This window comes from Caretta caretta, chromosome 23 (genome assembly GCF_965140235.1).
Source record: "Caretta caretta isolate rCarCar2 chromosome 23, rCarCar1.hap1, whole genome shotgun sequence".
NCBI classification, from domain to species: Eukaryota; Metazoa; Chordata; order Testudines; family Cheloniidae; genus Caretta; species Caretta caretta.
In genome coordinates, this window is record NC_134228.1 from 7,967,533 (window position 1) to 8,028,480 (window position 60,948).

The following is a 60,948-nucleotide window of genomic DNA, read 5'->3' on the forward strand; positions in this document are numbered from 1 at the left end:
TGCCCCCCACCAGCCTGGGCTGTTGGCTCTGTCCCCGTCCCCCAATAGACCCCCTCTCCTGCCCCCCAGCAACCCTCCAAACCTGAGCTAGTGACCCTGTCCCCTAGCAGCCCTCCAATCTGGGCTACTAGCCCTGCCCACAGTAGCCACCTCCTGCTCCCCCGTGGTAAGCCACTCCTGACCCTGCCTCCCCAAAAAGTGATGGAACCCCATCTCTACTAGAAAAACCTTCCCCCCCTCAACACCCTCAGCAGTGACGCATCCTAAGGGCTAGTCTACGCTGGGAGTGCTGGGAGACCACCTCCTGAGCAAGAAAGTTGCAGCGCTGTAAAATGCCCATGTAGACAACCTGTAAGCCAGTATCACCGAGCTCAAGAGTTCAAAAATCATGAATCAGGTCCCACAAATCATGAAGCTAGCTTAAAAATTTAGAGATTTTTTTCACCAGTAATTCACACGTGGCCTGGTTCTTTGTTTTCTGAGCATTAGTGCCATGATTGTGTGACATTTTCCAGCTTCTCCAGAATCAGGGATGCAAGATACTTTTCTTTTCAATGAGGTTCTGCTGTGATCCCCTGACTCCTGGAGCTGAGGCTGTGTGAGCTACGCCAAGAAGCGCTCGAGTCCCTAGAGAATTAGCAAGACTCCCCCCGCCCCCTTCCATCAGCGACCCATCCGCAAACTCCAACTCCAAATGTATACTTCTAGGAACAAAGAATATCAGCCAAACCTACAGGATGCGGGAGCCTATTCTGGGAAGCAGTGATTCTGAAAGAGATTTGGGGGTGATGGTGGAGAATCAGCTGAACGTGAGCTCCCAGTGTGATATTGTGGCCAAAAGAGCTAACGGCCCTGGGATGCATAAACAGGGGACTCAAGTAGGAGCAGAGAGGTGATTTTACCTCTATATTTGACACTGGTCCAATCACTGCTGGAATCCTGGGTCCAGTTCTGGTGCCCACAATTCAAGAAGCATGTTGATAAATCAGAGTGGGGTCAGGGAAGAGTCATGAGAACGATTAAAGGATTAGAAAACCTGCCTTAGAGTGAGAGACTCAAAGAGCTCAACCTTGACAAAGAGACTTGATTTCAGGGATGACTTGATCACAGTCTCTCAGTACCTAGATGGGGAACAAATATTTAATAACAGGCTCTTCAGTCTAGCAGCAAAAGGTCTAACACGGTCCAATGGAAGCTGGAATTAGACAAGTTCAGGCTGGAAATAAGGCCTAATTTTTTCCTGATGAGGATATTTAACCGTTGGAAAAGGTTGCCAAGGGTCATGGTGGATTCTCCATCAGCAGCAACAAATCAAGGTTGAAGGACAAGATTTTTTCTAAAGCTCTGCTCCAGGAATTCTTGTGGGGCAGTTCTCAGACCCGTGCTCCCAGGGGGTCGGACTGGATCAGAAAGGTCACATCCAGCCTTACAATAAGAACATAAGAACGGCCATACTGGGTCAGACCAAAGGTCCATCAAGCACAGTATCCTGTCCTCTGACAGTGGCCAATGGCAGGTGCCCCAAAGGGAATGAACAGACAGGTTATCATTAAGTGATCCATGCCCTGTCACCCAATCCCAGCTTCTGGCAAACAGAGGCTAGGGACATCATTCCTGCCCATCCTAGCTAATAGCCATTGATGGCCCTATCTGCCATGAACCTAGCTAGCTCCCTTTTGAACCCCGTGATAGTACTGGTCTTCACGACACCCTTTGGCAAGGAGTATCTGAGGTTGCGTTGTGTGGAAAAAATACTTCGTTGTGTTTGTTTTAAATCTGCTACCTATTAATTTCATTTGGTGGCCTCTTGTTCTTGTATTATGACTCATAGACTCATAGATATTAAGGTCAGAAGGGACCATTATGATCATGTAGCCTGACCTCCTGCACAATGCAGGCCACAGAATCTCACCCACCCACTCCTGCAATAAACCTCTCACCTATGTCTGAGCTATTGAAGTATTCAAATCATGGTTTAAAGACTTCTAGGTGCAGAGAATCCTCCAGCAAGTGACCCATGCCCCATGCAACAAAGGAAGGTGAAAAACCACCAGGGCCTCTTCCAATCTGCCCTGGAGGAAAATTCCTTCCCAACCCCAAATATGGCGATCAGCTGAACCCTGAGCATGTGGGCAAGATTCACCAGCCAGATACCCAGGAAAGAATTCTCTGTAGTAACTCAGATCCCACCCCATCTAACACCCCATCACAGGCCATTGGGCCTATTTACCATGAATAGTTGAAGATCAATTAATTGCCAAAATCATGTTATCCCATCATACCATCTCCTCCATAAACTTATCGAGTTTAATCTTGAAGCCAGATAGGTCTTTTGCCCCCACTGCTTCCCTTGGAAGGCTGTTCCTGAACTTCACTCCTCGGATGGTTAGAAACCTTCATCTAATTTCAAGTCTAAACTTCCCGATGGCCAGTTTATATCCATTTGTTCTTGTGTCCACATTGGTACTGAGTTCAAAGAATTCCTCTCCCTCCCCAGTATTTATCCCTCTGATATATTTATAGAGAGCAATCATATCTCCCCTCAGCCTTCTTTTGGTTAGGCTAAACAAGCCAAGCTCCTTGAGTCTCATAGAATCATAGAATCATAGAATATAAGGGTTGGAAGGGACCCCAGAAGGTCATCTAGTCCAACCCCCTGCTCGAAGCAGGACCAATTCCCAGTTAAATCATCCCAGCCAGGGCTTTGTCAAGCCTGACCTTAAAAACCTCTAAGGAAAGAGATTCTACCACCTCCCTAGGTAACGCATTCCAGTGTTTCACCACCCTCTTAGTGAAAAAGTTTTTCCTAATATCCAATCTAAACCTCCCCCACTGCAGCTTGAGACCATTACTCCTCGTTCTGTCATCTGATACCATTGAGAACAGTCTAGAGCCATCCTCTTTGGAACCCCCTTTCAGGTAGTTGAAAGCAGCTATCAAATCCCCCCTCATTCTTCTCTTCTGCAGGCTAAACAATCCCAGCTCCCTCAGCCTCTCCTCATAACTCATGTGTTCCAGTCCCCTCATCATTTTTGTTGCCCTTCGCTGGACTCTCTCCAATTTATCCACATCCTTCTTGAAGTGTGGGGCCCAAAACTGGACACAGTACTCCAGATGAGGCCTCACCAATGTCGAATAGAGGGGAACGATCACGTCCCTCGATCTGCTCGCTATGCCCCTACTTATACATCCCAAAATGCCATTGGCCTTCTTGGCAACAAGGGCACACTGCTGACTCATATCCAGCTTCTTGTCCACTGTCACCCCTAGGTCCTTTTCCGCAGAACTGCTGCCTAGCCATTCGGTCCCTAGTCTGTAGCTGTGCATTGGGTTCTTCCGTCCTAAGTGCAGGACCCTGCACTTATCCTTATTGAACCTCATCAGATTTCTTTTGGCCCAATCCTCCAATTTGTCTAGGTCCTTCTGTATCCTATCCCTCCCCTCCAGCGTATCTACCACTCCTCCCAGTTTAGTATCATCCGCAAATTTGCTGAGAGTGCAATCCACACCATCCTCCAGATCATTTATGAAGGTATTGAACAAAACTGGCCCCAGGACCGACCCTTGGGGCACTCCACTTGATACCGGCTGCCAACTAGACATGGAGCCATTGATAACTACCCGTTGAGCCCGACAATCTAGCCAGCTTTCTACCCACCTTGTAGTGCATTCATCCAGCCCATACTTCCTTAACTTGCTGACAAGAATACTGTGGGAGACCGTGTCAAAAGCTTTGCTAAAGTCAAGAAACAATACATCCACTGCTTTCCCTTCATCCACAGAACCAGTAATCTCAACATAGAAGGCGATTAGATTAGTCAGGCATGACCTTCCCTTGGTGAATCCATGCTGGCTGTTCCTGATCACTTTCCTTTCTAGACCATAATCTCCTTTCATAAGACAGGTTTTCCATTCCTGGGATCATCCTAGTAGCCCTTCTCTGTACCTGTTCCAGTTTGAATTCATCCTTCTTAAACATGGGAAACCAGAACCACACACAGTATTCCAGATGAGGTCTCACCAGTGCCTTGTATAACGGTACTAACACCTCCTTATCTCTACTGGAAATACCTCGCCCGATGCATCCCAAGACCGCATTAGCTTTTTTCACAGCCATATCACATTGGCGGCTCATAGCCATCCTGTGGTCAACCAATACGCCGAGGTCCTTCTCCTCCTCTGTTACTTCTAATTGATGCGTCCCCAGCTTATAACTAAAATTCTTGTTATTAATCCCTAAATGCATGACCTTACACTTCTCACTATTTCATTTCATCCTGTTACTATTACTCCAGTTTACAAGGTCATCCAGATCCTCCTGTATGATATTCCGGTCCTTCTCTAAATTGGCAATACCTCCCAGCTTTGTATCATCCGCAAACTTTATTAGCACATTCCTGCTTTTTGTGCCGAGGTCAGTAATAAAAAGATTAAATAAAATTGATCCTAAAACCAATCCCTGAGGAACTCCACTGGTAACCTCCCTCCAGCCTGACAGTTCACCTTTCAGTATGACCCTCTGTAATCTCCCCTTTAACCAGTTCCTTATCCACCTTTCAATTTTCATATTGATCCCCATCTTTCCCAATTTAACTAATAATTCCCCATGTGGCACCGTATCAAACACCTTACTGAAATCTAGGTAAATTAGGTCCACTGCGTTTCCTTTGTCTAAAAAATCTGTTACTTTCTCAAAGGAGGAGATCAGGTTGGCACGATCTACCTTTTGTAAAACCATGTTTTATTTTGTCCCATTTACCATTGACCTCAATGTCCTTAACTACTTTCTCCTTGAAAATTTTTTCCAGGACCTTGCATACTACAGATGTCAAAATAACAGGCCTGTAGTTACCCGGATCACTTTTTTTTCCCTTTCTTAAAAATAGGAACTATGTTAGCAATTCTCCAGTCATACGGTACAACCCCTGAGTTTACAGATGCATAAAAATTCTTGCTAATGGGCTTGCAATTTCATGTGCCACTTCCTTTAATATTCTTGGATGAAAATTATCTGGGCCCCCCAATTTAGTCCCATTAAGCTGTTCGAGTTTGGCTTCTATCTCAGATATGGTAATATCTACCTCCATATCCTCATTCCCATTTGTCATGCTACTATTAGCCCTAAGCTCCTCATTAAAGACTGAGGCAAAGTATTTGTTTAGATATTGGGCCATGCCTAGATTATCCTTCACCTCCACCCAATTCTCAGTGTTTAGCGGTCCCACTTCTTCTTTCTTTGTTTTCTTCTTATATGGCTATAGAACCTTTTACGATTGGTTTTAATTCCCTTTGCAAGGTCCAACTCTACTTGACTTTTAGCCTTTCTCACTCATTTCTGACCTCAATAAGATAGCTTTCCTTGCTGATCCCTCCCATCTTCCACTCCCTGTAGGCTTTCTGCTTTTTCTTAATCACCTCTCTGAGACGCTTGCTCATCCAGCTTGGTCTGGAACTCCTGCCGATGAATTTTTTCCCCTTTCTTGGGATGCAGGCTTCTGATAGCTTCTACAGCTGTAACTTGAAGCAACACTTCCTTATTTACTTTCTCTATACCATTCATGATTTTATAGACCTCTATCATATCCTCCCTTAGTCACCTCTTTTCCAAGCTGAAAAGTCCCAGTCTTATTAATCTCTCCTCATACGGAAGCTGTTCTATACCCCTAATCATTTTTGTTGCCCTTTTCTGAAACTTTTCCAATTCCAAAATATCTTTTTTGAGATGGGGCGACCCCATCTGCATGCAGTATTCAAGGTGTGGGCATACCATGGATTTATAGAGAGGCAATATGATATTTTCTGTCTTATTATCTATCCCTTTCTTAATGATTCCCAACATTCTGTTTGCTTTTTTTGATTGCCGCTGCACCTTGAGTGGATATTTTCAGAGAACCATCCACAATGACTCCAAGATCTCTTTCTTGAGTGGTAACAGCTAAATTAGACCCCATCACTGTATAAGTATGGTTAGGATTATGTTTTCCAACATTAAATTTCATCTGCCATTTTGTTGCTCAGTCACCCAGTTTTGAGAGATCCTTTTGTAGCTCTTCAGAGTCTGCCTGGAACATCACTATCTTGAGTAGTTTTGTATCATCTGCAAATTTTGCCACCTAACTGTTTATGCCTTTTTCCATATTGTTTATGAATATGTTAAATAGGACTGGGCCCAGTACAGACCCCTGGGGGACACCACTAGTTACCTCTCTCCATTCTGAAAACTGACCATTTATTGCTACCCTTTGTTACCTATCTTTTAACCAGTTACCAATCTATGAGAGCACCTTCTCTCTTATCCCATGACTGCTTATTTTGCTTAAGAGCCTTGAGTGAGGGACTTTGTCAAGGCTTTCTGAAAATCTAAATACACTATATCCACTGGATCTCCTTTGTCTGCCCGCTTGTTTACCCCCTCAAAGAATTAAAAAAACCACATTGGCTATTTCCCCAACAAATTACGTTCATCTATATGTCTGACAACTTTGTTCTTTACGATAGTTTCAACCAATTTGCCCAGTACTGAAGTGAGGCTTACTGGCCTGTAGTTGCCGGGATCACCTCTGGAGCCTGTTTTAAAAATTGGCATCACATTAACTATCCTCCAGTCATTCGGTACAGTAGCTCATTTAAATGACAGGTTGCAGATGACAGTTAGTAGTCCTGCAATTTCACATTTGAGGTCCTTCAGAACTCTTGGGTGATACCATCAGGTCCTGGAGTCTTATTACTGTTTAGTTTATCAATTTGTTCGAAAACCTCCTCCTCTCTTAACCCCACCCCAACAGGGACCCATTGCAAGGCAAGGGCTGCATCCAAGGTGTGAGAACCCCACATTTAGCAGCAGGGAAGCTCTGCACCCTGAGATGAAGGGGAACATGAGGGTTGTGCAGTTCAGCTCTAGAAGACCAGGAAATGGCAGCGTGCAGGCTGCCTGGCTAACCTCACTGCTGCCCTGGGGCCGGGGTTGGGCCCTTCTGTATCCAGCTCCTCGGTGCAGCATTACAGCACAGGTTTCTCCACCTCGTAGCTCCGCCAGGGAACGGCCTCGCCAGCGCTGGGTAGCACAGCCCAGCTCCCAGCTGATGGGAAGTGCCAAGCTGACAGTTAACCGGGGAGCCTTGACTCGGCCCCTTGTGCAGCCCTGTGCTCTGGCACAGCTGCTTATTGAGAGCAGAGCCCTGGGGAGCCTAAGGCCCTGGCTTGCACCCTCAGCAGTGAGCACAGGCCCGTGGTCCTTGTCTCCTCTGCAGCCTGCTTCTGTCCTCCACCCCATGCCCCGGCTTCTGTCCCCTCCCGCTCATTCACCCCCAGCTCCTGCTCCTCTGCCCTATCCATCCCCAGCTCCTTCCCCCTCCCCTTCTGCCATATCCATCCGCCAGCTCCTGCCCCCTCTCCCTCCGCACTTCCTCTGTCCTATCCAATCCACCAATTACCCTCTGAATACCACCTCCTCCCATTCAGAGGGGAGTCTAGATATAGGCAAACTAGCTAGCTGCCTGGGACAACAGATAGTTGAGGGGAGAGAGAGAGGTTGTCCCCCTCAGGATGTCACCTGGTGTGCTGAACCTGGGCACCCTTTTTATGTGTCCTGGTGAGCCAGGCTATTAAGCCTCCTTCAGCGCACACAGGCAGGGCCACACCCAACTGCAGAACAAAACAGACACCGAGATCAGTTCTGGGAAGGCTCAGGTTAAGGGACTTGCCCCAGCCCTCAGGTATCCACCTCCCCTGGAGTGCAGACTCAAAGGTATATTATGAAATCCTCTATGTGGAGGAAGGTATGCACAGCCTCTTATTCCCCCCCACCCCCAATTATGAATTGCACAAACTGGGTCACATTATAAACGAGAAATAAGTTTAACAACTACAAAAGGTAGATTTTAAGTGATTAAAGAGATCACTAAGCAAATAAAACACACAAGCTAAGCTTGTTTCACTAAAGAAATTGGTTACAGATAGTCATTTCTGACCCTAGATAGTGTTGCTAGCAGATTACACAAAGTCTTAAAAGGCAGCTGCACTGGCCTGCAGCTAGAGACTTCAGGTATTTCCACTCACAGACTGGACGCCCTCTCAGCCTGGGTTCAACCCTTTTCCCCCCAGTTCAGTTCTTGCTTCCAGGTGTTTTTCAGTGTCTCTTTGGGTGGGAAGACAGGGGAACCCCACTGATGTCATGCCCCTCCTGTATATAGCTCTTGTATCAGGGGGTAGCCGTGTTAGTCTGTATCCACAAAAAATGAGTAGTCTGGTGGCATTTTAAAGACTAACAGATTTATTTGGGCATAAGCTTTCATGGGTAAAAAAACCACTTTTTCAGATGCATGGAGTGAAAATTACAGATGCAGGCATTATTATACTGGCACTTGAAGAGAAGAGAGTTACCTAACAAGTAGAGAACCAGTGTGGGCAGGGCCAATTCAATCAGGGTGGATGTAGTCCACTCCCAATAATTGATGCCAGGAGAGGGAAAGTTGCTTTTGTAGTGAGCCAGCCACTCCCAGTCCCTATTCAAGCCCAAATTAATGGCGTTAAATTTGCAAATAAATTTTAGTTCTGCAGTTTCTCTTTCAAGTCTGTTTTTGAAGTTTTTTGTTCAAGTATGGCTACTTTTAAATTGGTTATAGAATGTCCAGGGAGATTGACGCGTTCTCCCACTGGCTTGTGTGTGTTATTAACCTGGGGAAGTGAGGAAACAGACTGACAGAGCAAGACAGGTACCCAGAAGTCACCTACTACAGGACAGGCCCAACAAGGAAAACAACAGAACACCACTGGGCATCACGTACAGCTCCCAGCTAAAACCTCTCCAGCACATCATCAACGATCTACAACCTATCCTGGAAAATGATCCCTTGCTCTCACAGACCTCGGGAGACAGGCCAGTCCTCGCTTACAGACAGCCCCCCAACCTGAAGCAGATACTCACCAGCAACTACACACCACTCCACAGAAACACTAACCCAGGAACCAATCCCTGTAACAAACCTCGTTGCCTACTCTGACCCCATATCTACTCTAGCGACACCATCAAAGGACCCAGCCACACCATCAGACGCTCGTTCACCTGCACATCTACTAATGTGATATATGCCAGCAATGCCCCTCTGCCATGTACATTGGCCAAACCGGACAGTCTCTACCTAAAGGATAAATGGATACAAACCGGACATGAGGAACGGTAACATACAAAAGCCAGAAGGAGAACACTTCAATCTCCCTGGACACTCAATAATAGATTTAAAAGTAGCCATTCTTCAAAAAAAAAAAAAAAAAAAAAAAAAAAAAATTCCAAAACAGACTTCAAAGAGAAACTGCTGAGCTACAATTCATTTGCAAACTTAACACCATCAATTTGGGTTTGAATAGGGAGAGGGAGTGGGAGTGGGTTGGCTTACTACAAAACCAATTTTCCTTCTCTTAGGATTGACACCTCCTCATCAATTATTGGGAGTGGACCACATTCACTCTGACTGAATTGGCCTTCACCATTGGTTCTCCACTTGTAAGGTAACTCTCTTCTCTTCATATGCCAATATATATTTATGCCCGTTTCTGTAATTTTCACTCCATGCATCTGAAGAAGTGGGTTTTTTACCCACGAAAGCTTACGCCCAAATAAATCTGCTAGTCTTTAAGGTGCCACCGGACTCCTCGTTATTTTTGTGGATACAGACTAACACAGCTACCCCATGATACTAAAAGACAAAGGATTGCTGCCATAGTAAACCCTATTTAAGGCCAGGGAGTAAGATCATCAGGGTTTATTCTTCACTGAATCCCTGCCCAGGATGACTGCTGGAAACATCTAAGAAACAAAGATGAAATGGGGGGGAGAAGAGCTGAGCCCACGCTGGAAAAGGTGTCTGGCTTGTGAAATAAATGCCTAAAAACAACAACATTCAGGGTGAGAAGTTACTTGCAACCAGTTTCTTTAGTGTATTAGGCTTAGTTTGTGTGTTTGTTTCAGTAATCTGCTTTGATCTGTTTGCTATCCCTTATAATCACTTAAAATCTCTCTTTTGTAGATAATAAACTTGTTTTTGTTTTCTCTAAAACCAGTTTGTGGAATACATAACGGGGGGCAAAACGCTGTGCAGATCCTCTGCACTGAGGGGCATGGCAAATTTCATGATGTACAGGTTTCTGTGCAGTGCAAGACAATACAATTTGGGGTTTGCACCCCAGAGGGGGTGTGCACTTAAGTGCTGGGCAAATCCCTAGCTGAATCTTTCTATGCAGAGCTGATTTCAGTGTCTGTGTCTTTCTGCAGCTGGAGTGTGTCCCTAGCTGTGTGTGTGCTGGAGGAGGCTTGAGGGCCTGGCTCAGTAGGACAGTGTAAGGGAGCGTAGGCTGGTAGAACAGGCAGGCTCAGTGGACTCCAATATGTCAGGTACCCTGGGGGGAAGGTAGCCCAACACAGCTGTGACTGCAAGAAGAGCCCCTGATGGCAGCATTTGAGAAACCGTGTGCTAGGCACTGGTGGGGCCTCCACTGGAGGACTGGGTCCAGTTCTCTGCGCCTCACTTCAGGAAAGATGTGAACAAACTGGAGAGAGTCCAGAGGAGAGCAACAAAAATGACAAAAGGTTTAGAAAACCTGAGCAGTGAGGAAAGGTGAAAACCTGGGCATGTTTAGTGTTGAGAAAAGACTGAAAGGGGACCTGAGAAGTGTCTTCAAATACATTCAGGGCTGTTATAAAGAGGACAGGGATCAATTGTTCTCCACGTCCACTGAAGGTAGGACAAGTAATGGGCTTATGCTACAGCAAGGGAGCTTTAGGTTTGCTATTATGGAAGACTTAACTCTAAGGGTAGATAAGGCCTCCATGGGAGGCTGGGGAATCTGTCACTGGAGGTTAAGACCAGGTTGGACAAACCTCTGTCAGCGATGGTCTAGGACTACGCCTATACCATCCCTGACAGCGCAGGGGGGCTGGATTTGATCTCTCGGGGCCTGTTCCAGACCAGCATTTCTGGGATTCTAGATTAAGGCAACAGCACTGTGCATGATGGACAGCTCTTCCTGAGCACAGGAGGGCAGCATGGGAGACCACATGAAGAGGGGCATGGGAACAGAGGCAGAGGTTGACAGTGGGATGAGAGTTTACATTTGGAAAGGAGGGCAGGGCAACATGGCCTGGCAGGTGAAGGCAGGGAGCTTGTGGGGTGGAGGGTGAGGCAAATAGGCCAAAGCTGGAAATCTGGCAATTATTTCCTGTTAGGAAATGCAGCGAGAGGAAGTGTTTTCTAGAGCACATGGGCTCTGGCCCAGCTTCACCAGTGTCTCCTCCTAGAGCCTTCGGCAAGTCACTCCAGCTCTGTAGCCCGGCCAGCTTTAATCGAGGAGTGACAGTCCTAAACTCCCCTGGGATTAGCAAAGGCACCAGTCCCTCCACTTGGGCAACGAAAATGGATCAAGAAGCTTCTGAGCCAGGATTCCTGCTGCAGAGAGCAGAGGCCACAGGTCCAGCTGCACCCCAGACGGCCTGTGCTGTGGTGCTCGTGTTCCTTTGGCTGGCAAGGGCTCAGTTTCCCCACTCATCAGGGGCATTAGAGCGGCTCTGAAGCCCACAGAGCTTCTGGGCATGCCTGAGAGAAAAGCAGCATGAGCACATGCCTGCCCCCTGCTGTGGGTGCATCTGAGGACAAGAGACAGCTCCTCCGAGCCCCTCCTGCAGGACCCTTTGCCCTGGTGCAGATACTCAAGGGCTTCCCTGCAAGTTAGTTCCTTTTCCAGCTCAGTTCACTGCTGCAGATGTGGGGTGAGTTGGCATTTGACATGCCAGCCTCCAAAATGGCATCTCCCTCTTCAAACAACCTCCCTGAGCATGATGTGAATGACACGTTCTCCAGGGCTCCATAGTCCTGAGATCTGCCCCCCGGGACGTTGGCTCTTCAGAGGGATGCCTGTGGGGGCAGAACTGTATTTTCTATATTTTTAAATTTATGTTCTTTCAGGCATTGTGCTAGACTCCTGGAGCCTGGCTAGGGGTCCGGGATGCATGGGAAGCAGCAGCAGCTAGCTGCTTCCCTGGCTCAGCACAGCAGGCCATCTGCCAAGGGCAAAGGTCTCATTTAATAATGGCAGAAGACCTGGGCCCCAGCACCAAGGCTATGAATTGAATCAGCAGCTAAAACAATGCCCTCTCCTCCACACTCCCTTGGCAAAGGCAGCTGCACTCAGCAGCCCACTGAGCACCGAACACCAACAGTTGGCTTGCAGGGGAGACAGGCATGGGTGGGGGTGGGAATGAGGTCTGTATGGAGTAAAAAGCCATCGCAGCATGGAGCTTCAGGCCAAAGTGGCAACGCAGGGGCAGGCTGCCCACCCGTCTCACAAGCAGCAACCCGGTGCTGAAATAACAGAGGCCAGCAGCTGCAGCCAAGCTCCTCAGAAGTCACCTTCCACACACCACTGTTAGGCTTATGCTCAAGCCAGTGTCCCTAAAGCAGGCCAATGCATCTGCCCCGCAGATGGCTGTGATCAAACTGCTCGGCAATCAAGGAGAGCGACCAGTGTCCAAGTGGCAGCGCAGCCCCTAACCAATTCCCTTGGTTCAATCGGAACAGCAGAGAGGCCAGGGCAGGGCTCATCCCACCTGTTACCCACCCGTGGGTACTCTGAACACAGCTCTGCTCACAGCAAAAGAGGCCCGGTCTCCTCAGGCAGTCACATCCGCTGACTGCACTGCCTTGGACTCCTGCCAGCCCTGCAGAGCCAACACAACAAACCAGCAATGCCAGCGTGCCTCTCGGAGGGCAGGCGGGGTTGGCATGGCTGCAGCTAGAGAACGCACCTCTGCCCTGGCATCACCTTCACCCAGCTAGCAGGGGGCTCCCGGAGGCAGCTCAGCCTGTTCAGACAGAACTGCATGCTGCAAAGTGATTTTTGAAAACAGGGTTCTGGGTGCTAAAGTTAAAAATGTCGTTCCTGCCTCTGATAACAGTCACCAGGCTTGACCCATTTCTGGGAGGTGCTCAGATGGGGGGAGGTCTGAGAACATTAGCTAATTCTGGCTTGCATAAGGAATGGGACAGCTTTAAAATGTTCTCTCTATTATCTATCTTACCATAACTTAGTGGCGTAACCTCATTTGGACGCTGTGTGGCCATCCCATTTTAGAGGACAGTGCAGAACTAGTGGGGAACAGAATGATCCATGCCTGGAAAACTCTCAAATGAAGATACCAAAAAACCCCAGATTGTAACCTTGGAGGAGACAAGATAAACGTCCATAAAACAGCGATAGGTCCTGGAGAAGGTGCCTCTGGTTCTTTCTGCCTCCTAATACAAGAACAAAAGGGACCTTCCATTGAACTACAAAGCGGCGCATTCAAAACCAACACAAGGAAATAATTTTTCACACAACGTGTAATTAAACTGTGAAACTTATTTCCACAGGAAACCACTGAGGCGAAGAACTTAAGATTCAAAAAGGGACTGGACATTTATGGGAATTAACAAAAAAACCCATACATGTGGGAGAGATATTAAACCTTGGCTTCAGAGTTTAGAGACCAGGATGAGACCTGATGAGGAGAGAAGATTATTCCACCTCTGCTACTAGGGGTTCTCACACCTTTCTCTGAAGCAGCTGATGCTGGTGGCTGGGCTAGATGGGGCTCAGTTCAGATCCAGTCTGGCAATTCCTATGTTCCTAGAGGAGCCTGCATCCAGGGCAGATGTGCAGAGAGATGAAAGAGAAGAGGGCAAAGTTTAACTTAACACCCATATGAATTTATTCAATCCAGAGTCCATAGTAGAGTGCAATGATGAGAAATGGGACGTGTTCGGATAATCAGCTCTCTTTATGAAACAGAGACACAACTCTGAGAAACTCCTTAATGTCCTAAACACCTGCACAATGGAACGGCGCTCACAATGATTACTGGATGAGTTTGACTTTAAATACAGAGATACGGGGGTTCTCTCCCATGGATACAGCACATCACAGGAATGTCACCAAATTCTCAATCCCCACCCACCCCAAAGTTACTGGAATAGAAAATAAAAAGCTTTGGAGCCAGAGGACCACAGCAGCTCCCCCCCTTCGCTTTCTGTCCAGTATCCACGGGGCTTTTTTAAAAATTAAAGTGAGAGCAGGTTAGTCCTTTTTCTTGTCCTCTGCTGTTTTCTCCGTCTGGGCCCTAGGGGAGCCATCGGCCACGTCTTCCATTACTGGTGCAGGGGAGCCATCAGCCAGGCCCTCCTTTATCACCCCCGGGGTGCTCATTGCCTCCCCATCGGGTAGCAGTGCTGGGGCACAGTCCGCCGAAGTGGTACCTTGTGTTAGCTGAGGGACTTGGCCCTCCCCACTTATCCCGAACTCGTTGACACGCGTCAGATCCACCCGGTAGATCCAGCGCTGATAGAGGTAAATGAAGAAGACGACATCTGTGGGAGGAGAGCAGAGCGAGCGTAAACAGCAGGCAAACCCCAGACCAGATGCACACATCTGAACTGCCCAGTTCTTGGTCCCCCATGGCCTATAAGTGCCTGGTGAGCTGCTTGGCAAGAGAGCCCCAGGCACGAGTGACAGAATAGCTCAGCTGCAGCCCACAAGGGAAATGCTGAGGCCCTGAGGCAGAAAGCTCTTTTTTCTCATGCTGCATGGGGAACTCACAGGCCAGCCATCACTGGACTCCTGGAAGGCTCAGTGGGAGAAGTGCCATGCAGCTACAATAAGCCGAAAGAAGTGGGGTCTTGAGTGCTGGGATCAGACACCAGTAGGGTCCCAGCTAAGCCTGGGCGATCCCCACACTGGCTATGGAGACACACTGACATGCTACACCCCCATCCCCCGTAGCACAGCATGCCCCATGCCTCTCCAACACAGTCGTAAAGGAGACGCACTGCCATCCTTACACATAATGGCAGGGGATGGGAGAGGCTGGCACTGAGCCCCTTACCGTCTCGGAGGCAGCCTATCCTGTACATCATGGGCATTTTGATCACAAAGGCAAAGAGGTCATCGATGAAGGTGTTGAGTGCTTTGTAAGTGAGCATCCTCCAGGGCAGATGGGCTACTGACTTCAGTTTGTAGTTTATGAACAGCTGCGGAGTCATCGTAATAAAACCTGGGGAGAAAGAGAGAAGTCAGGTGGTGGGCCACGAGGCTAACGCCCGCCAAGGAATGTACACTGCATGTCTGGGACAGGCTGGATGCCAGCAGAGCAGCTGGCCCAGGCCATGGAGTTAAATCCTGGCAGAAATGAGGGCAACCCTTGTGCACAGCAGCTCTGCCATAAAGCTCTGTAGAGTTCACCAGAGTCCCAAGAATAAATAGCCGAGGCAGAGGCGGGGAGGAGAGACCTTCTCAGCTATCTGAAATGGCAGAGTCACATTTTTAGCAGCGAGAGCAATCACCCATTGAACAAGTTACTGACGGACAGAGTGCATTCCTCCTGACTTGAACCCAGGCTGGTGTGTGCTAGTCCAACTGCTAGCTGCTAGGCTGGACAGGATTCTCTGGCCTGTGCTGGGCAGGTGATCAGACTGGATGAACAGAGTGGTTCCTTATGGCCTTAAAATCTATTAAATACAAGAAGGCTGCTCAAAGCAGCAGGCTCCTGCAAGGAAGAAGGCTCCTGATCCAGTAGTGGTGAGATTACATGAAGGGCCGGAGGCAGCTGATGCTAAGAGCAGGACAGTGGGAGGCAGAGAGGAGGAGGGAGGCAGGCTGCCACAAGCCCAGGGAGTGCTTTAAAAGAAAGACCAGTTGGCCTGGAATCTGAAAGGAACAGGGAGCAATAGGGAGGCTGGTCAGCAGCAAAGCAAGTGAAAACAAAGGGAGTTTGGTTTTCAATGCAGGTCGGGTGTTCTGTGGGTAAATTGCAACATGTTAGCTAAGGGAGGTCACGTTAGCCTTGCAGACCAGAGACTGCAGGTCAGGGTGGAGTGATTTGAATCACTTATCAGGAAACCTTGATTTAAATCACTGATTTTAATCTTGCTTTGCATTGGCACTGTTTAGTTCTTTTCCTAAAGAACGGTCAATTCTCACTGGTTGGTAACAATTAAAACATGTTGATTTGCAACTAACTATACAGCCTTTACATTCCATTGATGTTTCTATTGGCTAACCCGGAAGATACACCATACCTATACACATTCTAACCAGTTATATAGCTTAACATACATTTATTCAGATTCTTAATTTTTATTCTATTCTGTGAGAAAATGGTGAACGACGTTTCTTATTTACTATAGGATTAATTTTTACTTGTGATTTATCTCAAGTTGTATTTGCGTGGACACTGAAATCCAATTAAAAATGCAAAAAAAAAATCCCAGCATTTAAAGATTGTTTCAGTAGTTAAATAAAACTACCTTACATGTACTGGATATATAAGGGGAAAAATTAAGTTTACCAAATGTGTTATGTATTTAAAACTGATTTACTGAAGAAAGGAAGTATTATCTGTAGCTAGTAAATTTAACCAATTTCTGGTTACTATGGCCTTCAAGACTTTAGAACTAATAGATCTCATCCTCTCACCTTGGTTTTATTCATCAACTGGAAGAGGAAAACAAGTTTTCCTGCTTTTCAACTCCCAATCGGTTTCTCAGCTCTGAATTAACCAGTTGAATAAATGGAGACAAAGGAAAAAACTCTCTCTCTGCACTTGCAGAGGTGACCACTGCTGTCAAAATCACTTCAGTAAACTCAGGGTCCAGGCACTTAGCCAGGGACTTCCACCATTTCAGTGGCTTGACTTTCTTTAAAAGTTTGGCAGCACATAGAAACTGATTATTATTTATTTAATTTTAGTGATTTTAATAGATTATAGTAGGTTTAGCCCTTAATGCAGGATGTCAGAATTGCACATTGAATTTTAAATAGTGTTGGTTTTAAGAAGAAAGATGTTTTGTATTTAAATAAAAAATCTAATTGAAAATCTGATTTTTTTTAAAAATCAGATTTTAGCCCATGCTGCAGGAGGGACAGCCAGAGGCCTCCTCACAGGCTCCATCTGAAACCAGCAGCTGTCGTGGACTGTGAAGGCTCCACGGTGGCAGCATAATGGGGAACGTGCAGGGCCTCGTGACGAATGCAGACATGGCCTTAGTGTGAATGCTCTGCTCTGGAGCAGAAAATGAACAGCTGAAGTCACTGGAAGAGAAAGGAAGCTCAGCTGGATACAGCAGGTTCTTTCAAGTGTTCAGGGAACTTTTTCCAATGGGAACAACCCACATGTTGCCCAGAGGGGGAAGACAGGAGAAGACGGCATCAAGAAAAACTAGAAGATGTGGGAAAAATCAATCGGGAACTTGAACCTTCCTTTCACGTTCCCTCCCCCTGCAGATGGTCTCTGTCCTAGACACAGAACGAAGACAGAGGACTTACCTACATGTCAAGCCAGGACATGCAACTACAGCACACCAGCTTTGCACACAGTAAACTCATCACACGGTCACTGCTACAGCTGCTTCAGAGTGCAGGGTGCGAAGCTGCACTCTGGCACTGCCACTGTGCTATAGTAATGAGCACATGGGACTCGTGTGTGCAGCAAGCTGGTGCCTTGCAGATTCCTCCCTTGCTTGCCATACGCCAACTGGCTGTATGGACAAGGCCTAAGCCCCAGAGCAGTCAGCAGCCCAGCCACTGAAAGTCAAACGTCAAGAAAAACAAAGGGGCCAGAAGTCTTGAGCAATGGCTCCATCTTGAGACACTTGGGCCCAGATAAAGGAAACAGGAAGCACTGTACGAAGTCATGTTGCACTGGGGAATACTGGGTAATCTGAGGAATGCTGGGGAACTCCCACTGATAACTGCCCATGGGGGAAAAACAACGCACAGCCCCAAATCCCCTCCTGGCCCTAGGAAACGAGCTGAAGCCGGGGCGGGGATTATGCAGGTGAGCACGTAGGCGAGTTTCTCCGAGACCCAGGCTGCTTGTCTACACTACAGATTTGTTGCTGGGAGAGTTTCGCTGGCAGAGCCCCCATGTGGGGACAGCGTGATCCACCAGGAGGAGTTCTGCCAGCATAGCTAAACAGCTCTGCCACCAGAAGCACTTGTGTATCAGTGTATTTGTGTTAACGCCAAGGGTTTTGCCGGCATAGCTACGTTGGCTAGGGAATGTGAGTTTCTCCACCCTCCGAGGGAACAGAGCTCTGCTGGCAAAACTTTGCAGCGTAGACTAAGCCTACGTGAGGATGACACGCTGCAACCTTGGGAACAGCTTCTATGATCACAGCCTGCTTGGATTCCATCAGTTCATTTAAGCAGAACCAGTTCCACCCGAGTTCAAACTAGCAAGGCTGGACTTCGACCTACACAGAAAAGGCAGTTGCCCAGCAGCTCACCAGCATGCACTGCCAATGTGCAGGATATAGCCGGAAACAGAACCTCTCTGAAACAGAAGCTGAAGATTAACAGAGTCTGAAGTTGCTACAGTAGCCCCCCCAAGAGCAGGGAGTGTGGCCAGGAGCAGACTAGAAGCGTTACGAAGGGAGGGACAGTGCAACCTAATCACTGCAGCCGAAGCACAAGGGGAATGTCAACACCCAGAGTGGGAAATTAAATTGGAGGTGCCTATACAGAATACCGCATGGCTGCAGCTGGGGGAAAGGGCATGCTTCCAAGTTGGGGTTAGGAGACAGGAACAAAGAAACAAGGGGACTGCACCCATCTGCTCTGGATCGTGAGACACAGCATGGGAGTGTGCATGAGAGACAGACATGGAACATAAGAACGACCCCACTGGGTCAGACCAAAGGTCCATCTAGCCCAGTATCCTGTCTTCCGACAGTGGCCAATGGCAGGTACCCCAGAGGGAATGAACAGAACAGGTAATCATCAACTGATCCATCCTGTCACCCATTCTCAGCTTCTGGCAAAGAGAAGCTAGGACACCATCCCTGCCCACCCTAACTAATAGCCATTGATAGACCTATCCTCCATGAATTTATCTAGTTCTTTTTTGAGCTGTTATAGTCTTGGCCTTCACAACATCCTCTGGCAAAGAGTTCCATAGGTTGACTGTGCATTGTATGAAGAAATATTTCCTTTAGTTTGTTTTAAACCTGCTGCCTATTAATTTCATTTGGTGACCCCTAGTTCTTGTGTTATAAGGAGTAAATAACACTTCCTTATTTACTGTCTCCACACCCGTCATGATTTTATAGATCTCGATCACATCCCCCCTTAGTCGTTTCTCTTCCAACCTGAAAACTCCCAGTCTTATTAATCTCACCTCATATGGAAGCTGTTCCATACCCCTAATCATTTTTGTTGCCCTTTTCTGTACACCTTTTCTAATTGCAATAGATCTTTTTTAAGATGGGGTCACCATATCTGCCCGCAGTATTCAATATGTGGATGTACCATGGATTTATATAGAGGCAATATGATATATTCTATCTTATAATCTCTTTCTTAATGATTCCCAAACAGCTGATGTGAAGCCAGGCCCTTTGCATGGGATATCAGAAGCTGGAGGGCTCCTTACTGGTAAGTGCAACTCAGTACCTCTTCTCTCCGCTGAAAGCTCATCTTAATTCCAGCCAGACACACGTGATTTGCCTCTAACATGTGCACAGCATTATCCACGGCCTCCCCCGAGTGTGGGTAGACCCCGAAGCTGGGCGCAAGAGGTTGGGAGGGGGTCAGGAGGCCTCAGACGGGGCCCAGCGACTCCAGCAAACTCATGCAACCAGAACGCTGCCTTGTGGGCGCTACTCACCAAATGTCAGAAGGAAGCCATAGAGCATGCTCAGGACCCACGAGTACCAGCCTTTGTGCTCCATGTACAGCAAGCTGTACACAGCATAGCAGCCGAGCAAGGGGAAGAGAATCCACGAGAGATACCGGAACGCCATCTGGGGAGGCGAGATTCAAAGGTGACTGGTCAGCTGGGAGCTGCACAGAATCCTGCTCAGGATCAGAGCGGGGGGCCCTGAGGGTACAGGGGCCAGCTAGTCACATACCCACCTCTTTGCAGGCCTGCTGCCTTGCTGGCTCTCAAGCCCCGGCTTCACAGGGAGGGACTCTCGCTAGAAGGGGGTTTCTGAACAATGCATGGGGTCACAAGGTGCTAGACACATCCCTTCTCACTCACTCGCTACCGCACCACAGCAGGGCTGGAAGCAGGGTCACCATCCTTTTTCCCTTCCGCCATCACAGCCACCAAGGTGTGAGTGTCCTCCATGGCCCCTTGAACACACTTGTCACTCCTGGGGCTGCATCTCTCAAAGACGTGGGGCTTAGGGGTTGGTAGAGCTACCAGGGGGGGTCTCAAACTGGGGGTCACAAGGTAACCACTGACACCTCTTAGCCCCCATTAAATTACACCCCCATTTTAAATGGGGGGGAAGAATCACATTCAGAGGCTTGCTGTGTGAAAGGGGTCACCAATACAAAAAGCTGTAAAGCCACTGAGCTACACCCATACACTACCTCCCTGACTCCAGGGATCAGACCAGCAGAGTGGCCAAGAAAAGCAGGGCACCCTTTAGCAGTTCATGACTGACATTTTACTGAGATTACCAGCTGCGTGAGGGTGGGGCTGCACCAACACACACGTGGCTTAACGACATCTATGCCCCAACACCTGCAGTCATGCCAGAAGGAAAAGATTGAAAGGTGAAACTTGGGGCTGCAGGGCCTAGTGTGGACACTGGGCCATGCACTGAGCTGATGGAGGGGATACTGTGGCTGCAGACAGGTAAATGGAGGTCATGCATCACTCAAGCAGCTGCCAGAAGTCAGAGAAGAGATAGACCAAGGGGAGTAGCGAACTGGACACATGAAGACCCACACGCACATCCAACGGAGAGGAGGAACAGAACTCAAGGCAAACAAGCCAACAACTAGAAGGTGCTGCGGGTTCAGCTCTCTTGCAGATCCCAGTGCAGCCCAGCTTAGCAAGGTGCTGTGTCCTGCTGGGAGAATAGCAGTTTCCCAAGGAATAAGCTAGAAGGGATTACCAGGGAAACGCTATCCAGGGCACCTCCTCTTTTGGGAGCAGGATCCTAATGCAGGGTATACCTGGGTCCCCTTTCCCAAGTCAGGGGGTCCCATGTCCAATGGCGTAGGAATCTAACCCACACTACCCTGGGCCCCCACCTCCCAGAGGGATCCTACCATGCGCTGAAGGAAATCCTCTGCTATGCATTGGACTTACATCATCGTAGACTTTGGTAGACGATTCTATATATGTTGATTTGTCTTTGAAGGTTAAACGCGGAAAAATCCCAGCGACTTTGTTGTCTCGATCCAGCTGTTTATTGACAAGAGCAGGAGTTACAGGGGAGGCAGTACATAATAAAGGCCACCAACCTGTCCCAAGAGGGACCCTCCTGAAAAGGCAGCCTACCTGGGAGGGGAGGCTCCACATGATCACTAAGGGATAGTGTCTATTGTCCACACAGCAGACTATGTAGCTCCCTCCCCCACAAGGCCTTGTGTATCAAGGTCTATCAAGAGGGCAAATTATTAAGCCACAGAATAGTTCCAGCACAACCTAGTGCATCAAAAACTACCTTCACATATCAGGCCTGGATGGGTCTTGGAGGATGGACACACCAGTTATGTGTGAAATACCCTGCGCTCCTGAATCAATCCTTTCGGTCATCAAATGCTCGTGTGCAGAGACCAGATGCACCACCTGCCTTGTGCAAGTGCAGCGTAGACGAGGATCAGTGTGTCTAGCAGTGATGCCCTAGACAGAGAACGCTGAAGATAACTACTTTGATGAATAAGTGTTTTCAGTCCTACATGTCAAGGCTAACTTCCCTAGGATGACCAAAGATCAGTGTCTTTTTATGGAAGCAACGCATCCCTGTGTTAAAGTGTAATTAAAACACACTGATTTTTAAGCATTTTCTTGAATCTCTCTCTATAAAATTGTTCACAGTTTGTCATGTTTGGCACCACTGGGTTTGTGGGAGAACAGGCTTTCGAATGTTACTCAACTCAACCCATTTCCGACGACACTGTATTATCAACATTTCCACTGATGGTAGGACATGGAGCTGGGTGGCAGCAAGTCCCCTGGCCACGGGGCAGAGTGACACCACTGAAATGATGATTCTGTAGATTTTTACCTCCCAGACCTTTCTATCACTAGCTTGCCCATGGGATGCAGTTTTACTACTCCCAGACTAAACAGGAGATGAAGGCAGGCCAGCTGCTTTGAATAACTGTATTGTTTGTGTCATGCAATCCACGGGCAGTTTTCATCAGCACACAACTGTTCCAGACAGACCCCCATCTCTCCAGGTTGCAGGGTCACCGTAACGAATAAGTCACCAGGAGTGAACAGAACCGTCACACTGTGAGCAGAGCGCAGAACAGAACCCAAGTTGCCAAAATCCCATTGCAGTGCTGGGGTGAAATCTATTCATGCAATCCCTCAGCTACGATCCTTGGATGCATGATGCCTACTGGAACCCGGAGAGAGATTCCTCAGGGAGTGGAGTCCTCTCAACAGCAGCCCGAGGCTCCTAGAGCAGATCAGCAACAGCCGACCCTCGACATCTTCACGGAATGCAGCAACACTCACCTCTTCTCCACATCATTTCCCAAAGGGCTACAAAGGAAGCAACTTCAATGGCCCACTCAGAAATCATAGCCCAGAAGTGTGGAGCAAACAGGGACGGATCTCACACTCACTCGCTTCCTGCTTACACTGGCAAGGTGGAGAATTGGGTCTCCTACACACGGCATCCCTTCAGTCTAGTGCATATGTGGCCCACAATGTATTACTTGGGCCGCAGGGGCCGAGTGGCAGGGCAGCAGCAGCTCCAGACCCCCGACCCTGTGGGGCCCACACGGCTGCCCCAGACCCCCAACACTGCACAGCTGCCCCGACCCTGGACTCCCACCACATGGGATGGGCCGGCAGCCCCGACTCCTCCCCATAAGGCAGCGGAGAACCTGGCGGACCCTGGGCATATGGACCAGCCTTTAGCACACAGCTGAGCTGGGCCACAGCTGTGCGCTAATTGGGCCACATGTGGCCCGTGGGCTGAGAACTGCTGGTCTAGTGCAATGAGCCACGCACTTACCCTGACATCCATGACTTTTGTGATTTTCCAGAGGTCTATGAGGAGCCCAATGAAGACGCTGACTTGAACCACAAAATTAGTTTCATTGTCCAGGATGTAGAGAAGGACCACAAGTGACTGAAATACCCCGAAGAACACAGAGCGGACGGAGAGCCCCTCCAGCGACTGCCTGCTGTTCCAGAACTGGATATCTAGGAGCCAGAGAAAAGAGCATAGAGGGAGAACTTCCTGAGCACAGGGGGCCCTTCAGGGGCAGCTGGAGTCCCACTGCAGGGAGGAATTTCCAGCTTTCTCCTCTATCTTATGAAAGGAGCAACGCACAGGTCTACTTGCAAATGCATTTCACTTCCATGAGTGGGAGTGAGTTGTGTTCTATATTCCAGCTGTAGGAAGAAAATGGCCAGCCCAGCTCTGTGCGCCATGAAGGTGGTTCAGATGAACCTGGCTAGAAACCTATCCAGTGTTGGCAAGACACTGACTTTGCCCTCTCCATTATGTTGTGAATACAGACTCTCCTGTGGCCAGTAGATGTATGGCTAGTGTGTGATCATGGGGTCATTATACAGACTGAACTCCCAGCAGCGTCAGAAGCATGCAACTTGCTGCCCACAGACTTTGTAAGGGAAGCACTTGAAGTTTGCAAGCCTCACAAGAGCTGAGGAGAGTCTTGTGAAACTGGTGGCTGGCAGAATGGAGAGTGCTCCTCCTGACCTCAAGCACATTGGTGGTGGGGGTGGGGTGGGGTGTGTGGGGGGAGGAATGGCAAGGAGCAGAGTGCAGAGAGTTAGGGCAGGCAGCAGAGGGACAGGTCAGCTAGTCAGCCGTATGGGGCTTCAGCAATTCAGCACAGGACAGCCTGGGCCCAAGTGACAACAACTGTTTTCCATTTAGTCACATCCATGCTCTTCACCTGCCCCAGACGTTCCTCTTACATTCATGTTGCCACCCCAACAAGGGGCATTGAATAACTCTGCAAAGGCCAATGCAGATCCAGGTTAAACCCCCCCCCTAAGAGGAGTAAGGGCTGGAGCCAAAAGAGGAGATCTTCACTGCACTGCGGAACTTACCATTTTTGAAGGCAAGAAACTCAAATATGCTGTGAACTATGGAAACGACAATGGTCAAAGCCAGCAGATATGGATTGGTCTCCAAAAGAGCAACCTGAAAAGAGAACAAAGATGTGAAGGGCCTATCCTGCCCCTCCGGCCAGGCCTCACCCAAAGGGACCCAGAGAAGGCAATCCAGACAGAACTGAGGGTTTCAGGTGGACAAACAGGAGCCAGTACGTGTGTGGAAAAATAACCCAACCAAGAGATGCATTAGGAGGAACAATTGGGGAAAGCAGAAATGCCAACAGATTTCAGAGGCACAGGAAACAGGAAGTTACATTACATCTAAGTGTATGGGATACTGTGGGTACTCACCCAGGGACTGAGCAAGGCCCGCTGTGTTCTAGTTTGAATTAATCTTTCTTGAAGATGTATGACCAGAATTGCACACAGCCTTCTAAGTGAGGTCTAACCAGTACCTTATACAATGGCATTAATAGTTCTCTGGACGTACTGGAAATGCCTCGCCTATTATCCTAGCATCGCATTTGCCTTTTTCCACAGCCACGTCACACTGGTTGGTGACTCAGCCATCCTGTGATCGACCCACATACACAGGCCTCTCCCCCCGCCCCCCATCGCTTCTAACTGATGAACCCCCAGCTTGTAGCACAGATTCTTATTATTAAACTAAGTGCATGACCTTGCACTTTGTACTATCGAATTTCATCCCATTTCTGTCACTCTAGTCTTCAAGGTCATCCAGTTTGGACGGAGCAGGAGGGCTTGCATCCCACTGCCAGCTCCCCAGAGCCCCACTGATTTAACAGTTGGGGGAGTCCTGGCCTGTCTTGAGCTAGGGAGACAAGATCCAAGAGTAAATCTGGTGACGGTTGACACCATTTCGACAGAGCACCTTTCAGAGCAGAACAGCGCTGACTACGCTGGCCTCTGTTTCCTCAGCAACAATATCCTGGGGCCTGTCCTGTTGTACCCAGTCACAGAAGGCACAGATAGGAAAAGAAAATGGAAAGGGATCCCAGATGGTGGTTATGTCTGGGCCAAAGGAGAGGGATCAGTAGGCCATTTGGGAATGTTCTGAAAAGTGCCTGAATGACTTAGGGGCCTAAGATGCATTTTCAGAAGTGACTTTGCCATTTGGGGTTCAGGCTCCTCAGTCACTCTTACTGCAGCAGCTCAGGTCTGGCTATGTTAAAATTACGCTGACAGCATGAAATGAGGAGCTGTTGGAAAGTCAGGCCAAGACAGGACTGGATGGAGGGGGACAGACCAGGAGTGGAGAGGTACATTTGGGAGTCGTCCACATAGGGACAGCAGTTGAAGCTCTGCGAGTGGATGAGACTGTGGTCAGAAAGGATGGAGAGGCACGAGCCTAGGGCAGAGCCCTGCGGGACTTCTACGGACAGTGGCAGAGAGAGGGACCCACCAAAAGCAAAGCTGGAGAAAACCCACCCAGAGGAGATCTGTCAAGGCTGTCTAACCTTTACAGAATCCTGCTCCTCATCAGATTGCTCGTACAAATCCTCGCCCAGGAAGTGCCATGGGGACTTGGTGCTCTGCGCGGCATAGAGCTGCCAGCGCCACAGCGAGAGTGGGCAGAAGGAGAGGCGGAAAGGCAGCCGCTCCACTGTCTCGTTGATGGGGAAGTAATCCTTCTGCAGGTTCCAGTAATCGTTGAAGTAGAGGATGGGGTAGTAGTCACCACTGACTGCATCAAACTTCACATCTGCAGCAATGGGAGAGAGCGCAGAGACAGGCCTGAGAGTGCAAACAGGGATGGGGATAGCACAAAGAAAGCTACCTTCATGCACTCGGACAGATGATGAGGGAGACCCACCTCATCCTGCAACTACAGAAACCATCCTAGACCAGCACCAGCAGGGAACCCCAGACCAGCAACTGCTTCTGTACAGCTGGCTGCACATGGAGCTTGAACGTCCCGGCCTTCCCTCAGGAGAAAGATGCCAACTCCTGCTGCATACAGGCTACTCTGAGCACTAAGCGACTGCCAGAGTGAGATGGAGGGGGGTCTTGCTTTTCCACAGAGGAATGGGAGAATATAGCACTGTTCTCTTGGTGCCCAACTAGGTACAGCATTGTCTTGCAGAGCTCAAACCCATTCCCTCTGTGTATATTACTGACCAAGCTCAGACTCAGGTATTAAAAGCAGTCTGACAGCATCCAATTAACACCCTCTGGAAACTAGGCCATTTGCAGAATTCCAAAATATCAAACTGGCTTCTGGGGAGTTTATGGTGCCAGCTATTTTCTTCGTGATTTGAATCTCAAGCTGATGGATAGTGCCAGTCTAACAACGCTGGAGACGGATGTTCATTTAGCCACAGAACGGGTAGTGCGTGGGGAGCAGCAGGGTAAGTCTGCCACATACGTCCTTCCCTGACAAAGTAACAGAGTCCTTACTTAGGGGGCCACCTGGTGAGAGTTTAAGCTCCATGACCTATTCAGTCCTGGGTTGCCACTGAGACAGGCAACACAGGGGCCCAATTACAAGGGTGAATTGGTTTTGTTTTGTTTTTTGTGCGCTGTGAACACCTGCCTCTTAGATGCTGCACTGAAGCCATTAACTCACTTCCCGTAAGTAGGCTTGGCGGAATTCAATTTGCATTTTTAAAAATAATTTTGACAGATATCAATGCTTATTTCTTTAAGCGTTTATCCAATTTTTACCTCTTTTTTCACAGTTGCAGGATATTATGGAGGGAGGTGTTTGACAATTATTTAATGCCAGACGTTGAGATTAAGAAGTTAAAGGTCCCTAAAAAGGTGCTCTGCTCTAGTTCTGCTAATGCTGGCATTTAACACCGTCTTATGCACATTACGGTTGGACTCAAGTTTTCAAGCAGCATTTCTCTTAATTGATGTTGATAGGTAGGCAAAGTATCATTGATGGAAATAGTCTTGTTGTGTGTGTGTGTGTGTGTTGAAATCAGTGTTTACCAACATTTCCTGCTAAAAGTCCAATCCTTCCAGCCTACTCACAAGGCCATGAATAGACGGTAACAATTTAGTTACTACCAACTCAGAGGAATTTATACTACTGGACTAGAGGGAAAGTCTCCAATATTCCATTCCCCAAACCCTCAACTGCCCAATCCACAAGTATTCTGAAGAAAATAAGCTAGTCCAAAGCAGACAAAACCAGCTCCACTCGCATGCAATTACTACATTCCAACAAGTGCCCCAAACTGGGCAAATAACAGAGGAAAACTCTGCAGAGAACTGTGATGGAGGAGATGGCAAGACCAGCTATAAGAACCAGACAGATCAGCTCTGAAAAGAGTTCTTCGAGCAAAAGCACACGTTTCAAAATGGCATCTCAGAGAATGGGAAGTGCTGGCATATCCCAAATTCTTACATTGGTCCAGAGGCGGTGGCACACTACCCTTCACCCAGGGAGTATGATCGTCCACTATGTTGATGGTGAGATTAGGGTGCCAGTGTGAGATCACCTCTACAGGGCCGAAGTCTTCTGCTCTCTGCAACAAGAACACAAAGTCACATTTGGTACAGGGGTGCTGGGGCATTTCACTGCTCTAGCAATAGCAAGAGGGCACCACGTATACAAAAACATCCAATGCAGCTCATTAGATTTGGAACTGTAGGTAATTTTGGATTTGGTCCTGGGGAAAGGATGCACAGATAAAGGCACTGGACTTCCACAATGCAGCTAGAGAGACCACCTGACAGGGATGGAAGGACCTGATGGGTTTAGGACCATGAGGGAGGCAAAGGGGAAGACAGTTTCATCTAGATCTCGGACAAACATCAGCAGATGTAGATAGATTAGAGGAGATAAACTTGGAGGAATTCTGCGTCATTGTGCAATGCACAATTTTGTAGAAATTAATGTGTGCGCAGAATTTCCTTTCCCACACAGAAATGAGCTGCAGTGCTAACAGCCACCACTAGGGGTCACTGGACATGGCAGAGCCCAGCTCACACATAGAAGACACTGCTAGAGGGAGGGAGAGGGAGAGGGAGCTAGAGGTTCCTCACAGCTGCAGTTCCTGGGACCGAGCATCAGGCTGTTTCTCCCTCTGGATCCCTGGGCTTGGGGGTGGGGTGGGAATGGGGAAGAGGAAGGTGGGTGTCTGGGCAAGGGGGGAGTCTTGCAACTGGGCTCTGGGAGGGGAGGGGTTGTGGGTGTCTGGCCCCCCTGGCTGGACTCTGGGGGGCAGAGAAACAGGAACTGGGTTGTCACAGGGGTTTCTTGAACTCTCTACTCCTGGGGGAATTTGTGTCTGTCTGTATTGTTACAAACATACTTGCTGACAGGTATTTTGAAATAAATTACCAAAATAATTGAAACTGGTGTGATTATATAGTGTTAGTTTGACAAATAAAATGTGTCGAATTTTGCAGAATTTTAAAAGATTGTGTGTAGAATTTTTAATTTTTGGCACAGAATGCCCCCATGAGTATAAATTGTACAAGTCAGCTAGATGGAGAAGGGCACAAGTAAATTCATGAATCTTTTACACATCAAAACTAGGAGATTTTTTTTACAATTTAAAACCCATAAGAACTCGATTTGTTCTGCTAGGTTTTAGGTAGCAAGTGTCTTCATAATGCTAGTTACTAACCCTTCCAAAGGTGCTGCTTTATTTCCGAACCAGGTCTGGAAAAATCACTTCATAGGCCTTTGGCTCCATGTCTCTTTCACTTCAGCCAATCAACCCCTTCAACCGTCCATCAGTTTTTCCTCTCCTATGGGCTTTTTTGTGTCTTGTGTTTTTTCCCATCTTTGTTCTCCTCCAGCCAGGAGGGAGCGAGAGATTAACACAAGTACAGAAGAATGACCAGACTGGGACAGGCCAATGGTCCATAGCCCACTATCCTGTCTTTCGACAGCGATCAGCAGCAGAGGGAGTGAACAGAACAGGGCAATTTATTGAGGAATCCATTCCAGCTTCCAGCAGTCAGAGGTTTATGGTTTATAGCACCCAGAGCTTGGGGTTGTCAGCACCAGCCAGTCACAGACAGGCAAATGAGGATTAGATCAGACCAGACCACAACTGGCAAGGTGGCCTCTCATAATGCTTCTCTGCAGCTTACAAGGCTGCATGAGGCTGCAAATCAGCAGCACCTGTGATCCAGTCTGGCACCCCGCAGTAAATAGCACTGGGTTGTCCTGGGCCCAGAGAACACTCAGAACAGCAACACACATGCCTTAGGGGTGAGCGTGCCAGGTCTGCCCTTTGCAATACAAGGGCAAGAGGAAGCCCTCTGTAGTTGGTTTCTACTTCTCTATCATACTCAGATTTGTACCCATTTTCAACAGAGGGTTTAACTGGGCTCCCTTTCTGAGTTAACCCGTTAACAAAGTTCTTCCTGGGACCCTTCTCCTCCTCAGTCACAGACTGCTCTGTCACAGGACTGGAGAGCTGAAGTGAAGAGGGAAGTTCCACAGGAGAGACAGAAGGGGAAGTGATAGCAGAAGCACAGGTATGGGAGCAGGAAAAGGTAGTGGAAACAGAGCCAGGGAGGTCAGAGTCCCCCAGTGTGATCGTTGGACAAAGGGGTGAAGGAAAACCTTGTATCAATACATCAGAGGGAGAACAAGGTAACAGTTCATTAAAGAGAAGGAGCAAAGAATTCCACAGAAACATTTCCGCAGTACCAAGGATCAAGGAGTGTGAACCAACAAACATCAAGGGAACATTTTGGACTTATTCACTGCTGAGTTTAAGTTCTACGTCCCACTGGTTGGGAAAAGCATTAACCCACAGCAAACAAAGGGATATAGAGAGGATTTAAAAAAAACAAACTGATTTCTTAAATTATCAATCCACTTGTAGCAAAGCTGCTAATTCCCCGGGTAATGACACCCGGGATATAGCAAATTCTGCAGACGTCCAGGTTTTGCTAGGGAGTTAAGATGTACTTTGAAATGTCTTTACCATGTGTTTTACAAGTCAATTTGCTTCATGGCCTCCCTGCGAAATGCTGTTGGCCAGTGTAATCTCTCCAACACCCACCCCAGCAGAGACCCTGACCATCCTTCCCATTCTCTTGAAGTGGAAGTTAGTACCTGACTGCAGCAAAGTCTAAACGTCTCTCCAAGCACAAAGATGCACCTCGGTGTGGAAGCAAAGGAGAGAGAAAAGCCAGGGCCTCACTGAACGAGGAAAGCGGTTCATTACCTTTATCATTTCTGGATCTGCTTCCGTCTCCCCCGTCAGAAGATTCTTGGTTTTTTGGAACCGTCGACGTTTATATTTATTTATCACTAGAAGGAAAAACAGGCAGGTGTGAGTAACGCTGAATTCTTCCGCTTATCAGTAACACTCTCTGCAAGAGGCAACCGTCCAAAACAGATCCGCTTCAAGCTTCCTGAGCTCATGACTTGGGACATAAAGTGGACCACTGACCAGCTGAATAAAAAGCATCAGTTCTTGGCACTTCCTGAACATCCTTCCTTCAAACTGGTAAAACTAACCTGTCCCTATTTTATAACACCCCTCTTCTGGCCTCCTTTCCCAGAATCACAGCTGCAATGGCAAGAAAGTTAACAAACATTAGCAAACATCAATGCTGCTGCATAAATTAGCCAGCAAAAGGAACTACTCCTTTGCTATGGACACTTCCTCAGAGAGTCAGAGACCTCAGATCACCACCACTGCCAGAAGGATATTGGGGTAGAGCACATGTGGGTTTAGATCAGTGTTTCTCAAACTTTTGTACTGGTGACCACTTTTGCACAGCAAACCTATTAGTGCGACCTTATAAATTAAAAAAAACCCACTTTCTTTTGTATTTAACACTGTTATAAATGCTGAAGGCAAAGCAGGGTTTGGGGATGGAGGTGGACAGCTCACAACCCCCCCCCCATGTAATAACCTTGTGACCTCCTGAGGGGTCACGACCCCCAGTTTGAGAACACCTGGTTTAGATTTATAGGCTCTCAGTAAATTAATATAAGAAAAGCATCCAATGGGGACATAATAGCTTCTTAAGAACATAAGAATGGCCATACTGCGTCACACCAAAGGTCCATTTAGCCCAGTAGCCCGTCTACGGACAGTGGCCAATGCCAGGTGCCCAAGAGGAAATGAACAGAACAGGTAATCACCAAGTGATCCATCATGTCGTCTATTCCCTGCTTCTGGCAAACAGACACCATCCCTGCCCATCCAGGGCTAATAGCCATTTGAACTCTGTTATATTCTTGGCCTTCACAACATCCGCCGGCAAAGAGTTCCACAGACTGACTGTGGGATGTGTGAAAAAAAATTCTTTTTGTTTATTTGAAACCTGCTGCCTATTACTTGCATTTGGTGACCCCTAGGTCTTGTGTTATGAGAAGGAGTAAATAACACTTCCTTATTTACTTTCTCCACACCAATCAGGATTTTACAGACCTGAATCATATCCCCCCTTAGTCTCTTTTCCAAGCTGAAAAGTCCCAGTCTTATTAATCTCTCCTCATACGGAAATCCTCTGATTCCCTGTATTACACAGGGCTTCACCTAGTTACCCCGGCATCGAGCCCAACGGCTTGTTTGGCTAAAGCACACCGTCCAGAAAGGCAGCCAACTGGAGAATCTGCCCCTTCCCTTGGCAGTTTGCACCCATGGTTAATCACCTCAATGTTAAATTTGTGCCTTACTTATAATAAAACTGTCTGGCTTTAACTCAGTAGCAGCCTTGCATATTTCAAAGATGGTCTCTGCAAAAGCCACATTGTGGAGATTTCTATAAACCTCACTGAGATTATGGTCAGATGACATTCTACCTAGCTTCATGTTACATAACAAAAGACAACCACATTCCCATCCTACGCGGCACGACACACTCCCTTTCCAACAAAAATTGCACCCACCCACTTCTGATTCATAGTGCATTGCTTTTCTGTAACCTTCTAGGATCACCCCAACTTCTCCATGACTTCTCAGAAATAAGTTTCACTTACCATCCTCCAGAAGCCAACTCCTAGATCTGTTGATGCCCATCTGTTCAATTTTTTTTTGTTTTGTTTTTTTAAAAACACAAACCTGTCCCTTTCTAAAGGGCATTTATTCAAATTCGTATAATAAAAATAGACAGAGTTTAAAGCCAGAAGGGACCAATGATCTCTAGCCTGACTGTAAAAGGACCTTGAATTAATTCCAATCTTGATTTTAAGTGAGTCAGTGATGGAAAATCCATGAAAACCTTGTGACTTTACTAAAAATAACTAAAGGGGTGGGGGAGAGGGTGTGGAGGAATGACTGTGGGAGCCCCATGGGAGGGGCACCCCTCCGCCACAAGGGGGCGCAGAGCCCCTGCTCCAGCCCGCAGCCGTGGTACAGGGGTGCACAATCCTTGCTCCAACTGCAGCCATGACGGGGGTGGTGGTGGTGGTGAGGGATATGATCTGGATGCAGCCCTGGAGGATGGGAGGGCGCACACAACCTGGAGCACATAGCCATGGCAGGGGGCCAGCAGGGACACAGCCCCAGCCAATGGGGCGCGGGGTGCATGCCCCGCGTTAGAGGGTTTATTCCTTCACTCTCCTACTTTCCTGGTCCTTCTCACATGACCAGAGAGCAACAATACCCGAAGTCCAAAGGTGCAAACAATTTAATGTTTATTGGGGTGAACTTCCAGCAAGCTTAAATACAAGTTCCTTTTTCCTTATTTTCAAATCCCAATTTACTTCCTGTTTGCCCCTAATTTATAAAATAGTCTCAGTTATACCTTAACCAATCATTTTACTGAAATTTACCTAACCAAATCTTAACATAGTGTAACATGATTAGCTAACCAATTATATCCCACCACCTTAATTAGTTTACACCCAGCAAAATTAATTACAGTAGACCAAAAAAAAAAAAAAAAATCACAGAACCAGACACAGACCATGCAAATAAACAATAGCAAAGTAGGAACTATGATAAAATACAGAAGTGAGGATTTCACCACCACATCTATAAAGACATAAGGGTTTCCCAACTATGTCTATTGATAAGTGACTTCCTACCAAACAGCAAACTATCAAACTAAGTTTCCTTTTACATATTCTAGACTCTTCCCTTTATCTGGAGGCGATAGATCGGATCACCTTTCTAACAGCACCAGATTGCCTTATTTCAATATAGTTTGGAACGCGAGCATGACACCATACACTTCCTAGCTTATGGCTGCCTCTGCTGCTTAACCAAAGGCCTTACCTTAAGAACAGGGCCTCAGACTGTCCCAGTGAGAGAAGGCCCTTACACAGGCAGACAGTGATTTTGATTCTCTCTTTTATACCCCTGTTACTAGCTAAATGATAAACATATACCTATATTCTTAAAGTATAGGCCTTTACAGACAGGCCTGAATATCTATATCCTAACACTCCAGCTGCAGCCATGGCCGGGGTGTGTGTGGGGGAGATGTGTGTGGCGTGTGTACAGCCCCGGCAGGTGATGGGGTGGCATGTGTACAGCCCCCCGCCACAGCCGGGGGTGGGGTGGGGGGGCCACAACCCTGGTGGGTGGGGGAGAGGGGTAATGCTGAGAGCTGAAGTAGTCATGGAGGTTCGATAAAGTCACAGAATCTGTGACCTCCATTACTAAATTGTATCCTTACTTATAAACTGTGTTCAAGTCACCCATTAATCTTCGCTTCAAGCTCAACAACTCATTGACTATCCTGATGCTTAAATTAATGAAAACAATCACTAACCCAGTCAGTTTAATGACTATCTGTAGAGTAATGGCCGACAAGCAGGACACTTCCAGTGTGAGGGCATTCCCAGTGGGGATTACTGGAAGCACCCACATAATGAAGGTTCCGGACTCCCTGGTCCCACTGCAATAACCAGATGGAGCGATTCATCCAGAGAAGCAGACTGAGGAAGATGCAGGGTAGCTGGAATGGTAGAGCCATTAGGAAATGATGACCTCTCTGTGTGCATTCAGTCCATAGATAAGTACAAACAATTTGCAGATAGTTGTGTTCAACAGACCACAACAAAATGAAAGTGAGCAGCATATCTGACTAGCTGCTGCCTTATGGGAATCCTGCAGTGACTCTTGTTGCAGGGATGATCTGACAACAAATGATCAATCGGGTGGTTTAAAACAGCAATTCTAGTTTTAAGCTCTCTCTAGAGAGAGAGATGCAATCCTTTGCCACCTCGATGAAAGGACAGGATCCCAATTATTTTATTTCCATTAATGAAGCAACCCATTTAAAACAAGCATCTTAGGGCTTTTCTATATAGCAAATCAGGGTGGAGCCTACAGCTCACTAGTTTGTCACACAGTAACTCGACGTGTGGGCCCCCCTAGAGTGCACTAAAAGTTCCCCCGTGTGCTTTAACGTGCTCCAGTTTAACAGCAGTATGCCATAGTGCACTATAGACCTTTCCGTGCTCTGCAGCAAGGCCCACCTAGCTTAGAGAGGAAGTGAAAGCAGCTATAAAAATATGGAAGAAAGGGGAACTCAATAGTAATGAACATAAATCAGAATCTCAAAATTGTAGGAAATTGATAAGGGAAGCAAAGGGACACAAGGAGAAATCTATGGTCAGTAGAGTTAAGGGCAATAAGAAACAGCTTTTTAAATATATCAAGAACCAAAAGAATCCTATCAATGGTACTGGTCCATTACTCGATAGAAATGGTAGAATTATCAATATAATGCAGAAAAGGCAGAAGTGTTCAATAAATATTTGTTCTTTATTTAGAAAAACCCTGATGTAGTCAAGTTATGTGATGACACTCTTTCCATTCCAATAGTAAATTATGAGGATGTTGAAAAAACAGTTACCTATCTTTTCATAACTGTTGTTCTTCGAGATGTGTTGCTCACGTCCATTCCATTCTAGGTGTGTGCATGACCACGTACCCAGAGATTTTTGCCTTAGCTGTATCCATAGGGTCGACTGTGGTGCCCCACTGAGTGCCGTGCTCATGCATCAGTATATTAGGCACTGCCAACCCTATGCCCTCTTGGTTCCTTCTTGCCAGCAACTCCGACAGAGGGCCAGGAGAGTTGGTTAATGGAACAAACATGAGCAACACATCTCGAAGAACAGCAGTTACAAAAAGGTAGGTGTGACGCTCTATACCCTAGCCCAGTCCTGCTTGATCTTCACGAGGATTCTGTGGAATGAACGGAACTTGAGGGAAGGCGCGTATCAGAGCGCTCGACAATGGGAGCAGGAAAGCATCCGACAAGGAGCCCCTCTCAGACCCCCGAATGGAGCAGAAAAGGTGGCACTTCCTGCTCTCCCTGGACGTGAAGAGGTCCACCAGGGGAGTTCCCCACCTTTGGAAGATGATGCTGATCACCTCTGGATGGAGGGACCACTTGTGGCAAGATAAGAAGGTCCTGCTTAGGCGATCTGCCAAAGTCTTCTTGGCTCCATGGAGGTGAGTGGCCACCAGATGGAGGTCATGTTGTACGCAGAAATCCCATAGCTGGAGAGCATCTTGGCAAAGAGCAGATGATCTGGCTTTGTCTTGCTTGTTGATATAGAACAGAGGTGGGCGAACTACAGCCTGTGGGCTGACGGTCCTGCCTGGCCCTTGAGCTCCTGGCTGGGGAGGCTAGCCCCCAGCCCCTCCCCCGCTGTTTTCCCTCCCCCGCAGCAACGCCACTGCATGGGCAGTGTGACTAGCTCCGGCCAGGCGGTGAGGTCCTGCTGCTCTGAGCTGCATGGTAAGGTGGCGGGGGGGGTGTGGGGGCTGGGGGGGAGTTTGGATAAGAGGCACGAGGTACCGCAGGGGGGCAGTTAGGGGACAGGGGGCCGAGGGTATAGATAGGGGTTGGTCAGGGGACAAGGAGCAAGGGGGGTTGGATGGGTCGGAGGTTCTGAGGGGGGCAGTCATGGGGCGGGAAGTGGGAGGGAGCGGATGGGGGTCAGGATATTTGGGGGCAGGGCACAGCCTTCCTTACCCGGCCCTCTATACAGTTTCACACACTGATGTGGCCCTTGGACCAAAAAGTTAACCCTCCCCAATATAGAACATAGCTGCTGTAATGTCCATCAGGACCCGAACCACTCTGCTCTTTATGAGAGGTAGGAAGGCGTGGCAGACCAAGCAAACAGCTCTGAGCTCCCTGACATTGATGTGTATGGAGCGATCGAGACCAAACCAGAGACCTTGCATGCTGAGATTGTCCAGGTGGGCTATCCACCCCAGGTCCAAAGCATCAGAGACAAAGGTAACCAATGGGAGTGGGGCCGCAAAGGGAACTCCCTTCAACACCAATGCAGGATCTTTCCCCTATGTGAGTGACGACAGGACATGGTCCAGGACTCTGACTAGATGGTTCATGCTATGTCCGTTGGGGATGTAGACCGACGCCAGCCATGCCTGAAACTGCCTGAGGTGGAACCACAAATGCCAGACCACATAAGTACAGGCTGTCATGTGGCCCAACAACCGCAGGCACGTGTGAGAGGTGGCGAGAGGAGTGGATAATGGAGGCCAGGGAGACCATGTGAAACTTCAACTTCTTGAGACTCGAGGCAGCGCAGGTCAAGAATTGTCTGAGGTCTCCTTTTGCTTTCAGGATTAGGAAGTAGCGGAAGTAGAACCCTTTCCCTTTCATGTCCCAATGGACCGCCTCCACTGCCCACAGGGTCAGGAGGTTCTCGACCTCTCGAACGAGGAGTTGCTCGTGAGAAAGGTCTCTGAAGGGGGACAGGGAAGGAGGGTGGGAGGGAGAGTTGGCCATGAACTGCAGAGTGTAGCCCGAAGATATTACTTCAAGCACCCAATGGTCTGAGGTGAGCCACGACCAGGCCAACTGGAAGGGGCACAGGCAGTTGAGGAAAGAATAAGAGAGTGGATCCTGGGAAGCGACCGGGTAGCCGTCCTCAGGTGCACCCTCAAAATGCCTGCTTCTGGAAGGACCAGGCTGGGCAGAGGAACGGGAAGATGAAGGGTGCTGCTGCTTAAACCTCGTCTTTGTCCTTTTTCCTGTAAGTGCTTGAACAGGGGATGCCCTGTATCTTGACTGAAGAGGTGGAGGATGGAGCGGCTTCCTAGCCTGCTGAGGAGTGTGCAGGCCCCAGGAACGGAGGGTGGCATGGGAGTCTTTAAGGCTGTGGAGCTGAGCATTGGTAAGCTCAGAGAAGAGCCCTGTTACCTCAAAATGGAGGTCCTGAAGAGTGGTCTGCATCTCCTCAGACTCTGGGGGACCGTAGCCAGGAGCTGAGCCTCATGACCACCACAGAGACGACCACCTTGGCCACTGAGTTCGTAGTATCCCAGGCCATCTGGAGGGTGCCTCGCGCTACCGCTCTGCCTTTCTCCACTAAGGTGGCAAATGCCTGGACCTGGTCCCATGGAAGGGCATCCTTGAATTTGCTAATTGAGTCCCACAGATTGAAGTTGTACCTGCCTCATAGGGCCTGATAGTTAGACACCCGAAATTGAAGGCTGGCTGTCCAATAAATTTTCCTGCTAAACAAGTCCCACCTCTTGGCGTCTATTTTTTGGTGTGCCACTAGGCTGGCCCTGACTGTCCCACTCATTGATAGCGGACATGACCAAGGACGCTGCTGGAGGGTGGGCGTACAGGTATTCAAATCCCTTTGCAGGGACATAGTACTTCTTTTCAGCCTTCTTGGCGGTAGACAGAATGGAAGAGGGAGTCTGCCATACTGATTTGGCAATTTTAAGGACCTCTGGGTAGACAGGCAGCGCAACCCGGGCCGGGGTGGTAGAGGATATAACATTAGCAGATGACAGAACGAGGAGTAATGGTCTCAAGTTGCAGTGGGGGAGGTTTAGATTGGATATTAGGAAAAACTTTTTCACTAAGAGGGTGGTGAAACACTGGAATGCGTTACCTAGGGAGGTGGTAGAATCTCCTTCCTTAGAGGTTTTTAAGGTCAGGCTTGACAAAGCCCTGGCTGGGATGATTTAACTGGGAATTGGTCCTGCTTCGAGCAGGGGGTTGGACTAGATGACCTTCTGGGGTCCCTTCCAACCCTGATATTCTATGATTCTATGATTAAAGAGGTCGTCAGACTCCTTCGCTAGCTTCTTGACCTCCAAGGTCAGATTGGCAGCTGCCCTTTTGAGGAGGGCCTGGTGCGCCTTAAAGTCGTTGGGGGGGGGTTGCCTGTTTGGGATGCGCCCACCACCGTTTCATCCGGAGAGGACGACGACTGCACTGCAGGGGGAGGGGCAGCTTCCCCTTCCTTGTCTGGGGATGGCTCCTTGGGTGTGTTGCCCCCACTTCAGATTCGGCACCGTGCTCCAATTCTGGTGTCAGTGGTGCTGGAGGCAGCTTGTCTGATGTGGCCAGGGAGAAATGGTGGGAGCACACTCCATGGGTTCCAGTACTGCCACTGCGTGGGCCACGGGCTCTGCTGCCACACCGCCACTGTGGGAGCTGTGCCAGCCTTGCCGGTTGGTGGTGACTCACCTTTCCTTGGTGAGGGGCTGAACTGCCACTCCGACCCAGACCACTGCCCATCCAGAGACCAGGGTGGAGCTGTAGAGGCCCGAGTCTGCTGATTGAACCTCGTCGGTGACCAGTAAGGAGAGGGCGAGGATCAGTGTCTGTTCAAAGAGTGGTACCAGGGAGTCGGAGACCAGTGCCGCGATTGGGAACTATCCCGGACCAGAGGGGACCGACGCCTGGGAGACCGCCTAGGCGATGGTGACCTGCACCATGGTGATCTCTGGCGGGAGGTCCGATGGTACCCTGGGTATGGGGTTTGGTGCCTTAACTCAGGTGTCCTGCGTCTCATAGGTGGAGATTGTGGAGTGAGGAACCTGGTCTTCTAAACGGGAACCGGGACTGCGGTACCTGCACCTGTGGTCTGGGGACCAGGGATGTTCCACTGATTTAGAGGGCAGTCCCACAACCGGCTTGCCCTTGGATGCTGGGGGCCTTAGCGGGGCCTGTCACCTGGCTTGGTGTCGACAGTGCCAGCCGGCCTATTTGATCTGTGGCTGCCAGGACTGCTTTGGGCACCGAAGAACCTACGAGGAGCCGGGGCCCCTTGCCATTACCAAGGGGCAGATCCCTGGGTAGCTTGGGGGGGGGGGGGGGGTTGGACCATAACGGTATCCCCGTGTAGCTCTGGGGTGGGTACGTGGCCTGACAGGTCCTTTTCCTGAAGCCCCCTTCCCCTCTGGTGCTGGCAGGCCCTTCGTCTGCAGCCGCTTCTTAGGCACCAGTGAGGGGGAACGGTGCAGGACGGACCCCAGTGTTGGGAGTACGTTCCGCACTGATGCCGAGGTGCTAGGCATGGAGTCCAATTGGGAGGGCTCTGAGGCAGGATGAAGTGCATCCTCCATAAGGAGAGCCCTCAACTGGGTATCCCACACTCCTTTTGAGTTCGAGGGCGAAAGTTTTTGTAGATTACTGCACTTGTCCCCCAAACACTTTAAACAGCTCTTGTGGGGGTCGCTAATGGACATTGGCCTGCCGCACCTACTAAACTATACTAACACTTAACTTAATGGTCTAAGTACCTATAAACTAATACAAAGGAGACAGAACAATGGGTTGTAAGAACCGCTAACGCTCTTGCAATGCAAGACAAGGTGCTCCGACTAACTGTCACAGGCAGTAAGAAGGAAATCAGAGGGCGTAGGGCCGGCAGCGCCTAATATACCGACGCGTGAGCGCAGCACTCAAGCAGGTGCCGTAGCCGACCCTACGGATATCGCTAAGGCAAAACTCTCCGACTATGCACGTGGGCATGCACACACCTAGAATGGAATGGACATGAGCAACCACTCAGAAGAACAGCAGCTACCAAAGCTAGAAATTTTTAAATCAGCTCATTTGGGTTACTTGCACCCAAGAGTTTAAAAAGAGTTGGAGGAGGAGCTTATTGGACCATCAATACTCATTTTTCAATAAATCCTGTAACTTCCACAGAGTTTCCAAAGAATGGAAGAAAGCAAATGTGCTAATATTTAAAAACGGTAGATGTGATGACCTAGGTAATTGTAGGCCTGACGCTGATCCTCAGCAAGATAATGGAATGCCTGATATGGGACTCGATTAAGAAAGAATAAAAGTAGAGTAATATTATTCATACCAATCTACATGGGTTTATGGAAAATAGATCCTAACTTGATTGGTATGAGATTACGAATTTTGCTGATAAAGATAATAGTTGTAATATAATAAGACTTCTGTAGGGCATTTAATATGTATCCCACACCATTTTGATTAAAACCTAGGAAGATACAAAGTTAACATGATACAATTACTTTGAGACCTATCAGCATATTTAATTTAAAGTAAGGGGGGGCCTCATCAAGCAGGTGTGTTTTTAGCAGGGTTCTGCAAGGGGCAGGTTGCTGATTTAAAGATCTGGATTGCTTGGTCAACTGGGTGCCAGCAAACAGTATTATTTTAATACAGGTAAAGGCATACATCTAGAGAACAAAGAACGCAGGACACCCCTATAGGATGGGGGACTCTCTCCTGGGAAGCAGCAGCAGCTCTGAAAAAGATTAGGGGATCGTGGTGGATAATCAGCTAACCATGAGCTCCCAGTGCGATGCTGTGGCCAAAAGGGCTGGGATGCACAAACAGAAAAATCAAGTACAAAGTAGATGCATCCGATGAAGTGAGCTGTAGCTCACGAAAGCTTATGATCAAATAAATTTGTTAGTCTCTAAGGTGTTACAAGTACTCCTGTTCTTTTTGCGGATACAGACTAACACGGCTGCTCCTCTGAAACCTACAAGTAGAGAGGTTCTTTTATCTCAGTATTTGGCATTGGTGTGACCACTGCTAGGATAGTGTCCCCCGTTCTGTTGTCCACAATTCAAGAAGGATATTGATAAACTGGAGCGAGGTCAGAAAAGAGCCATGAAAATGATTAAAGTATTAGAAAACCTGCCTTATAGTGATAGACTCAAGGAGCTCACTATTTAGCTTAACAAAGAAAAGGTTAAGGGATGACTGGATTACAGTACCTGCCTGGGAAACAAATATTTGATAATTGGCTTTTCAGTCTAGCAGAGAACAGTCTAACATGATCCAATGTCTGGAAGTTGAAGTTAGAAAAATTCAAATTGGAAAGACGGTACACATTTTTTAATTGTGAGGATAATTATCCATTGGAATAACTAACGAAGGGTCATCGTGAATTTTTCATCACTGGGGAATTTTTAAACCAAGGTTGAATTTTTTTTTTTTTAAAATAAGAGATGTTCTACTTCAAAAGGAATAATGTTGGGGAAGTTCTCTGGCCTGTGCTGTACAGGACATAACACTAGTGGTCCTTTTTGGCCTTGGAATCTATGTATCACATGGCAAGTAAGAGCACAGTAGAACAGAGGTTCTCAAACTGGGTGGCGCAGAACGTATTCTGGGGATCCTGAGAAACTTTGAGGGGGAGAGGGGAGACTTACTACGCACATTCAGATCTGGGCAGAAGGAGAGTGGTGGCTGCTGGCCAGGTGCCCAGAAGGGGGGTGGGGCACTGTAGGCTACTACAGACAAAAAGAAGGGGGGTGCAATCAAATAAGTTTGAGAACCACTGCTGTAGAATCACACCATAGCTTGCCATCCACTAACTTACCATGTAGACAAGTCCTTAGTTAGGAAGCGCAAGACACATAAAAGGTACATGTAACCAACACAGCACTATGGTAGCCTCTCAGTTAGTTCTTCTAGTATTAGAACACTTCTGTACTGTGACACCAGTTATCACACACTGCTCGAGCACTATATACATAATCAGACAGTCAGAGTTTAATGCTTGAAGGGACCCATCTGCATTCCCTGTAAGCTGCCCACTTGGGCAGCTGCACAGGAGACATTCCAGTGCTGCCCAGCTGATTAGCAGAGTCTGCACAGCCAGCAGCATGTGTTCAGGTGCCCCTTCCCCCACCTTGATTTCCCCAGCAGCCAGCTCACACAGTCTCCCGCTGCGCCCCCCCAACCCCATGCTCACTCCCCTCGCCACATACCCCATCTCTGCGAGCAGGGGAGGGGGAGACAACATGGCTCAGGATAGAGTAGGAGAGCTTTCAGTGTGTCTTAAAGAGACAGCGTACGGGTTTCCCCAGCAGCCCACACATCTCCCAACACACACTTGTATTATTGTTGCTGTTACTTCTTGGCACTTCCTGCAGTGTATGTATATTTGCTAAAATAACACACTTTGAAAGAATAAAATTATAGTGTTTTGACTGGTTTATGCATTTCATAATTTTTATTTCTCTTTAAATTTGATTCTTTGAGCCATGAGTTCTAAAATGCCTAAGCTGTCCTGGTGGACTAATTATCCCTATGGTAACTTTTCAAAAATATACATTGTCTCTAGGTTTTTTGTTTCTACTGGTGGCGAACATCTGCACATACCTCGGTACACATAACATTTATGCTGCACATGAATAGAAAAAATTAGAGGGAACATTGGGGACCACCGCCTCAGAGTCTGACCTCCCGTGTATCACAGGCCACCAACAGTACCCAGCATCTGCACAGTAAACTCAACAACCAACATTAGACCTAAGCATTACAGCGCTCAGAAGACTAGACTATTATATGCCAGAGTCGGAGAACAGAAGGGACCGAGGGGCACCAGTGCCCAAGGCCCCCACAATTGCAGGGAAATGATTAAGTGACATACACCCAGATAATCTTAGCAAGTGACTAGCACCCACACGCTGCATAGGAAGATGAAAAACCCCGAGGTCCCTGCCACGCTGACCTGGGGGGAAAATTCCTTTCCAACCCCATGTATGGCAACCAGTTCAATCCTGAGCATGTAAGCAAAAACCAGCCAGCCAAGCACCTGAGAAAGAATGCTTGATGCCACCTCAGAGCCCTGGCCCCGCTACTGTCCCATCTCCAGCCATGACCATCCCCAATGCTTCAGAAGACGGAAATCAAACACTATTGAACCCCACCACACATGCCAGCAAGAGCAGTCTTACTTCGTGATGTGTGAACTGTAGCAAGTCTTCTGTACAAGTTCTTCTGTTTGGGATCAGGATGGAAGCCACTCTTCGTAAAATACACATGGACGTACATGGAGCCATTGTGCTGCACACTCTGAAATCACACACACCAACAGGATGGTTAGCTGCCTCATTCCCTGCATTGGAAAACCAGGAACGACACTGCCTAGGCTACGCAGAGCAGTCTGCATCAAGCAGCTTACTGTGCCCGTCATGATCACTTCAAGGCACATTACTTTCCTCTTCTGGATGCACTAATAGCATCCGTTATGCTCCAGTGAGTCCACTGGCTAATCCAAAGTGACATGGCTATTTCCTATGTAATGAAAATGCTTAATACATAAGGCCCATACGAGGGGAACCGGTTTTATAACTAGATTTACATATCTCTACAATTTTAAACATAAAGCTTCATCACTACAGGACCATTGCTTTTTCCATGTAAGTGCCACACTTCCCTTATTTCAGTCTGCTGTTTATTTATATTACCATAGTGCCGAGGAGCCCCAGTCATGGACCAGGACCCTGTTGTGCTAGGTGCTGTACAAACCTGGAACAAAAGACAGCCTTGCCCATAAATTACCTCTGTGCATAATACTTGCATAATATGTTTGAACAGTGGGAATGGCTGCTCTCGGAATGCTACTTGTCTAATCATGACTAGATAAAGGAGGTTTCCCATGCTCTGTCTGGCCATAAGGAAGGCAGGAGCCCACTCTTAACCATACAGAGGCTGCAAAGTATTCAACCTTTTGGGGTGACTCAAGAGATGAATCCCTGTGACTGATGAATAAGGCTGTTCCAAAGACTGTTTTGTATTACAGTAAAGCCATGGGGCCTGAGGGAGGTGAAGCCCCATTGCGTGGGAGCCATTCAGACATGGATGGTTTGAAAAACGTACAGCTTAATAGCAGACAAAACCAAGTGGGCATAAAAGAAAGAATATGGGTGAGAAGTGATAGGATCATATGGCCCCACCCACAGCCCAGCCCCACCACCTCAGTGGCTCCACTTGCAACCTGGCCCCACCCCATCTTATCTTTGGCTCTACCCCCAACCCAGCCCAGCCCCCTCAGTGGCTCCAAGTAACTTTGGGTTTTTTTAAAAAATGTTTATGAGATTAAAAACTAAAAGACAACCAAGCCAGGCCTCGGTAATCCCCAAGGGCCATCTGCCTGCCACTGCAGTGGTCAGTGTCCTGTAGCAGCAGAGTTTTAGGAGGAGTTTGGAGAAAGATTGGATAGTGGCTTGACAGATCAATTTAGAGATGATGATCCTTGCCTACTTATGGCCCAGAAGCAAGCACTATGGGAGCTACAGGCAAGCAGGCTGTTGAGGCAGACACTGCAGGAGGAGTGGCAGGAGACTACTTGCTAGCAAACAGTAACAGCTGGAAGGAGGGACTTGAAGAGTGATAGCATGCAGCTGAAGTCTGACAAGGCAAAAGGGGGAGCTAGCAGAGCAAATAGAAGAGGGAGAGTAATATAGTCCAACTGACATACCAAGAACACTATCTCAGCAGTGGCATTTTGAACAGGCCAGAGGTAGCAAGGAGCCAGAGTCGGGATGGGACATAAGGGGCCTGGGTGAGAGTTTCAGTTATATGGGCAGAGAGAGAAGGCTGGGTCTGAATAAAAGGAGATGTTCCAGACTTCACCATTACTGGCAGAGCAGCAGCTCGCCACCACCCAAAGACAACACTCATTTGCAAACAAGGAAATGGTGCTGGTTTTGCAAGCTGACCAATGCCTTGTGCATATACATCTCAGCATTTGACTCCTGCTCTGGAACAAGGACAGAAAGGACATTGCAGGCAGGGGAATTTATTGCTGGCCAAATCAGGAGAGTGAAACTCAAGCTTGCAACAGAATGCCAGCTACACCTTACTTATGGAAAGATCAGTCACTCCGTAAAATCCCTGAAGGCTGCAGAGGGAAAGCCTGCAATGCCTTAGCCTAAGCATTTCATCTGAGGCTTTAAAAGGAGGACACAGAGCAAAAAAGGGGAGAAAACAACTCATCTCCATGTCAGTGCTCCATTCTATGGCCCATTATCCAGCGTCAGGAGAAAAACCACCTAGGAAGAGAGAAATCACAGTTATGTACTAACCTCAGGAATGTCTAACTCTGCATAGCGTTCATAGCACCCATCTGCATTCTCACCACTGGTCCAGTCACCATAGACAAGATCCCGTTGCTCCCAAAACAGTGCTGAGGTGACATTAAAATCTGTAAAGTGCTCATGCTCTGAGATATACACGTGAAGGTCCTGCAGGGAGAGGAGAGGAGGGTTGCTTCTGGCAGACAGCTCAGCGTGATGGTGACATTAAAATACTGAAGGGAGGGTGGGTGAAAGGGGATACTCTGCCAGGAGCAGATAGCCACCCCTGGATGGAACTCCAACTGTAATGCTGTATTACTTACCTGTGAAGTGTGGTTCTGCTCTGACAAGTGGCCCCTTTTGACTCAGCAGATGGCTCACAAGAGAACAGTTACATCTGCTGGCTAACATAAGTTTCTCCTGCTTTTGACTCCAGTTAACCATGCAGAGGCAGCACAGGAATGTGAGGGGAACCTGGAGTCTGGTGTGGCTTGTGTGTCATCAGGATCTTTAGCAGCATGCCAACTGACAAGTCCTGCCCTCTGTCATACCTATGTGATCCACACAGGGCAACAGGGTTGCAAAAGTTTATGTGCCTGCACAATCTTTATTGCTGAGTCAGAAAGACCCCAGCTTGACTCTCAGATCCCACGATGGGTTTGCAAGGAAAACAGCTCTAAAGCTGTAAACTGAGCAGGTTAGCTATGCAATCACTATGGGCTTGTCTACATGGGAAACAGTATAAGCTAAGGTCTGAATTTAAACAGCTACAGTTATATTAGTATAACTCCCTATGCAGACACCCGTATTCCCATAGAACAGGGCCTTTTTTTAAATTTAGCTTATGTTGCTTGGGAAAGGGTTTAAACTAAACTGAAAAAAACTCTCTTATTCTGGAAGAAGAGTGTCTGCACAGGGAGTTACACGGGTATAGTTATACAAATTTAATTATACCTGTACAACTGCGAACACTTTCCTACGTAGACAAGCACTTCAGTGTAGACACTACCTTCAGTGAGACAGGATTCTCCCATCGGTGTAAGTAATCCACCTCCTCCAAGAGGTGGTATCTAGGATGGAATTCTTCCATTGACCTGGAGCTGTCTACGCTGGGGTTAGGCTACATCTACACAGCGTACCTGACAATGGCACAGTTGTACTGCTGCAACCGCACCTTTGTCAGATTCACTGTGTGGCCGTTCTCTCTCACTGCGAGAGCGCTCTCCAGGTGACAAAATAAAACCAACCCCAATGAGGGGCAGCAGCTTCGTCAGACGTAACGCTGTCCATACCAGCTCTTTTTGTCACTAAAACTTTTGTCGTTTAGGGGGGTGTTTTTTCAGACCCCTGAGCAACAAAAGTTTTAGCAACGAAAGTGCCAGTGTAGACATAGTCTTATGTCAGTATAGCTATGCCTCTCAGGGTGTGGATTTTTCACATCCCCAAGACAAACAGAGAGCCTAAGACAGAGAACGTGGAATAAGCTCTGTAATGTGACAAATCCATCTATGCTCTGAAGTCACAGTGCCACTCAGAAGAACTGCTGCAAATCTAGGTGCTTATGACACCGTCAAACAACAGACTTCAAAACACAAGTGAGCAAACCTACAGCAGGAAATGCACTAGTGCTACCCGGTCCCTTTTAAAGTTAAGAAAACAGAGACAACGAATGAGCACCTTGCTTCAGCTGCACGGTAGAGTAGAGGGTTAAGGGCAGGGCACCACATATTCCATATAGAACTGGGATAACCCCGATGGCAACCACCCCCGTCCATGCATCCTAGACAGAAGGGTACAGAGCTAGCTTTAGTGGCTCATCTCCCTGGGTCTCAGCTGCTGCACCGTTCTCCAGACAGCCCTGATCACCACCTGCACTTCCAGCTTCCCTGCTGCAAACTAGCCCCCAACTCTGGCATCCTGACCCCTACAGCTTGGTCCCGTTGAGCAGAGCAGGGAACACATGCTGGAATCCAACCGGCTTTCCACTTGTGGGGAATGCTGCAGAGCCAAAGATGGGTGAAGACAGGATCCAATGGGGCAGAGAGACAAGACAAAACATCAGAACTCAGCCATAGCAAAATGGCAAAACCCACAGCAAAAAAACAGACTCCACGACCTCCTGGAAATATGCCAAGTTTGCAGCTGCAGAACCATGGAGTACATAGGGTCCTGACTGAATGGCGGTTCACACCTTAGAGCTATTTTGTTTGGCTCTCTGCAGCCTTGCACTAGCATCACAGCGGCAGTTTCTGCTTGTCTCACAGTTTTAAGGTTATAGGACTAGAAACATACATTTTTTAAAAATGAGAGCTGAGATTCTGAGCCTAATTCTGCAGCAAGAGGCGAATACCTCAGTACTAGAGGCACAGGCCTAGGAGACAAAAGACTGCAGCTTGACACTGGTCCGCCACAAGCTTCCCACATGACTTTTGACAAGTCCTCTTGATGGTTTGGTTACCCAGTGTGAAAATGGGGGAGGAGGGGATGATGTGTGGGCAGGAAGTGGGTGCAGCTGCACAAAACCAGGGTGACATGCAGAGAATTCTGGTCAGTCAGTGGAAGAGAACAGTAAACGTGCAGCGTCCCAGGCCCACCGCAGAGCCTATTGACGCTGACCCATTTGGGAAGTGCTGATCAGTGAGAACCATGGAGCTGACAGGGAGCTGGGTGCACACTTTACAAACTTTGCTGGACATGCTCAGCGTGTGATGTCCAAAACCAGTGTCCTCTGGAAAGAGGACAGACACTGCTCCTCAGCAAGGGAAAGCCTAGCTTTCAAACCTCCACTAATTCAGCTCCAGGGTTGCTCGAATATAGGCCACAGGAATCTGCCTGACAGTGGCAGTTTAGGGTTCATTTCCCAGAGTTCTATTTTCACTTCCCTCCCATTCAAGCTGCTCAAACTTCAGAGATCGAGCTTCCAAGTCTCCTAACCAGCACCTGGCTGATAGCTGGGGGAAGAATGTTGCCGTACCACATCCTTCTCTGCATCCCACCACGGATGGGAACTGGAAAGAACTCTTCCAGACTCCGATCCTTTAATGGAAGGAAGTTATTTCAGGACTCAAAACCACTAGCCAGGAAACCACGGTTTGGGGACCAAGGTGTCCCTTGCACACACAGGACAAGATTTCTCCACTGGCTCTCACTTTTCCTCCCTTTAAACCTCTCTCATTTCCTGCAACCCCACCCATCTCTTCTCATTCCCACTTTACTCCTAGGGGAATTCTGAGCCACTGCACATGCACAGAATTCATGCTCCCCCAGATTTCTTTGCTTCCCTGGAGAAAAATGACTTTCTGATAGGGAAGCAAAGGGAATCCACAAGAGCAGTCATGCAACTCCCCAGCAGGATGTTTTGGGTGCCCAGGGCAGCCAGTAGAGAGAAATCACTGTGAGGCAGAAGGCAGGACTGGGGAAGACCCAGCTGGTGGCACCTACCTTGTGCTGGGCTCAACTGCTAGTCCTGGCTGGGCTGGGGAGGATGGGACTTCCTCTTCCACTGCACAGCATCCAGGACTGGGTCAGACCCACCCCCAGATTTCTCCCCAGTCTGCAGGAAGCTCTGCAAACACTCTCTCCCGCTCCCTTCCTGTGCCCATTACTCATCAGCTGCAGGGGGAGGAATCACTATACAGGGAGTTGCTCCCCCATCCACCCAACCCCCATGCATCCAGACTCCCTCATACCCTGCCCTCCCCTCCGCATCTGGATCCCCACCACACTGAGCCCCACTCCCCCAGCATCTGGACTCCCCCATTGAACCCCTTACACCCAGACCTCCCTGCTGAGCTCTATTCCACACACCCCCAGACCCCTCACCCCTACTGAGCTCCAACTACCTTCACCTGGAACCCCCCTGCAGTCCCATTACCCTTGCACCCAGAACCCCCCCTCAATCTCATGCATTCAGATCCCACTCAGCTGCGTGCACCCAGATCTCCCACTCAGCTGCGTGCACCCAGACTGCCCCACACAGAACCCTCTCAACCCACACCAGGATCCCCCCATGCTAAGCTGCTCCACACTTGGATCTTGCCGAGCTGAGCCTGCCTGCCCACACCTGGTGCACCTGGCACAGGGAGGCAGGGCCTTGGGGTGTTTCTGGGGCAGGCCCGGTCCTTGCGCTGTATCAGGGTAGGATGCAGCCTCAGCGCTGAGTCTGTGTCACAGGGAGGAGCTGCAGAGTGATCTCCCACCTCTATGCAACCAGTGGCCTGTGGTCCCCAATGCCACGCTGGAGCCTCCACATTTATTTGACAAATAAAATTTGCAGTATTTTAAAATATTGTGTGCAGAATTTTAAAATATTTGGTTTTTTTGGCGCAGAACGCCCTCAGGAGTACCCCTTCAATTCCCCATCCGAGAGCCAGGCCTGGGTTTTCTAGCTGCTGCCTAGCGTTCCTACAAGTGCTGCTCCCTTCAACTCATCATCTAGACCTCTGCAGCAGCTTGCCCTGTTGGCTAGCTGATCACCTCTCAGGTGCACTGACACTCAAACTGCCCTGCCCTCACAGGGACGATCCCAGTAGTTGCAGCAGCTCCCACCTGGCCATACCCAAGAGGGACAGGAAGGTATCTGGGCTAGTTTATATGCAGGAGAGGAAGGGTTGCTAGGTTTCCTCCATGCCAACCTTCAGCACCAAGGAAAAAGGCTACTCAGGAAGTGGCCTTTGCCCTGGGAGAAGTCCAATATGGAGAGAGAGGAGCAGTGACTATGTAGCAGGCTGGGATTTGGAGACACCCTTGGGAGCAGAAGAAAGAGAAATGAACTCCCCACCCTAGATGCTATCCATGGCAAAATCCTAGTGGGAATTGGAACTGGGCCCACATAACTCAGCCCGAGTTCACTCCAATCAGAACACACTGAAAAAATGCCCTTACCTTTGGAATTCATCAGCTGCACAAAGTCAAATGTACCAAAGCTTGACCCCCCTCACCCCTCACACAGCCCTTTCCTCCCAAACCCTTCCCAAAAACACTCTCCCTACCACGTCCCCCTTCCCAGAATCAGCCCTCTCCCCTCCATTGCATCATTCACTTTTTCAAGGTTTTTTTTTGTTTTTTTTAAGGAAAGCTGAGATTCTGGAACAAGTCTGGGTGGATTCTGCAATTGTGTGCAACACAGGAGACCCGTATTGCCCTTCAAGAGCATCTTGAGGATTTTGGCCTGCGTCACATACACTGACTAATTCAGTCTTGCCATCCCTGGGAGATGGTATCACTTTCCAAGTAGGAGAACTGAGGTGACGTGAGTTACACCAGGTCACATAGTGGCAGTGCGGGGTTCATTTCCCAGGGTTCTAGTCTCAGTGCTCTGCCCCAAGCACTAATGATGATCCTTCTGGGACAGGATGATACAGACACCTGGACCACAGGTCATATTTACCCTACATCTGAGATTGGCCCTAACAACTGTCTGATACCCATGCAGTTGGGGTGGCTACCCCTACTCAGAACCTGGGTCAGCTAAAGGCCTGCTCCTTTCACCATTACCATTAAAGTGTCTTTAGGGAAGAGGTTGCGGCTCGGAACACGGGATGCTCCGCCAGTGCTAATCTGATCCTGTGGTGCCGGCCCACGACGGAACCAACTGCTGATGGCCCAGATGATAAAGATCCTATGGAAGAAAGAGGGGGAGTGAATTAACACTGACATTTTACCCAGTCCTTTCTGCCACAGCCAAATGCCCCCTTAATCACATAACAGAAGCCCCACACACCAAGCCTACAGCTGAAGTGATGACAGATCTGTTAGGAGGACTGTGCTCGCTGTACAGCCAGCCAGCTCCGTACGGAAGAAGCTTCGCTGGTTTCTCTCGGTCACATCACTTTCTCAGACTTACAGCCTGTGGTCATGAGGCCCAGCCAGGGTAAACTGGTTCTGTGCCAGTTCACGGTTACAGACTCCTGCTGAGCAACACTATGAAAAACTGACTAGTCTGTGTGGGAAACTAAAACCAAGTACACTCAGTGCATGCCATTGATACACACAGCTTGGTCAGGAGAGCTGGGAGAACACCCAGTGAGATGAAGGGGCCATTTCACACCTTTGCAAGCCTCATATAGGTGTGCAGAACACTGATCCCTACGTTAGGCTCCAATAAGGGGTCTCAAGTGTCTCCCCCCACTTGCTGTCTCTAGCTGGTAGATGGACTTTCCCTCTGCCCTCTGGCCCTTCTAGTTGTACCATGGCATGGAGAGGCTGGACAGAGTTGGTAGCTGAGAAGCAGTAAGGCGTGCCCAGCAGGAGGCTCCCATATGGTCCAGCCCGCAGGTGCCCCTTCGTCATAACCTCTTCACTATCACCACCACTTCAAGATAACATCAAGGTAAATTCACTGGCAAACAACTTAAAAGCAGAACAACAGTTGCCTTGTGCCCTACAAGGCTCTGAACGCGGGGCTACATTTGTAGTTCCTGGTTTTCAGAAGTTTTAAGTTTAGCTTTCCTTCACATTCTGGAAGGGTACAAGGCAGCATTCACCAGGCAACCTGAACTCTGCGCTAACAAACCTCTTTGGTGATCCAAGTAGTCCATGAAAAGGCCACATACGTGAGAGGTCCCCAATGAATTCTCACACCATTCGACAGAGCAAGGCAACAGAGTAAGTGAGAATTTACTGGGATACAAAGACCACAGAAGTTGGCAGTGATGTCAGCTTTTAGTTAAGTACCCCAAACCTAAATGCACATATGGAAGCCTGTGCAGATGCTCGAAAATAAACTATAGCAATACCAGGGACTAAGAGAAGCCTTAATCACACAGAGAAATCTGTAGTACTGGATCCCTATACAGTAGATTCCAAGGCCAGAGTGGACCACTGTGATCAACTAGTCTAACCTCCTGTAAGGCACAAGCCAGAGAACTGCCCCAAGATAATTCCTTTTGAACTACAGCCTATCCAAAAAACGCTACTCAGCCCTCTGAGCTAAGAGAGGGCATGCCAAGTAGATATTACAACAGATTTCGTACACTTAACACTGAAACAGCTAACTCTAGGTGTTGCACATTTCCAAGTGGAAAGTCCTTGCTGACACCCCTTCTGCAAGCTAATTTGCCTTAGTAAGTTGAAAAGTTAACAGTTCCAATCCTTTCAAGGTTCAGTACCGCAGAGGTATGCCAGTTACAATATTAAGCGCCATAGCCAATCGTTACAGTGAAGACTACATGGGTAGGAATTTATTTTCTAGAGCAGTTAGCCACAAAAAACTTGTTAAAAATGTGTTAAGGATACAGAACCAAGAGAGGTAGGACATTTCAGGCACTGAATGTGCGTGCTGAAATTTGTGTCCTGCAAGACTTGCATCTACTCTGAGTGCCACATTCCAAGCTCAACTTCTTTATCTGACCAGCCCAAGTCAGCCCCCTCTGAGTCACTGGGCTGAATTCCCACATCGGCTCTGTTGAATGTAAGCTTCCACTCTTGCCTTTCTAGGCCTCTGCTCTACTCTTACCTCATCTGCTGTCCCCACCCTCACTTTGCAACAGTGCAAGCCCCAGGGTACAACTACAAAGTGATTAAAAAACCACAACACCAAGTCTCAGAGCTCAAGTCAGCTGGCTCAGGATCATGGTCTCAGGCTGTGGGACTAAAAATAGTGTAGACAGACAGGAGCCTGGGCTCTGAGACCCTCTCCCCTTCTGGAGTTTTATAGCCCTGCAGTCCAAGCCCCTGAGCTTAAGTCAGCTGATGTGCCAGTGGTCCTTTATTGCAATGTAGACATACCCTCAGAGCCCCTACTGTTCCACATGCCAGCCTGGTCCATGCACGGAACAACCCTCCAACTCTCGTATCTCTGCAACTAGGAGATAGGTTTGCTTGAATCCCTGGATTTTTCAGGAAAGCAAAGGGGCTGAAGATTTAGTTCTCTCTCCTGGCTCAGTGAATCTTTTCCCTGGCCCACAGGCTGGAAACTGAGCTGTGATCACTCCTGAGGGGAGTCTGCCAAAGCGGATGAGAGTCAGAGCATCCCATGAAAGAGCAAGAACATGATCCTGGTGGTGTCAGGGGAAAAAAATAAATGCATCTCCTTTTTGAGAAAGTGGCATGGGGAGGTGGCTTATTTTGACGAGGCTGGGTGCTTTGTAGTTGGAAGGCCAGGGCATGAAGGGCCTATGAGGCTAAAAAAGGGTGGGGTGGAGCAGATGGAGGGAGAGCTTCTTAGAAAGTGGTGGGTAGGGGAAGCCACAGGCGAGTTTGGATTCTGCAGCCTCTCGTGGAGATCCTTAGTCTGCTGCCCACTACAGCCATGTCAGAGCCACCTTAAGGTGGCTGACAGGGGAGCACAACGCTGCCAGGTGCTGGATATACAGAGACTCGAGGGCAGGGTGGAGAGCAAGTGAAGTCCCCAAGCCTGTGGGCTGTAGCAGGACAAGACAAAGCACAAAGGGAATGTGTACAAGATGAAAAACAGCAGCTGTGGCCACTGCTCATCCTGCTGATCAGAACGGTCTCACTGGTCCCTCATGCTTCCCCATCAGTTTCTGGAATCCACCTGTTGTGTCATGTCTGTCTTTGACTGTAATCTCTTTGGGGGCAAGAACATTAATAGATTCCAAGGCCAGAAGGGACCGTTGTGATCATCCAGTCTGACCTTCCGTATACAACAGGCCAGAGAACTGCCCCAAAACCACTGCTAGAACAGAGCTTTTAGAAAAACATCCTGATTTAAAAATAGTCAGTGATGGAGATGCCCAACCCTTGGTAAACTGTTCCAATGGTTAATTACTCTCACTGGCCCAATCAGAATTTGTCTAGCTTCAGCTTCCAGTTATTGGATCACGTTAGACCTTTCACTGCTAAACTGAAGAGCTCATTATTAAATATTTGTTCCCCATGTAGGTATTTATAGACTAATCAAATCACCCCTTATGCCTCTCTTTATTAAGCTAAATAGATTGAGCTCATCGAGTCTCGTTACAAGACATGGCTTAACCAGGAGATCTTCAATGATCTAAAACTCAAAAGAGTCCTACAAAAAGTGGAAACTCGGTCAAATTATAAAGGGTGAATACAAACAAACAACACAAGTATGTAGGGACAAAAGTAGAAAAGCCAAGGCACAAAACGGGATCAACTAGCTAGGGACATAAAAGGAAACAGGAAAAACATTTTACAAATACATTAGAAGCAAGAGGAAGACCAAGAACAGAGTAGACCAGTTACTCAATGAGGGGCGGAAAGACAGTAACAGAAAATGTGGAAATGGCAGAGGTGCTTAATGACTTCTTTGTTTCAGTTTTCACCACGAAGGTTGGTGACGGATGGACATCTAACATAGTGAATGCCAGTGAAAATGAGGTAGGATCACAGTCTAAAATAGGGAAAGAACAAGTCAAAAATTACTAAGACAAGTTAGAGGTCTTCAAATCACCAGGGCCTGATGAAATGCATCCTAGGATACTCAAGGAGCTGACTGAGGAGATATCTGAGCCATTAGCAACTATCTTTGAAAAGTCATGGAAGACAGGAGACATTCCAGAAGACTAGAAAAGGGCAAATATAGGGCCCATCTATAAAAAGGGAAATAAGGACAACCCAGGGAATTACAGCCAGTCAGCTTAACTTCTGTACCCAGAAAGATAATGGAAGAAATAATTAAGCAATCAATTTGCAAACACCTAGAAGATAAGATGATAAACAACAGTCAGCATGGATTGGTCAAAAACAAATTATGCCAAACCAACCTGATAGCTTTCTTTGACAGGGTAACAAGCCTTGTGGATAGGAGGGAAGCAGTAGATGTGGCATATCTTGACTTTAGTAAGGCCTTTGATACTGTCTTGCATGACCTTCTCATAAACTAGGGAAATACAACCTAGATGGAGCTACTATAAGGTGGGTGCATAACTGGTTGGAAAATCGTTCCCAGAATGTAGTTATCAGTGGTTCACAGTCATGCTGTAAGGGCATAACTAGTGGGGTCCTGAAGGGATCGGTTCTGAGTCCAGTTCTGTTCAATATCTTCATTGACGATTTAGATAATGGCATAGAGTACACTTACAAAGGACAATACCAAACTGGGAGGGGTTGCAAGTGCTTTGGAGGATAGGATTAAAATTCAAAATGATCTGGACAAACTGGAGAAATGGTCTGAAGTAAGTAGGACGAAATTCAATAAGGACAAATGCAAAGTACTCCACTTAGGAAGGAACAATCAATGGCACACATACAAAATAGGAAATGACTGCCTAGGAAGGAGTACTGTGGAAAGGGATTTGGGGGTCATAGTGGATCACAAGCTAAATATGAGTCAACAGTGTAACGCTGTTGCAAAAAAAGCAAACATCATTCTGGGATGTATTAGCAGGAGTATTGTAAGCAAGACACGAGAAGTAATTCTTCCGCTCTACTCCACGCAGATTAGGTCTCAGCTGGAGTATTGTGTCCAGTTCTGGGTACCACATTTCAGGAAAGATGTGGACAAATTGGAGAAAGTCCAGAAAACAGCAACAAAAATTATTAACAGTCTAGAAAACATGACTTACGAGGGAAGACAGGGGGAAAAAAGGGTTTGTTTAGTCTAGAAAAGAGAAGACAGAGGGGACATAACAGTTTTCAAGTACATGGAAAAGTACATGGTTTTTACAAGGAGGGAGAAAAATTGTTCTCCTGAATCTCTGAGGATAGGACAAGAAGCAATGGGCTTAAATTGCAGCAAGGGCGGTTTAGGTTGGACATTAGGAAAAACTTCCTAACTGTCAGGGTGGTTAAACACTGGAATAAATTGCCTAGGGAGGTTGTGGAATCTCTATCATTGGGGATTTTTAAGAGCAGGTTGGACAAACACCTGCCAGGGATGGTCTAGATAATAATTAGTCCTGCCTTGAGTGCAGGGGACTGGACTAGATGACCTCTAGAGGTCCCTTCCAGTTCTGTGATTCTATGACTTGTAGGTTCTAAAGGTTTGTATTGTTTTGTTTTTGAGTGCAGTTATGAAACAACAAAAATCTACCTTTTAGAGATGTAATTTCAGGATAAAAAGATTGCATTATGGTACTTGTATGAGGTAAACAAAAGAAATAGTATTTTTCAATTCATCATTTTTACAGTTGAAATATTTGAAATAATAAAAAGTGAGCACTGTACACTTTGTATTCTGTGTTGTAATTTAAATCAATATGTAGAAAAACATCCAAAAATAGTTAATAGAATACCAATTGAAATTGCATTGTTAATAAATTAAAACTGATTAATCACAATTAATTCTTCCAAGTTAATCACATCAGTTAACTGCAATTAATCGACAGCCCTATTTTTAATCTCTCCTCATAGGGAAGAGGTTCTATACCCCTAATAATTTTTGTTGCCCTTCACTGTATCTTTTCCAATTCTAATATCTCTTTTTAGTAATGGAGCGACCAGATCGGCAAACTATATTCAAGACATGGGCATACCATGGATTAATATAGAAGCATTATGATATTTTCTGTTTTATTGTCTATCCCTTCACTAATAGTTCCTAACACTGAGCTTTTTTGACTGCTGCAGCATATTGAGCAGATGTTTTCAGAGAACTACCCACAATATCTCCAAGATCTCTTTCTTGAATGGTAACAGCTAATTTAGATCCCAACATTTTGTATGTATAGTTGGCATTATGTTTTCCAATGTGCATTACTTTGCACTTAAAGAATTTTACCTGCCACTTTGATGCCCAGTCATCCAGTTTAGTGAGATCCCTTTATAAATCTTCACAGTCGGCTTTGGACTGACTTATTTTGAGTAATTTTGTATCATCCGCGAATTTTACCACCTCACTTTTTCCAGATCATTTATTAATCTGTTGAACAGCACTGGTTGCTATGCAGACCCCGCAGGACATTGCTATTTACCTCTCTCCATTCTGAAAATTGACCATTTATTCCTACCCTTTGTTTCCTATTTTTTAAACCAGTTAATGATCCATGAGAGGACCTTCCCTTTTATCCCATGACTGCTTACTTTGCCTAAGAGTCTTTGGTGAGGGACTTTGTCAAAGGCTTTCTGGAAGTCTAAGTACACTGTATCCCCCTTATTGACATGTTTGTTGATCCCCTTCAAAGATAGTTTAATAAACTAGTGAGGCATGATTTCCATTTATAAAAGCCATGTTGACTCTTCCCACAACAAAGCATGTTCACCTGTGTGTCTGATAATTCTGTTCTTCACTATAGTTTCAACCAATCTGCCTGGTACAGAAGTTAGGTTTTACTGGCTGTAATTGCCAGGATCGCCTCTCCAGCTTGGAGTTTAATTTAAGACTGTTAGCCTGGGAACCTGCCTAAAACAGAAGCCTGTTCCAGTCTTAAATGAATGACGTTAATTTAGAAGCATGGCAGGGGCCTACACCAGCCTGGAAAGATTGTCTAGTCTGTAAAAGACTTCTAACTCTGGGGACTGGGAGATAAACAGCATCAAGCTGCATAGGAATCTTTAACCTAAGCTATTTCCGTTCCCATGGGACTTATATTTTATTTTTCCCCTGTATTTCCAATGCTCCTGACTCTACATCTTTCCTCTTCAAAATATTAGAGCCCACAACTCTCAATTCACACACATTAAACTGCTCTCATCATCACCACCACCAGTGGTAAAAATCTCATCTGAAGCTGATCATGTATGTCAATATATACACACACACACACACACTCACTCTTTCACAATGGCCATGCAAAAGTTAAGAATTTTTTTTTAAAACTCTACTGCATCTGCAAAACCTCCAGCAGCAATTTCTTTCAGGTTAGCAATTAACCTGATTAACCCACATTCTTTCCACACACTGGCTGCTGTGAAGCCTTCCTGTTCCCAAGAAAACTAAGCAGATTTAGCTAGAACTGTCTGCAGCCACATAAACAGGACACTTGGCTCTCTCCAGTCACGTTTTGACCAGTTTTCAGAGTAACAGCCATGTTAGTCTGTATTCGCAAAAAGAAAAAGGAGTACTTGTGGCACCTTAGAGACTAACCAATTTATTTGAGCATAAGCTTTCGTGAGCTACAGCTCACTTCATCGGATGCATACCGTGGAAACTGCAGCAGACATTATATACACACACAGAGATCATGAAACAATACCTCCTCCCACCCCACTGTCCTGCTGGTAATAGCTTATCTAAAGTGATCATCAAGTTGGGCCATTTCCAGCACAAATCCAGATTTTCTCACCCTCGCGCCCCCCCCCCCCCAAACTCACTCTCCTGCTGGTAATAGCAGGAGAGTGAGTTTGGGGGGGGGGGCGCGCGAGGGTGAGAAAATCTGGATTTGTGCTGGAAATGGCCCAACTTGATGATCACTTTAGATAAGCTATTACCAGCAGGACAGTGGGGTGGGAGGAGGTATTGTTTCATGATCTCTGTGTGTATATAATGTCTGCTGCAGTTTCCACGGTATGCATCCGATGAAGTGAGCTGTAGCTCACGAAAGCTTATGCTCAAATAAATTGGTTAGTCTCTAAGGTGCCACAAGTACTCCTTTTCTTTTTGTTTTGACCAGTGTTGTTCACTCAGATTCTGGATGTCCTGGAACGACACTCTACCCAACCCATACTTTATCTCCTCCTTCAGCGCTGCTGAAGGCTAGTTGAGAACATTAACATCTACTTAGAGAAGGGCAGGATGCTCACTGCTCTAGTGGAAACATCTCTTCGGACTCCGCTTAAAAGCTCTCACTTGATGCTGACAGTCTCTCCAGTGACTGACTAATATCTAAATTTCCATTTTTGGTTATGACAATGGAAAAGACATTCCGAAGTAGCTCGATGCCTCACACTCACAACTAGGGCTGTGACCTGGGTATGTCACAGATTACCAGGTGCCTGTGCCAATACTAGATCATGAGGCATTAGTCTCTCAACTAGAGTGCATGGTAGAGTGAAAAAGCTGAACTCAGGTGGCTTTGTTCTTCTCCCTTCCACCTGGAGAAGTCCCAGAGACTAGTGTTAGGGAATGTTCAATAGGTGCCCAAGAGATCTCAGATGTGGGGGACCGCAGCATTCTATGTGATACGAAACTGGTGGCAGAGCTGATGGATGAAGAGTTGAACTGCAGGTGAAGGGCGATCAGTAAACAGATGACCCCAAATTTATATCTTTGTCTCAGCCCAGAAAATGTGTTGCTCTTGCAGCAGTGGCTGGGCTGTGGGTTTCTGAGGAGACCAGAGGAGTGGGAGTTTTTAGTTGTCCATGTTTCCTTCCTGAATGGCAGTTTTTAAAAGAGGTTGGGATCTGTTGCTGTTTTGTTATTAAATGTATTTGTAATAACTGTCAGAGCACCTACAGCCAGGGGCAAGGGATTCAGAGGCCAAATTTAAATTAACATCATGTTTTTAATACGTGATGAGAAGAGGGCAGCTGGGGAATCAGCCAGGGCTCACCTGAACAACACTCCTTTGATGACCTGCCAGGCATTGGGAGCTTGTTGCTGGGGCTGGTTCTGCTGCTGGGTCTCTGCAGTCGGGGCCCCCACTGCGGTTCCATTACTCGTTACCTGCTTTGGAGGGAGGAGCGGAGACGGGCTGGTAAGCAGCAGGTTATCTTGTATTGCTGGTGGAAAACGCTCACATGATGGGCAGTGCCAGGTGGTTTCCCCAGCTGTCTACGCAGGACAAGCCCCCATCCAGGGCCGCCGCGGGGAGCCCAGAGCCCCAGTCTGGACCCAGCAGGGGGAAACAACACGAAAGCTCCCATGGATGAAGGGCCCGGGCCATAGCAGAAGGAATTGGGCAGCCCAGGGAGAGGACCCCGGGCGGGAGAGGAGGCTGGGAGCGGAGTCGGGGCAGCCTGGCGAGGAAGGAGACTGAGGGGCTCAGAAGCGGGGCGCGGAGGAAGGAGGCGGGGGGGGGGGAGCGGAGGGAGGAGGCTGGAGAGGGGAGGGGGCGTCCGAGGAGCGGAGCCGAGGCCCGCGTGGCAAGGGCGGGAGAAGCGGGAAGCAGAGCTGGGACCAGCCTAGGGACGCGTGGGGGCCGGGGGGCGGCTGAGCGGAGCCGGGCGGCTCGGGAAGCCGAGCCCGGCCAGGGGAGGCAGGAAGCGGGGAGCGGAGCCGGCCCGGCGAGCGGAACCGAACCCGTGGGGAGCCGTTGAGGGGCCGGGGAACCGACCCCGGCCCAGGAAGAGGAGGCTCCAGGGGCCCGGCGACGCTCCACGGCGCCGCTACCTGCTCCGGGCCGGAACCAGGAAGCACCGCCACTGTCTCCGGCGCCGCCATCTTGCTGCGCCGATACCTCCGCTGTTCTCGCGAGAAGCTGCTCCCGGGCCCGCCCCTTTTGCGGATCATATGATGATCTGGTCATGTGACTGTCGCTCACAGGGGGAGTCCCGGCCACTTCCGGCCGCGGGTCTGAGCTGGGGGCGTGACTCAATGTCGGGGGAGGGCTGCCGAGCCCGAGCTGAACCGAGAGGGGGCGTATAGTGGAGCCTTGGGGGGGCTGAGCCGGAGGGGGGGTGTAGTGGGGCTGGAGGGGCTGAGCGGGGGGCGTGTAGTGGGGCTGGAGGGAGCTGAGCGGGGGGGGGTGTAGTGGGGCTGGAGGGAGCTGAGCGGGGGGGGTGTAGTGGGGCTGGAGGGAGCTGAGCGGGGGGGGGTGTAGTGGGGCTGGAGGGGCTGAGCGGGGGGGCGTGTAGTGGGGCTGGAGGGAGCTGAGCTGGGGGGGGGTGTAGTGGGGCTGGAGGGAGCTGGGGGGGGTGTAGTGGGGCTGGAGGGAGCTGAGCGGGGGGGGTGTAGTGGGGCTGGAGGGAGCTGGGGGGGGTGTAGTGGGGCTGGGGGGGGTGTAGTGGGGCTGGAGGGAGCTGAGCGGGGGGGCGTGTAATGGGGCTGGAGGGAGCTGAGCGGGGGGCGTGTAGTGGGGCTGGAGGGGGCTGAGCGGGGGGGTGTAGTGGGGCTGGAGGGAGCTGAGC

At 48.2% G+C, this 60,948-nt stretch overlaps 1 protein-coding gene across 2 annotated transcripts; it reads right to left on the reverse strand.

Moving 5' to 3' along the window:
* Positions 1-13,714: 13,714 nt before the first annotated feature.
* CLPTM1 (CLPTM1 regulator of GABA type A receptor forward trafficking) lies at positions 13,715-60,333 on the reverse strand. 2 transcript variants are annotated; one of them, XM_048834319.2, is made up of 14 exons: positions 60,212-60,333; positions 59,433-59,548; positions 50,575-50,698; positions 45,088-45,246; positions 42,955-43,072; positions 30,247-30,332; positions 27,459-27,579; positions 25,564-25,808; positions 24,080-24,173; positions 23,013-23,203; positions 21,128-21,223; positions 19,688-19,823; positions 14,909-15,076; positions 13,715-14,393 (listed from the first exon to the last, which is right to left on the reverse strand). In XM_048834319.2, the coding sequence occupies exons 1-14, from the start codon at positions 60,329-60,331 to the stop codon at positions 14,104-14,106; spliced, it is 2,064 nt and encodes a 687-aa protein (XP_048690276.1). In that variant the 5' UTR covers positions 60,332-60,333; the 3' UTR covers positions 13,715-14,103. The 2 variants fall into 2 exon arrangements, with proteins under 2 accessions (XP_048690276.1, XP_048690277.1); XM_048834320.2 differs by having other exon boundaries at positions 59,433-59,545; positions 60,212-60,293.
* Positions 60,334-60,948: the final 615 nt, after the last annotated feature.

Coding starts and splice junctions, on each gene's coding strand:
- CLPTM1 (XM_048834319.2), bottom strand. CDS start 60,331: ATGATCCGCAAAAGGGGCGGGCCCGGGAGCAGCTTCTCGCGAGAACAG. Junction 45,247..50,574: donor TCCCTAAAGACACTTTAATG/GTAATGGTGAAA, acceptor CTCTCCCTGCAG/GACCTTCACGTGTATATCTC. Junction 30,333..42,954: donor TACAGTTCACACATCACGAA/GTAAGACTGCTC, acceptor TTTTCCTTCTAG/TGATAAATAAATATAAACGT.